The sequence below is a fragment of the Somniosus microcephalus genome, chromosome 14, assembly GCF_052327205.1.
Source record: "Somniosus microcephalus isolate GS21.2 chromosome 14, FLI_Smic_1.0, whole genome shotgun sequence".
In the NCBI taxonomy this organism is placed as follows: Eukaryota; Metazoa; Chordata; class Chondrichthyes; order Squaliformes; family Somniosidae; genus Somniosus; species Somniosus microcephalus.
In genome coordinates this window covers 109,629,406-109,701,494 of record NC_141000.1, presented here as the reverse complement: position 1 = coordinate 109,701,494, position 72,089 = coordinate 109,629,406, and the positions used below count along the sequence as shown (strand labels likewise).

Genomic DNA, 72,089 nt, shown 5'->3' with positions numbered 1-72,089 from the left:
GTAGTCGCGGGCCAAGACTGGTTGCCCTACATTAAAGCTCCTTGTCGGCTTCTCATTGATGTGCTGGAATTGCTTACTCTCAACATCTCTTCGTACATTTGGTCTGAGCAAATCCAGACGAGATCGCAACCTTCGGTTAAAGAACATCATGGCCGGGGCCTGGTTGGTGACTGCATGTGTCGCATTTCTGTAGGCTAACAGGAAATTGTCCACCTTATGCTGCAGTGGAATGTCGTCATCGCACATGGCCTTTACTGCTTTTTGAAAGGTTTGTACGAACCTCTCAGCCAATCCATTTGTGGCTGGATGATACGGGGCGGATGTGTAATGCCTTACCCCATTCCTTTTCATAAATCTTCGAAACTCTTCGGACACAAACTGTGGTCCGTTATCAGAGCAAACCTGCTCTGGCAAGCTGTTCCTGGCAAAAATGGTCCGTAGGACTGCAATAGTTTTCTCCATGGTGGTGGAGGACATTTTGATCACCTCAGGCCACTTCGAGTGCGCATCCACGGCTATTAAAAACATTGAGTCCATGAATGGACCAGCAAAATCAATATGCACCCGTTGCCATGGAGATGAGGGCCACTCCCATGGGTGTAGAGGGGCATGTGGTGGTGCATTTTGGAGCTTCTGGCATCCTGAGCAGCTCTTTGTCAGGTCCTCGATTTGCTGATCGATCCCCGGCCACCACACATAAGCCCTAGCAAGGCTTTTCATTTTCACCCCTCTCAGATGACCTTCGTGAAGCTCATTGAGCACTCTCTCCCTTAACTTGGGTGGAATTACCACTCGGGATCCACACATCAAGGTCCCCTGGCATACTGACAGCTGTTCTCTTCTGGATGAGAATGCTGGCAACAGTGAGTCGCCATGTGCTGGCCATCCCTTCACCGTCAAATCATATACCCGAGACAGTGTCGGGTCATTTCGGGTCTCCTTCTCTATACCAGCGTTAGTTACTGGCAAGCATTCAATTATAGTCGAATGAAATATTTCGACAGGATCCACTGCTGGTGCTTCCTCCGCAGTAGGCAGTGGCAGGCGTGATAGCCCATCAGCGTTTCCATGCTGTTTCGTGCCCTTATACTCGATTTCATATTGGTGCGCCCCTAGAAAAAGGGACCATCTTTGTAGCCATTGCGCAGTCATCACCGGAACGCCCTTCTTTGGATTAAAGATGGAGACAAGTGGTTGGTGGTCAGTCAGCAAGGTGAACTTCTGCCCGTACAGATAGTGATTGAACTTTTTCACTCCCCACACTAGGCTGAGGGCCTCCCTGTCAATCTGGGCGTAGTTACGCTCGGCTGAGGTTAGTGACCAAGATGCAAAGGCTACTGGCCTCTCCAAGCTGTCTGGGAATTTGTGCGACAGCACCGCTCCAATGCCATAGGGTGATGCATCACACGCCAACCGAATTGGTAGTGCTGGGTTGAAATGAGCCAACACCTCTTTTGATGTGATCAATGCTTTGCTCTTCTGGAAAGCTCGTTTACATTCGTCACTCCACTTCCATGGTACCACCGTTTGCAGTAGGGTGTTCAGTGGGTGTAGTACGGTAGACAAATTCGGCAAGAACTTATGGTAGTAGTTCACCAGCCCGAGGAACGACCTCAGTTGTGACACATTTTCCGGTGCTGGAGCCTTGACTACTGCCTCAATCTTTTCAGGGGACTTATGTAACCCCGCTTTATCAATAACATGGCCACAATAAGAGATCTGCTTCTGGAAAAACTCGCATTTGTGGCGATTAGCTCGGAGCCCATATTCCTTCAATCTAGTGAGCACCTGCTCCAGGTTGGCGAGGTGATCACTGTCATTTTCGCCCGTGACCAGGATGTCGTCCAAATAACACTGGGTCCCTGGAATCCCTTGCAGGACTTGTTCCATTGCCCTTTGCCAAATAGCCGAAGCTGATGCTACCCCGAACACCAGCCGGTTGTATTGGTAGAGACCTTTATGAGTGTTGATCGTGAGGTACTGTTTCGAGGCTTCTTCTACCTCCATTTGCAGGTACGCCTGGGCCAGATCAATCTTAGTGAAGCGTTTCCCTCCAGATAGCGAGGCGAAAATATCTTCAATCCGCGGAAGCGGATATTGTACAGTGTGAAGGACTGAGTTCACTGTCACCTTAAAGTCCCCACAGATGCGAACCTTCTTTGGTTCCCCAGGCGTATTACTCAACGACCTCTTCATTACAGGAACGATGGGTGTAGCCCACTCGCTCCAGTCCACTTTGGACAGTACTCCTGGACGTTCCAAACCTTCCAGCTCTGCTTCGACGGCTGGGCGGATCGCATAAGGTACCGGTCTGGCCTTAAAAAAACTTTGGGCTTGCATTTTCCTCTATTTTGATCGTCGCTGTTATGCCTTTTAGTGTTCCGAGTCCCTGCTGGAACACTTCTTGTGCGTCAGTTAGCATTTTTGACAGTCGTCCAGGTGTGACGTCATCATCCTTTTTGGCATCTACAGTCAGTGCTTGTATGGAATGCCAATCGAGCTGTATCTTCCGGATCCATTCACGTCCTAGTAGTGGTGGTCCTCCATCTGGCAATACATATAGGTCCATTTTTGGTGTTTCCTTGCCGTTATATATAACGTTCACCCTTATTTTTCCTTTGGGGTAGACTTTTTGCCCCGTGTACGTCTTCAAGACAATCTTTGTATCTCTCAAGGGTATATGTGAGAATAGCCGCTTGTAGTCCCTTCGGTTTATGACTGTTAGGGCTGATCCTGTGTCCAATTCCATTTTCACTTGGACTCCTGCTATCTTGAGCGTAACCCAGATAGTTTGGTGATCCTCCATTTTGATCACATTATGTAGTTTCAGACAACCCAGCTCCTTGCTTCCGGAGTCTGTATCACTCTTCTGTTCGTCTGAACTACTCTCCGTCACCTTATGTACCTTCTTGTACTTCTCCTGTGGAGATTTCTTGCTGCTGGTTTTCTTTCCCGACCTGCAGACTCTTGCTATGTGTCCTACTTTTCCACACTGTCTGCACACTTTGTCCTTGAACCAGCAATCATTATGGTCGTGTGTTGTTCTGCCACAGCGATAGCACTTCACTGTTCCGTATGACATTTCATTTGTGCCATATTCTTGCGGTCTCCGTTGTATCTCTGCAGCGCCCCGTGCTGCTGCTTCGTGTGATACTGCAATGCTGAAAGCCTTGACCAGCGTAAGATCCTTTTCTGATAGAAGCCATTTCTGGGTTCCTTCACTTTGAAGCCCACACACAAACTTGTCCCTTAAAGTATCTGCTAGTCCCGTTCCAAACTGGCAGTGTTTCGATAGCTTGCGCAGTTCTGTTAAATACTCAGCATTACTTTCATCTTTATGCTGGTTCCTTTTGTGAAACTTAAATCTTTCTGCTATCAGCAGCGGTGTGGGGTTTAAGTGGTCCTGTAGGATTGACACTATGTTTTCAAAATCCTTTTCTACTGGCTTCTCTGGGGTTACTAGGTTTCGTAGTAAGCCATACGTTTTTGCATCCATTGAATTCAACAATACCAGCGCTTTCTTGTCATCTGGCACTTCATTCGCCTTGCAGTATACTTCTATGCGTTCGACATATGTCATCCAATCTTCGACTTCATTGTCGAACGCTGTGATACTGCCACTCTTCGGCATTTTTGGGTGTGGTTAGACTGGCTTAAAATGGCGTCTCCTGCGCTTTCCTTTCTTCCCCGCTGCGGCTTAAAATGGCGTCTCCCGCGCTGCTGCCAATGCTGCTCTCGGCGGTCCTCGTGGCAAATGGTGACGCCCTGTGGATTTCGCGCGCTGCTCCTGCGCTGCTGCCAACGCCGCTATCTACGGTCCTCATGGCAATGGCAGCGCCTTGCATTTTCCTGCGCGCCTCTCTCCCCCGTTGACGCTGCTCGCCCCTTGAACACCGGCTGTGCTCTGCTCTCTCTCGTCTCTCTCCCCCGTCGACGCTGCTCGGCCTTTTTCTGTGCCGCTCGGTCGGGCTCTAGCCCGCCGCTGTCCGGGAAGGGTCTGCGCAGTACCTGTTGCCAGCCCGTTTCGCTGGACCACCATGACTGGAAAGCCAAGCCTGGCTCTCGACAGCCTCCCCTGCGATGCTCAAATCTCCGCTGGATGACTGGGCGGTTGCCCGTGGTCAACGCCCGTGCTTCTGGACTCGACCTTCTTCCACTGTTCTCCAGGAGCAAATCCCTGGGAGGTGATGCAGAGTTGCAGGTAGGTTCGAATCTGCCTCGTCGCCAATGTTATGTCCGTGTATCTTAATGTTGTGTCCTTCAATAATCAGACAACAGACTGCAGGGAACGATTCAACAGGTGTTTACTGAATGAGGGTTACTCTAGAACTAACTGTACAGATCACTACTCAGGGTTTATATACAGGTGTGGTCACTGCCGGTACTACAGTATACAGGAGCTGTAAAAAGTAGTTCTCTCCCTTAAGGTATATATACATTACATACATTACAGAGAGGTTTAGGCAGGGAATTCCAGAGCATAGGGCCTAGGCAACAGAAGGCACGGCCACCAATGGTTGAGCGATTATCATCAGGGATGTTCAAGAGGGCAGAATTAGAGGAGCGCAGATATCTAAGGAGGTTGTGGGGCTGGAGGAGTTTAAAGAGATAGGGAGGGGCGAGGCCATGGAGGGATTTGAAAACAAGGATGAGAATTTACATTCACAGAACCTACATTTATGTTGAATCTTTCATGACCTTAGGACACCCCAAAATGCTTGCCAGCCAATGAAAGACCTTTGACGTGCAGTCCTTGTTGTATTACAGGGAAACACATCAGCCAAATTGCACACAGCAAGATCCCACAAAGAGCAATGAGTTAAATGACCAGATAATCTATTTTAATGATGTTGGTTGTGGGATAAATGTTGTCCAGGACACTAAGAAACTGCCCTGCTCTTCTTTGAATAATGCCATGGGATCTGTTAGACCATGATATTGGGCCAAGGAGGCACAGGATTAAACTAGCAAAACATAAACTTAATTCTTCAACATCCAACGAATGGCAACAGCTGGATTGGCTTTCCAGGGAGGGTAGTGGAGGCAAAGAAACCTTGGAATAAGTTGAGACAGTTGAATGCTGTGCTGTAAGGACACTGTGGGAAATATTTTCCTATTCCCGTACTTGGGCATATTGGATTGTCTGTGTGCAGAATGTACAAGTAAATCAGGCATAAAGGATTGCAAGTTTGTAATGGAGCTCATTTCATTGTCTGTCCATTTAATTGAATGGACGGAAAATTGGGCAGGAATCCTTCCGAGTGTGCTCAGGTGATCCAATTGTCCAGGTGCAATACCATTAAAAAATCTGCCTCTATGACCTTCTGGGCGAATGAGCTGAAGGTCATGCATATTTATCTTGCGATATAGTGAATACAAAATGAATAAGCCCCAAGCAAAACAACAGACAAAAAGAACTTGCATTTATATAGAGAATTTCATGACCTCAGGGTGTCCCAAAATGCTTCACAGTAAATGAAATACTGTTGAAGTGTAGTCACTGTTGTAGTGTAGGGAAACATAGTGGCCACTTTGCGCACAGCAAGGTCCCACAAACAGCAAAGAGATAAATGTGCAGATAGTCTGTTTAGGTGGTGTTGGTTGAGGGATAAATGTTGGCCAGGACACTGGAAGAACTCCTCTGTTCTTCTTCAAACAGAGCTGCGGGATCTTTAACTCCCACCTCAGAGGGAACACAGGGCCTGGGTTTAATGTCTCATCCAAAAGATAGCACCTCCCACATCCAAGGACTCCTTAAGTACTGCACTGAAATGTGAAATAAATAGATTATTTAGTCAAGTTCTCTGGCGTGGAGCTTTAACCCATGACCTTCTGACTCAGAGGCAAGAGTGCTACCACTGAGACAATGCTGCTATCTATATTTATGCATGCTCTGTGCTGTGTTGTTGACTGATATGGATTGTGTAGAACACTGGACATGTGGAAGCAATTCCCATCAAAACGCTGATTGCTATATCAGTTCACTAGAGGTGGGTAGAAACAGAAAATAATCACTAGCTTGAAGTGTGTTACAAGGTTGAAATGGAATCAAAAGCTTCAAATAGTGCCAAAAACCTACAGCTTTAATGCACAACATGTGGGCTTCAAGCCAAATCTGGAGTTCAAGAGAGTTTCTACAGGCCCACCAAGGTGCTCATAATCTCTGAAATACTGGTTTGTCCAGTTCCGCAGTGAAATCTGTGGCCAGTCAGGCTGGTTTTTCCAAAGACAAAGTTTTTGTCAATTTTGATAGTTCAATGGACTATAGATAAGTGATTCTACCACTGGCAGCTAATCCATGAGTCATGTGTCCTCCATGCAGGAATTAACCCACAATGTGCAAAGCTGCCTGAGTCTGCTCCATCCCAGAGCTCAAGAGACGGAGAGGAAAAGATAGAGGGAGGAAGACAAACAGAAACAAGCTCACTGCAAGCCGACAGCACACTGTGTTGCGAAGCAGTAAAAGAAGTAAAATAGAAGACTTGCATTTATATAGCGCCTTTCACGACCTCAGCTGCTCTCAGTGCCCATGAGGGGGGCAACTCCTCGTTATCCTGATCATTATTTAGTGATTGCTGTTGGAAAGTAGACAAATGTGGATGTCAGGTGAGGACAGAAGTGAAATAAAAACAGAAAATGCTGGAAATACTCAGCCGTTCAGGCAGCATCTGTGGAGAGAGAAACAGAGTTAACGTTTCAGGTGAGGACAGAGGTGAGTTCAGCTGTGATGCCTCTCTCCTCCAGGGTCATGTCGCGAGGCGAAATTCCCTGTCTAGCCTTACACATGGACACTTGACAGTGGTCAGCATTTGTGAAAGCATGGCTCAGCATAAGTAACATACCTTCAGGAGACGAGGAGAGAAAATCTGAAAGAAAGAAAGACTTGCATTTATATCAAGCTTTTCATGACCACCGGACGTCCCAAAACGCCTCACAGCCAATGAAGTACTTTTTGAACTGTAGTCACTGTTGTAATGTAGGAGGAAAAAAAGTAATTTTTGTGCATACAGTTTCTCGCATGGTGAGTTCCTGATCTTGGCCAATGGATCAGGTAAAAGGCAAGTGGGAAAAGCTGGTAGATGGCTCAGTGTGCACTGCTGACTGTCACCTCCTGAATAGAACACATCAGATGCTTTGACCTGAATATCAGGTTGGATGCATTCTGACCCATGAGGTTGAGCAAGCTGTTTCTTATTGTTCTACAGTAAAGATGATTAAGTTTAGGCAGATTGAAATTCATTCAGATCCATATTTGCCAGGGGCAGTTGCTAAATCAGACTACTATTATACCACTTCCTGGGTTCTACTTAATCTAAAGTAAACACTAGCCAGGTTAAGATAAACTGATACGATACTACAAGCCCACTGACTCCCACAGCTACCTGGACTACACTTCCTCCCACCCCGCCTCCTGTAAGGACTCTATTCCATTCTCCCAGTTTCTCCGTCTCCGCTGTATCTGCTCCGACGATGCCACATGCCACACCAGTGCTTCAGACATGTCTTCCTTTTTCCGCAACCGAGGATTCCCCTCTACCGTGGTTGACACTGCCCTCGACCGTGTCAGTTCTATCTCCCGCACTTCTGCCCTCACCCCTGCCCCTCCCTCCCGGAACCACGATAGGGTTCCCCTTGTCCTCACCTTTCACCCCACCAGCCTCCACATTCAACGGATCATCCTCCGGCATTTCCGCTACCTCCAAAGTGATCCCACCACCAAACACATCTTCCCCTCCCCTCCCCTTTCAGCATTCCGTAGGGACCGCTCCCTCCGAGACACCCTAGTCCACTCCTCTATCACCCCAAACAGCCCTTCCCCTTCACCTGGCACCTTCCCGTGCAAGCGGAGGAGATGTAACACCTGCCCCTATACCTCCCCCCTTCCCACTGTCCAGGGCCCTAAACGCCCCTTCCAGGTGAAACAGCGATTTACTTGTACTTCTCGCAATCTAGTATACTGTATTCGCTGCTCACGATGCGGTCTCCTCTACATTGGGGAGACCAAACGCAGATTGGGTGACCGCTTTGCGGAACACCTCCGTTCAGTCCGTAAGGGTGACCCCGAGCTTCCGGTCGCCTGTCATTTTAATTCACCGCTCCATTCCCACTCGGACCTCACCGTCCTTGGCCTCTTGTATTGTTCCACGGAAGCTCAACGTAAACTCAAGGAACAGCACCTCATCTTCCGATTAGGCACTCTGCAGCCTTCCGGACTCAATATTGAGTTTAACAATTTCAGATCATAACCTCGGCCCCTATTACATTTTTACTTGTAATTTTTCCATTCCTTTCCCCCCCCCCTTTCCTTTTGTTTCTCTCTCACACCTGGCAGCTATCTCTTGCCCTGCCAGTACACTTCACACCTAATCTCAGCCTATTACCATCTCGTCTAGCTTCGAATACCTTTTATTGTCTCTTTTATTCTTTTGTTTCTTTTACTTCTTTTGTCTGATCGCAGCCCTGCCTTCGATCTATTTTCTTTTCTTTCCAGTTTTGAAGAAGGGTTCGACCCGAAACGTCAACTCAAATTTCTCTCCACGGATGTTGCCTGACCTGCTGAGTTTTTCCAGCATTTTCTGTTGTTATTTAAGATAAACTGATACAAGTTCATTCTCTACTAAATTCAATTCCCATTTTTAAGATTTAAGAAACTGCTTAGTATCAAACTTAATTGCAATAAATTTCTAGAATGGAGGGTCTGATCATTTGTTTTATTCGTTCATGGAATGTGGGCGTCGCTGGCAAGGCCAGCATTTGTGCCCATCCCTAATTGCCCTTGAGAAGGTGGTGGTGAGTCACCTTCTTGAACCGCTGCAGTCCGTGTAGTGAAGGTACTCCCACAGTGCTGTTAGAGAGGGCGTTCCGGGATTTTGACCCAGCGACGCTGAAGGAACAGACGATATATTGGAGGGGAACTTGGAGGTGGTGGTGTTCCCATGTGCCTGCTGCCCTTGTCCTTCTAGGTGGAAGAGGTCGTGGGTTTGGGAGGTGCTGTCGAAGAAGCCTTGGCGAGTTGCTGCAGTGCATCTTGTAGATGGTGCACACTGCAGCCACCTACAGTACATTTTGTGCCGTTGCTCAGTGCTTCTTCCAAGTGGTGTTCAACATGGCAGAGTACTGATTCATCAGCTGAGGGAGGGCAGTAGGTGGTAATCAGCAGGAAGTTTCCTTGCCCATGACTGGCCTGATGCCATGAGACTTCATGGGGTCCGGGATCAATGTTGAGGACTCCCAGGGCCACTCTCTCCTGACTATATACCACTGTGATGCCACCTCCGATGGGACAGGACATACCCAGGGATGGTGATGGAGCAGTCTGGGAGGTATGACTATGTCAGGCTGTTGCTTGACTAGTCTGTGAGACAGCTCTCTCAATTTTAGCACAAGGCCCCAGATGTTAGTGAGCAGGACTTTGCAGGGTTGACTGGACTGTGTGTGCCTGTTGCTGCGTCTGGTGCCTAGGTTGATGTGGAGTGGCCCGTCCAGTTTTATTCATAGTGTACTTCTTTGTAGCGGTTTTAGAGGACAGTTAAGAGTCAACCACATTGCTGTGGGTTTGGAGGCACATATAGGCCAAACCAAGTAAGGACAGCAGATTTCCTTCTCTAAAGGACATTAGTGAATCAGATGGGTTTTTATGACAAGTTTCATGGTCACCATTACTGATGCTAGCTTTATTCCAAATTTATTTAATTAACTGAATTTGAATTCCTCAGCTGCCTATGGTGGGATTTGAATTCATGTTTCCAGATCATTAGTCTAGGTCTCTGGATTACTAGTCCGGTAACATAACCACTATGCTACAATACCCTTGATCTGATCTAACAACAACTTAATTGCAAGCAATATCCTTTTAAATAGTAGGGTTACATTTGCCACCCTCAAATCTGCAGGAACTGTTCCATAATCTATAGAATTTTGGAAGGTGACAACCAATGCATCCACTATTTCCATGGCTACCTCTTTTAGTACTCTGGGATGCAGATTATCAGGCCCTCTGGATTTATTGGCTTTCAGTCCCATTAATTTCACCAGCACTATTTTTTACTAATACTACTTTCCTTTAATTCCTCCTTGTCACTAGACCCTTGGTTCACTAGCATTTCTGGGAAGTTATTTGTGTTCCGTGAAGTTTCTCTTCCGTGAAGACAGAACCAAAGTATTTGTTTAATTGCTCTGCCATTTCCTTGTTGCCCATTATAAATTCTCCCGTTTCTGACTGTAAGGGACCTACATTTGTCTTCACTAATCTTTTTCTTTTTACATACTTGTAGAAGCTTTTACAATCCGCTTTTATGTTCCTTGCAAGTTTACTCATACTCTATTTTTCCCCTCTTAATCAATCTCTTGGTCCTTTTTTGCTAAACTCTAAACTGCTCCCAATCTTCAGGCCTGCTATTTTTTCTAGCAACTTTACATGACTCCTCTTTGGATCTAATACTATCCTTAATTTCTTTTGTTAGCCATGGTTGGGCCGCTTTTCCTTTTGTGTTTTTGTGGCCATGCAGGGAAATTTAATAAGTAAATGAAAAAAGGCTCTTAAGTGCCTGTAAACTACCTGATAATCATTTCAATTGGGTCCCCCTCCGCGGCCAGTCGGATCGGCTCCACGATTACAGACACGCCTGGGGGAAAGTCGCGTGGGAGCGAGATGACAGCGGGTTCCCGACCCGTTGTCAAAAATAACAACTTTCCCACCTGACCCGCCATCGATGGCGCCCGCTACCACCATGGAAAATTCCACCGTTAACTCCGTTTCTGTCTCCACAGATGCTGCCTGACCTGCTGAGTGTTTCCAGCATTTATTTCAGATTTTAAACATCTGTAGTATTTTCCTTTTGCTTGCACTTTAGAAACTATTGCTTTTAGGAATTGTATTCTCCTAATTTGTGACCACCCCTCCACAATCTTTGACTTTCCAAGCCAATGGAAACCCCAGTTGAGACTATAATGGACTCCATGAATCCTGATCACTTACCTGTGCCAAAACGCTGCAACACAGTGAAGAGATTCATAAACCACAAAAGTGAAACCCATGATCATTTGCTCTTTTTGATATGTGTTAATGACCTGGACTTGGGTATGCAGGGCATAATTACAAAGTTTGCGAAAGATAAGAAACTCGGAAATGTAGTAAACAGTGAGGAGGATGGTAACAGACTTTCAGAGGAAATAGACTGGCAGACACTTGGCAGATTAAATTTAATGCAGAGTGAAATGTGAAGTGATTCATTTTGGTAGGAATAATGGGGAGAGGCAATAAATTAAGTAAATGGTGCAAATTTAAAGGGTTTGCAGGTACAGACAAACCCTCGGGTGTATGTACACAAGTCTTTGAAGGTGGCAGGACAAGTTGAGAAAGCTGTTAAAAAGGGATCTTTGGCTTCATAAGTAGAGGCATATGGGCTCGAATTTCATCGGGCCGTTGAGGCGGGACTGGAGGCGTGTGGGGGGTTAAAATCGTGAAATCGGTGGGCACAAACCCATCCCGCCCCCAACCCGCCTCCATGCCCATTTCCCAGGAGGCGGGTACCCAACCTGTGCTGGGAGCTGCCTCCCCGAGGCGGGAAGGGGATTAGTGCCGATTAACTGCCTGTAAACAGGTAGTTAACAAGCAGTTTTAAGCCTAATCCCTATTTTTATCCCTGAAGTGTGGGCTGCCCGACGGCTCCAAACCATGCCAAATTAGCAAGGCGGACCATCGGGCTGAAGGACTTGGAGGGTTCGAGATGTCCGGTGTTCAGGTGAGTGATGGGTGCATGAGTGCAGAGGTAAGTGTATTTGGTGTGTGTAAAGTGTTTAAATAAGTTTTACTTACCTTTACTTACTAATGCAGGCTTCCTTCCTTCAGGTCTCGGGAGTCCATCATCTCACTGGCACAGAAAGCAAAATGGCCGCGAGCTGTCAAAAATTGCAGCCTCTGCTTTAAGTTCTGGAGAGATCTCTAAATCAGCCTGAGAGGAAGGAATTAACTTAGAGTACAGATTGTCAGTGTTTGACAGCTTCAAAGAGCTGTCAAACGCTGATATTTCATCTGTCAAAAGCTCTTGACAGATGAAATGTCAATCTGTGACGTCACCGGTTGCCGGGTGGCCCTTAATTGGCCTGCTGAGCTCGCTGGGCGGGCTCAACAAGGTCAATCAAGGGAAAATCAAGTGGGTTGGCCACAACTCGATGGAGGCGGGACTACAACCCCAAAAGTGGGAGTCCCGCCTCCTACTCGCCTCCATTGATAAAATCCAGCAAAAGCAAGGAAGTTATGCTAAACCTTTAGAAAACACTGGTGAGGCCCCAACTGGAGTATTGCGGTCAATTCTGGGCACCACACTTTAGGAAGAATTTTCACGGGAGTGGAACTTGAACCCACAACCTTCTGACTCAGAGGTGAGGGTGCTACCAACATGAGCCACAGGTGAGTTGAAACTCTCCACTGGCCAATTTTCACAAATACTGCAGTAAAAGTTACAGTTTAGAACAGCTCAAACAGTAGAAATAAAACTGAGGTGGGCTTAAGTATTTGAAATGTATTAATCTCCCAATATCATGGAAGACACAGCAACATCTTGAAACATATAACGTGGAAGATTGTGAGGGAGATTGAAAAGGTAGACGTTGAGAGGTTGTTTCCCCTGGCTGGAGTGTCTAGAACGAGGGGGCATTATCTCAGGATAAGGGGTCGACCATTTAAGACTGAGATGAGGAGGAATTTCTTCACTCAGAGGGTTGTGAATCTTGGGAATTCTCTACCCCAAAGGGCTGTGGATGCTGAGTCTTTGAGTATATTCAAGGCTGAGATAGATAGATTTTTGGACTTTAGGGGAATCAAGGGATATGGAGATCGGGCGGGAAAGTGGAGTTGCGGTCGAAGATCAGCCAAGATGTTATTGAATGGTGGAGCAGGCTCGAGGGGCCGTATGGCCTACTTCTGCTCCTAATTCTTATCTTCTTATGTTTAAAGCAGTAAGCACTGTCATTGACACAGGTTTGAGTACAGAGACCATTTAGGAAATGAAAACCGGTCTGCTTTCAGTGCACAGTCTTGCTCGAATCGATGGGAGCACAGATTGGAGAATTGGTCACGGAAGTCAGCACATCTGATGACTGGAACTCCTGATTTTCCAGCCATTATAATTGTTGACTGGAAAGTTGGGAGCACCACAAATCAGCTGTGCAGATCTCTGCACCTGAAACCTCTGATCTGCGCTCCTGTCAAGCAGGACTCTACAGCAGAGGCGGAGACTCACAATCTCAGGCTTTAGCACTCCAATGTTCCGAGGTCATGGTCACATACTTCTGAATTTATTTTATTTTATTCCTGTATTCCTCCCTTTCCCTCTTATTTCTCTCTAGATCAGGAGTGTTCAAACTTTATACGTGGCCCATGTCCCACAAAGCCAAGGGCAACACTCTTTCTATTTCTACTTATATATTTCTTATTCATGAACATGATCTGTTTCCATTTCATGTTCATAGGGATTTGGAAAGGGCTGATCATAGAATCATAGAAATTTACAACACAGAAGGAGGCCATTCGGCCCATCTTGTCCGTGCTGGCTGACAAAGCGCTATCCATCCTAATCCTACTTTCCAGCACTTGGTCCGTAGCCTTGTAGGTTACGGCACTTCAAGTACATATCCAAGTACTTTTTAAATGTGATGGGGGTCTCTGCCTCTACCATCCTTTCAGGCAGGGAGTTCCAGACCCCCACCACCCTCTGGGTGAAAAAAATTCTCCTCAAATCCCCTCTAAACCTCCGACCAATTACTTTAAATCTGTGCCGCCTGGTGATTGACCCTTCGGCTAAGGGAAATCCACTCTCTCTAGGCCCCTCATAATTTTATACACCTCAATTTGGTCTCCCCTCAGCCTCCTCTGTTCCAAAGAAAACAACCCCAGCCTATCCAATCATAGCTAAAATTCCCCAGCCCAGGCTAAAATTCCCCAGCTAAAATTCCCCATCCTTGTAAATCTCTGCACGCTCTCTAGTGTAATCACATCCTTCCTGTAATGTGGTGACCAGAACTGCACGCAGTACTCTAGCTGCGGCCTAACTAGTGTTTTATACAGTTCAAGCATAACCTCCCCGCTCTTACATTCTATGCCTTGGCTAATAAAGGCAAGTATCCCGTATGTCTTCTTAACCACCTTATCTACCTGTCCTGCTACCTTCAGGGATCTGTGGACATGCACTCCAAGGTCCCTCTGATCTTCTGCATTTCTCAGTGTCCTACCATTTAATGTGTATTCCCTTGCCTTGTTAGCACTCCCCAATTGCATTACCTCACAGTTCTCCGGATTGAATTCCATTTGCCCACTGTTCTGCCCACCTGACCAGTCCATTGACATCTTCCTGCAGTCTGCAGCTTTCTTCTTCATTATCAACCACACGGCCAATTTTTGTATCATCTGCAAACTTCTTAATCATACTTGCTACATTAAAGTCCAAATCATTGATATATACCACAAAAAGCAAAGGACCCAGTACTGAGCCCTGCGGAACCCCACTGGAAACAGCTGTCCAGTCACAAAAACACCCTTCGACCATAACCCTTTGTTTCCTGCCTCTGCGCCAATTTTGGATCCAACTTGCCACTTTGCCTTGGATCCCATGGGCTTTTACTTTCGTGGCCAGTCTGCTATGTGGAACCTTATCAAAAGTCTTGCTAAAATCCATATAGACTACATCAAACGCACTATCCTCATCGACCATCCTTGTTACCTCCTCAAAAAATTCAATCAAGTTAGTCAGGCACGACCTTCCCTTAACAAATCCATGCTGACTGTCCCTGATTAATCCGTGTCTTTCTAAATGAAGATTTATCCTGTCCTTCAGAATTTTTTCCAATAATTTTTCCACCACCGAAATTAATGTTTTTGTGACTGGAAGGCTGTTTCCAGTGGGGTTCCGCATGGCTCAGTACTGCGTCCTTTGCTTTTGTGGTATATATCAATGATTTGGACTTGAATGTAGGAAGTATGATTTAGAAGTTTGCAGATGATATGAAAATTGACTCGATCTACCCCTTTCTCCCTTTTTAAACAACGGTACCATGTTAGCAGTCCTCCAGTCCTCTGGCACCACACCTGTAACCAGAGAGGATTGGAAAATGATGGTCAGAGCCTCTGCTATTTCCTCTCTTACTTCCCTTAACAGTCTGGGATACATCTCATCCGGGCCTGGGGATTTATCCACTTTCAAAGATGCTAAACTCCTTAATACTTCCTCTCTCACTATGTTTATTTCATCTAATATTTCACACTCCTCCTCCCTGATAGCAATGTCTGCATTGTCCCTCTCATTAGTGAAAACAGACGCAAAGTATTCATTAAGAACCATACCCATGTCTTCTGCCTCCACACACAGATTACCTTTATGGTCCCTAATAGGCCCTACTCTTACTTTAGTTATCCTCTTGCTCTTAATGTATTTATAAAACATCTTTGGGTTTTCCTTGATGTTACTTGCCAATATATTTTCATGCCCTTTCTTTGCTTTCCTAATTTCCTTTTTGATTTCACCCTGCACTTTCTATACTCCTCTCGGCTTTCTGCAGTATTGAGTCCTCAGTATCTGTCATAAGCTTCCCTTTTTTTCTTTATCCTACCCTGTATGCCCCTTGACATCCAGGGGGCTCTGGATTTGTTAGTCCCTCCCTTTTTCCTTAAGGGAACATACTTGCTCTGAACCCTCATGATCTCCTCCTTGAATGCCTCCCACTGCTCTGACACTGATTTACCTTCAAGTTTCAGTCTCCAGTCCACTTTGACTGAATCACCTCTCAGCTTAGTAAAATTGGCTTTTCCCCAATTGAGAACTTTAATTCCTGGTCCTTCCTTGTCCTTTTCCATAACTACCCTAAATCTAACTGAATTATGATCACTACCACCAATATGCTCTCCCTCCGCTACCCTTTCCACCTGCCCAGCTTCATTCCCTAAAACTAGGTCCAGAACCGCCCCCTCTCTTGTTGGGCTTGCTACGTACTGGCTAAAAAAGTTCTCCTGAATGCATTTTAAGAATTCTGCTCCCTCTATACCTTTCACACTAATTTATCCCAGTTAATATTAGGGAAGTTGAAATACCCTACTATTACTGCCCTATTTTTGCACGTCTCAGAAATTTGTCTACATATTTGCTCTTCTATCTCCCTCTGACTCTTTGGGGGTCTATAGTACACTCCCAGCAGTGTGAGTGCCCCTTTTTTGTTTTTCAGTTCAACCTATATGGCCTCATTTGATGATCCTTCTAAGATATCCTCCCTCCTCATAGCTGTAATTGATTCTTTAATCAATATTGCGAACCTCCTCCTTTTTATCCCCTTCTCTATCTCGTATGAAAACCCTGTAACCAGGAATGTTGAGCTGCCATTCCTGCCCTTCTTTCAGCCATGTCTCAGTAATAGCTATAATATCATACTCCTCTATCTGTGCCCTCAGCTCATCTGCTTTATTCCCTAGACTCGAGTTGAAATATATACCATTTAGCACCGCCAAACTCCCTTGTTGTCTATTTTCTAGCCTTTGTTTCCTCTGTCTACCAAACTCGCTTACTAATTTTCTGCCTTCCATTTCCAGCTTTGCTTCTCTCCCTTCTGAATCCACTCTCAGGTTCCCATCCCCCTGCCAAGCTAGTTTAAACCCTCTTCAACAGCACTAGCAAACCCTGTCGCGAGGATATTGGTTGAGGTGCTGTTGAGGTGCAACCCGTCCGGCTTGTACAGGTCCCACCTCCCTCAGAAACAGTCCCAATGCCTCAGGAATCTTAAAACACTCCCTCCTGCACCATCTCTCCAGCCACGCATTCATCTGCTCTATCCTCCTGTTTCTGTACTCACTAGCACGTGGCACCGGGAGTAATCCAGAGATTACTACCTTTGAGGTCCTGCTTTTTAATCTCTTTCCTAGTTCCCTAAAGTCTGCCTGCAGGACCTCATCCCTCTTTCTACCTGTGTCGTTGGTACCAATATGGACCATGACCTCTGGCTGTTTACCCTCCCCCCTCAGAATGTCCTGATCTTACTGCTGCTGTCTCGTTGGTGGAAAGATCCTAACTTAGAACGGCAAGATCTGTTATGCCGCACAGTTTGAGATAGATGCAAACTACTATGGATGTTGACTTAAATTTTATGGTGTCAATTTCCCTGTTGTTAGCGTCCGGGAAAGTTATTCACCGCTAACAACAGGATATAGGTGCAGAGAGACATGATGCTGGGTCTCTGTGTCTTTTACGTGGGTCTGGGATTTCCGGAGCTTCCCCCATGGGACAGCAGTCAGAAGGTCCTGACCACAGCAGTTATTGCCACCACTGGTGGCCTCCTCAGGCCTGCTTTGGTGGTTGAATTTCCTGCCTAGGTGGATGGAAGAAGGTGAAACAATATAAGGCCAACTCAGTAGGTTCTATACCTTTAGTGGAGCCCTTCTATTTGCTGTGGATTATTGAACAGCCCTGCCTCCTAGTGACACTCCCTTACCTTTCTTTCCACTGAAGAGCAAGAAAAAGAGACAGAATGGCGTTGAATTCCAGCTCTGGCAACCCACAGGCAAAGAGGCTTTGAATGGAGATCGATGGGCATATGGAACAGCAAGTTATGCCGAGAGCAGCTTTGACTCTCTGTCCTGGGTCTTGAGAGAGTGACCTAACTGCAGCGCTCCCCCACATTTACTACTGTAGTAGGTGGTACAGTTCATTTTCCTGTAAATCAGCTATGGGGGCTTGTTGATATTGTGCACGTGCGTGACAGTTTGGCCAGTGCATATATGCGAAGTACTGGCATCAAGATGTCACTACCAGCAGCCATCGGAACAGTACACTTACTGCCCCCAGAAAAGGCAGTGGAGGGCAGGAACCCCCCAGTAAAAAAAAATGGATTTTCCAGTCTGATAAAATCTGTTAAGTTTGCTGTATGTTTCCCATGTGCTGCATGAGACTTGTGCTATGGGAGTTGGGGCTGAAGAACAATGTTAAAACATCAATCTATAAAACAGGCCTCCCTAGGGAGACGGTGGAAGCAGTTAGTATTGATACATTCAAATGCAAATTAGATAGATTTCTTTCAGAAAATAACACTTTGGGATACAGCGTATGAGTAATTTGAGACGTGACATGTGGTAAGTGTAGCGGGCTTAGGAGCAACAAGTAACTTTGGACCAGTGGTTCCCAAAGCTCTCCACCACTGGGGATTTCCTCGTGTCATGTCTGGGTCTGTTGCAGACTAATTGATAGAGATTGATCGCTGTGATTAGTCAACAACTCCATTATCATTGTATCATGTGACCACCAGGATGGTAGAAGGTGAATCGAATATAAATAAAAAGCAAAAAAACTGGAAATCCGAAATAAAAACATAAAATGCTGGAAGCGCTCATCAGGTCAGTTCGCATATGGCTGGAGAGAACAGACAAGTTAACATTTCAGACTGTATTTTTATGAAGGGTCTGTAACCAACAAATAAACTTGTCCATTCTCTCCACCAATGCTGACTGACCTGCCGAGTGTTTCCGGCACATTCTGGTTCCGAAGCAGCAGGTGAAGGTGACGCAAGCTGGAAATAGCCCACAGGCGGCTGTTTGGGTTTAATTACTTCTACAGCTGCACTTGCTGACCGGACAAGTTCTGAGCAAAATGCAATTTTGGGTAGTGTCAACCCTGTAGGCGAGAGTCTGCAGAACAAAACTGCCCGCTGTTCTGCAATCCTTGACACTCGACTGACACTCTCACTCAGAGAGGCTGCAAGAATGGCTGAGGCAGGAAATGGAAAATGCACATAGGTTGTGCAACAGATGGTGCCACCTGATTAAGAGTCCAGGGACATTGCTGTGGCAGGAGTACAGGGAGTTTTATTCCATGTTTGGCCTGTAATACACCTGGACCTGAGTGTGCTTAACACTGGCGCTGGGCCCCAAAGTAGCAAGAGTGGTCCATTCCCCAGCACTGAGGGGTTGAGGTGAATATAGTTATATAAACACTGCATATGGATAACGAGGGAAATTAGGGACAGCATAAAATCAAAAAATCAAAAAAAAGGGCATATCAACTGGCAAAAAAAGCACCAGACCGGAAGATTGGGGGCAGTACAGGATACAGCAAAAGAGGACAAAGGGATTAATCAGGAAGGGGAAAATAGAATACGAAAGTAAACTTGCAGCAAACATAAAGACAGACTGCAAAAGCTTTTATCAGTATATCAGGAGGAAAAGACTGGTAAAATCCCAAGTCGGTCCCTTGCAGTCCGATTCGGGAGAATATATAATGGAGAATAAGGAAATGGCAGACCAATTAAACTCATACTTTGGTTCTGTATTCACAAAGGAGGACACAAATAACCTCCCAGGAATATCGGCAAACATAGGGACTAATGAGAGGGAGGAGCTGACAGAAATTAGTATCTCTAGGGATATGGTGTTGGGTAAGTTGAGGGGACTGAAGGCCGACAAATCCCCGGGGCCTGATAAACTACATCCTAGGGTACTTAAGGAGGTGGCCCTGGAGATAGCAGATGCTCTAAGGATCATCTTCCGGAACTCCATTGACTCAGGAACAGTACCCGTGGATTGGAGGGTAGCTAATGTTACCCCAATATTTAAAAAGGGGGGTAGAGAGAAAGCAGGGAATTATAGACCAGTAAGCCTTACATCGGTTGTGGGCAAAATGCTAGAGTCCATTATTAAGGATAAAATAGCGGAGCACTTGACAAATGGGGAAAGGATCGGACAGAGTCAACATGGATTTACAAAGGGTAAATCGTGTTTGACTAATCTGCTGGAATTTTTTGAGGAAGTAACTGGTAAAATAGATGGGGGAGAGCCAGTGGATGTGGTGTACCTTGACTTCCAGAAAGCCTTCGATAAGGTTCCACACAAAAGATTATCATGCAAAATTAAGGCTCATGGGATTGGGGGCAAAGTATTAACGTGGATAGAGAACTGGCTGGCGGATAGAAAACAGAGAGTTGGAATAAACGGCTCGTTTTCGGAGTGGCAGGCAGTGACCAGCGGGGTGCCGCAAGGATCTGTCCTGGGACCCCAGCTGTTCACAAATATATATAAATGATCTGGATCAGGGAATTGGATGCAATATTTCCAAATTCGCTGACGACACTAAACTAGGAGGAGGGGTGGGCTCTGATGAGGATGTCAGGAGGCTACAGTGCGATTTGGACAGGTTGGGGGAATGGGCGGATACGTGGCAGATGCACTATAATGTGGATAAATGCGAGGTTATCCACTTTGGGGGTAAAAACAGGAGGGTAGATTATTATCTAAATGGCAATAGATTGGGAGATGGGGAAGTGCAGAGGGACCTGGGTGTTCTTGTGCACCAGTCACTGAAGGAGAGCATGCAGGTGCAACAGGCGATTAAGAAGGCAAATGGTATGTTGGCCTTCATATCAAGGGGGTTCGAGTATAGGAATAGGGATACCTTACTACAGCTGTACAAGGTGCTGGTGAGACCGCATCTGGAGTATTGTGTACAGTTTTGGTCGCCCCATCTGCGGAAGGATGTTCTTGCCATGGAAAGAGTGCAACGGCGATTCACCAGGCTGATACCTGGAATGGCGGGAATGACCTACGAAGAGAGATTAAATAGTTTGGGCTTGTACTCACTGGAGTTTAGAAGATTGAGAGGGGATCTCATCGAAACATATAAAATTATGGTAGGCCTGGACAGGCTGAATTCAGAGAGAATGTTTCCAATGGCCGGGGAGCACAGAACCAGGGGCCACAGTCTAAAAATAGCGGGCAAATCATTTAAAACAGAGATGAGGAAGAATTTCTTCACTCAAAGAGTGGTGAGCCTGTGGAATTCCCTGCCACAGAGGGCTGTGAAGGCTAATTCAATAAATATTTTCAAGAGAGAATTGGATATATTTCTGAAGGCTAAGGGGATTAAGGGTTACGGAGAAAAGGCGGGGACGGGGTACTGAACTGGTAAGATCAGCTATGATCTCAGACGAAGATCAGCCATGATCTCATTGAATGGCGGAGCAGGCTCGAAGGGCCGAATGGCCTACTCCTGTTCCTACCTCTATGTTTCTATATCACCCATCCCCATTACAAATATTTTTTTGGTAAGTTATCAAAAAAAGTAAACTACAAATAAGTGAAAAATCAAAGACGATTTGAAAATTGCTGTACAACTTCCTATAAAACATTGGAGAAAACATTGGCAAATGGAATATAATGTGGAGAAATGTGAAGTTATCCACTTTGGTAGGAAAAATAGAAAAGCAGAGTATTTTTTAAATGGTGAGAGGTTGGGAAATGTTGGTGTTCAGAGGGACCTGGTGTCCTTGTACATGAATCACTGAAAGTTAACATGCAGGTACAGCAAGCAATTAGGAAAGCAAGTGGTATGTTGGCCTTAATTACAAGAGGATTTGAGTGTAAGATTAAAGACGTCTTACTGCAATTATATAGGGCCCAGGTGAGACCACACCTGGAGTATTGTGTACAGTTTTGGTCTCCTTACCTAAGGGAGTATATACTTGCCATAGAGGGAGTGCAACGAAGGTTCACCAGACTGGTTCCTGGGATGGGGGGATTGTCCTATGAGGAGAGATTGAGTAGACTAGGCCTATATTCTCTGGAGTTTAGAAGAATGAGAGGTGATCTCATTGAAACATACAAAATTCGTACAGGGCTTGACAGGGTAGATGCAGGGAGGATGTTTCCCCTGGCTGGGGAGTCTAGAACCAGGGGTCACGGTCTCAGAATAAGGGGTCGGCCATTTAGGAGTGAGATGAGGGGAAATTTCTTCACTCAGAGGGTGGTGAATCTTTGGAATTCTCTACCCCAGAGGGCTGTGGAGGCTCAGTCGTTGAGTATATTCAAGACAGAGGTCGATAGATTTTTGAATATTACGTGAATTAAAGGGATATGGGGATAGTGCGGGAAGGTGGAGTTGAGGTAGAAGATCAGCCATGATCCTATTGAATGGGGAGCAGGCTGGAGGGGCCAAATGGCCGACTCCTGCTCCTATTTCTTATGCTCTTATACAATTGTGCTATAAATTATATTGAATTTTGATAAACAATTATAATATTTCAGAATTCCAATAGATTTAAAATATTTAAATTGTGATTTTTTTATTGAAGGAAAATGTCGAATGATATTTAAACGGCAATTAAGTAATTCCTGACCCTACTAGACAGTATGAAACATTAATCCCACAGTGACCCCGCAGTCACTAATGTCTCATTTTTATATGTTCAAAAGTGACCTTCCCTATCGATGACATTGCTGAGATTTTAAAAGTCATTTAAAAAAAGACTGTAAATATATTATTATGATGATGCGCTGGAAAAAATGACTAGACTTTAAAAAAGTGTTTGATTGCAACCTTACGTCCTGTGTTGGCAACGCAGGAGTCCCCGTCACATTCTGACAAAAATAGTGTTATTGAAAGAAATCTTTACATCTTCCTGTTTGGCACAAGCGGGGCTTCGAAACTTGCCAAAAACATACCGGTAATAAGTTTAATTTGTTGTTTAAAATTCACATCGACTACCTCGGATATAAGACTGTACCAAAAAAATTAAATAAACTGATTATAAAGAAACCTCTGTTGATTTTTGTCTGTATATATATTTTGTTTTACATAAATTGTGTGTCTCTTCACCCCCACCTCCTTTAAAAAAAAAAAAATTCTGCCAGTTTTCCACAAAGTCTTTTCCGCATACTTTCTGACTTCATTGCTAGTGACCGGGGGGGGGTGTTGTTGCAGGATTCTCAAGGTGAAGATTAAAATTAAGTGTTAAATGATAGCAGTGAACAACGGGGCTGGGCGTTGGTGTTGCGTGTTGTTTGAAAAGTTCAGCCAAGCGTGGCACTTGGGGGAAAAAAAGTTTCTTAATGGGTCAGTGACATCACTGGGAGAGGAGGAGGGGGGCGTTAAATTTTTAAAAAACCCACTCGGATTACTCTGTCCCCCATGCCTCTCTTTGCAGGTAGGACCCGTCCCGGGACTGACTTGGCTTTTTGTTGCACTGAGCCCGGTGAATGACTGCTCCGAGCGGCAGCAAGCTTGTCGGAGCCTCATAACCCACCGCAGCCCCGTGCCATGACCCTGTGAATCTCAAGGTAAGAGATTCTTTTAAACTTTTAGACTTTGTGTGTCTCCCTTTTTTTTGTTTTTTTTTCTTGCGGTTTTCCCCCTTTATTTTTTAATTTAACAAAAATTCTGTTTATTTATATTTTAACGTGTGTCTTGATTTTTCACAAATTGCAATGCTTTGATCTTCCAAATTTTCTTTTGCGGAAGTTACCCCTGCAGATGTCAGTTTCGTTTCTGCGCTAAAGTGAGTATGTAAAGATTGGGGTTTTTAAAAAAAAAAGTGTTGCTGAAAGTTTATTAATGAACCTCTTCTGATCACGAGTTGGTGGCTTTTTGCAAGTTGGTTGACGGTCTGATTTGTTTACGTCCTATGCAAGCACTGCAGTGAAAAAAGATGCGACTACAAAACAGTGACTTCCTCCCTCTCCCCCCCCCCCCCCTTCCTCCTTTGGTCAGTGTGGGAATCGAGTTGAAGGAGAAGAAATTGCAGGAGTCTTCCCTAGCAGAGCCTGAGGCGCTGCTTCCTGACTTGAACGGTGTGAGATTTGGAGCTCTGAGGAGTTGAGTGCGTGCGACAGTGCAGCCAGATTGGCAAACTGCGGAATAAAGTTAAATATTAGCATGAGACTGTAGTTTAACCCATTCTCCATTTATAAAGCTTTACACTTCTTTTTCTTTTTTCTTTCCCATGATGGGCAGCCACCGAGACCAAACAGGTGGCCATCTACTCCCAGCTCCCTAAAGAAACGAAAGACTTGCATTTCTATAGCGCCTTTCAGGACCTCGGGATGCCCCTAAAGTGCTTTACAGTCAATGAAATACTTTCTGAAGTGCAGTCACTGTTGTAATGAGGGAAATGCGGCAGCCAATTTGCGCACAGCAAGCTCCCACACACAGCAGTGTGATAATGGCCAGATAATCTGTTTTTTTTTTAGTGATGTTGGTTGAGGGATTGATGTCGGGAAGGGCACCCTGCATTATGTTCACTGAGTCCCTCCAGCAAAATGAAGGTTTTTTTCCAGACAAAAGTGGTCAAGAATAGAAGGTAAGAATGAAGGTAAAAGGCATGTTTGTTTAAAAAAAGGAGCAAGACAGTGATAGAGAGAGAATTAAAAAAATAAAAGGAAAGTCAGGCTGATGCCAAAGCAAATGAATGTTTATTAGTTAAGAGTAAAGTAAAAGTGGAGTCAAAAAAGAGGGTGAGCAAAGTGCTTCCATTTTTTATTTTAAAATGATTTTTAAATGCTCACCAAATATATCCGGTTAATATTACAGTAATAAATCTGGTCCTGACACTTTTATTAGAGCTTGTTGAGTTATTAACATATAAGAACATAAGAAATAGGAGTAGGAGTAGGTCATTCGGCCCCTCGAGCCTGCTCCGCCATTTAATGAGATCGTGGCTGATCCGATTTTGACCTCAACTCCACTTTCCCGCCCACTCCCCATAACCCTTGAACTCCCCTGTTGCTCAAATGTCTGTCTACCTCCGCCTTGAATATATTCAATGACTCCGCCTCCACAGCTCTCTGGGGTAGAGAATTCCAAAGATTCACGACCCTCTGAGAGAAGAAATTCCTCCTCATCTCCATCTTAAATGGGCGACCCCTTATTCTGAAACTATGCCCCCTAGTTCTAGATACCCCCACAAGGGGAAACATCCTCTCAGCATCCACCCTGTCCAACCCCCTCAGAATATGTTTCAATAAGATCACCTCTCATTCTTCTAAACTCCAATGAGTATAGGCCCAACACAGTATGGGAGCTGTAAACTTTTTTAAAAATGACTGGCCCAGGAGTTTAAAATTCCTTGGATCTGCAGGCTCCATTTAAACTGCAGACATTGAACTGAGGGCTCAAGTGCGCTGTGGGTTCAGAGAACCGATTTACACTGGCTCTTCCAAAGAAGTTCTGACTTCCTCTTTCTGAAGCCGGTTTTCAAGCACCGTGATGATATAAGGCTGCTTGGGATAGGGGAGAAGAGCTAGGATTCTAGGAAGCCGGACTGCCAAAGGCTGCGTTGGTACTGCTGAGGGTTTCACTTGTCCGGTTACAATTGGGTTTGGGAGTCCGATCGGCACGACTTACCATTTACACTCTAAATGTTGCAGCAAAGTGGAAAGTCTTTCACTGCAATGCTAAAGTTGGTGTATAAATGCACCCTAAGGGTTAAAATGCCAGCAGTTCTGTAACAGTTGTTCTAGAAAGGTTAAGGGAGTCAGGATATACTGTAAGAGCGTACTGCGGTGCAGTTACGCTTTTGATATCCGTATGATTCAGATACTATTTTTAGAGCGGTGAAACGAAACAGTACAAAATTATAAAACAACTTGCGCGTATACCTTTTTATATAGTGAGCCATTGCACTACACAAGTCAGGGGTTAATGGACTCTGTGTGGCAATTTCTAGAGGGATAGAATTGAAAAGCAGGGATTTTATGTTAAACTTGTATCGAACCTTGGTTAGACCACACTTGGTGTACAGTTTTGGTCTCCATATTACAAAAAGGATATAGAAGCACTGGAGAAGGCACACAAAAGATTTACAAGGATGATACCAGAACTGAGAGGTTATAACTATCAAGAAAGACTGAATGGGCTGGGGCCCTTTTCTCTAGAAAAGTGAAGGCTAAGGGATGACTTAATAGAGGTTTTTAAACTGAGGGGATTCGATAGTGTAGATGCAGAGAAGATGGTTCCACTTGTGGGGGAGTCCAAAACTAGGGGCCATAAACAATGTTCCCCCTAATTTTGTTTTGAGTACGTGGCCCCTTTAAGGGGCTGCACGACCCATTCACAAATTGGGGAAAAGCCGGTCCTGGGCTGCGTGGGACCGGCAGAGACCTGCGCGGCCGCTCCAGCTTGGAGAGAACGTGGTCAATAAATACAAGATGTTCACTAATAAATAGGGAATTCAGCAGAAGCTTTACCCGGAGAGTGGTTGGAATGTGGAACTTGCTACCACAAGGAGTAGTTGATGCATTTAAAGGGAAGCTAGGTAAGTGCATGAGGGACAAAGGAAATGAAGGAATGCAGATACGGTTAGATGAAGTAGGGTGGGAGGAGGCTCGTGTGGACCATAAACACCGGCTAGACCAGTTGAGCCAAATGGCCTGTTTCTGCGCTGGAAGTTCTATGTATTTGGGGAAAGAATGTAGGGGAAGTGACTGAAGGTGAAATCGAAATGAGGAGGCTTTAGAAGGTGGGTGAGATATAGTAAGATAGTGAAGTTTAGGCAGAGAATTGTAGAGTGTGGAATATAATGGCTGCAGTCTCCGTATCTGATGGTGGAACATAGGGAGGGAGGCACAGAATCAGGACTCAGTAAAGTGGAGGACACAAGCTGGGGCACAAGGCTATAGGAGGGATTTGTAAATAAGGACAAGGATTTTGAACACAACATGCTGAGGGATAGGGAGCCAGTGAAAGTTGCTGCCCACTCGGGCCATTCCCCACTCATTGCTGAGGCTCTATGGTAGCAGTCCTGCCTCCAAGTCAGAAGATTGAGTTCAAGTCCCACTCCAGAGACTTGAGCACAAAATCTAGTCTGACACTCCAGTGCAGTGCGTAGAGTGTTGCTCAGTCGGACGTGCCGTCTTTCAGATGAGATGTTAAACTGAGGCACCGTCTGGCCTCAGGTGGACGTAAAAGATCCCATAGGATTATTTCGAAGGGGAATTCACCCCAGTGTCCTGGCTAACATTTATCCTTCAACCACTATCTAAAATAAATGATCTGGTTGTTTATTGCATTGCTGTTTGTGGGATCTTGCTGTGTGCAAATTGTGACATTACAAACTGTGACTACGCTTCAAAAGTACTTCATTAGTTGTAAAGCACATTGGGACATCCTGAAGTTGTGAAAGGCACTATATAAATGTAAGTTCTTTCGATTGGAGAGCATAGAGCACGGTGCACTTATACTTAAACACCTATGCACAGGTCTCTCCTTACTGGCCTCGAACTGCCAGCAACATTCTAAAGTTAGGAAGAAAGAACTTGCATTTATACAGCGCCTTTCATGACCTCAGGCCATCCCAAAGCGCTTTAGAACCAATTAAGTACTTTTTTTTTTTTTTTTAAGTGTAGTCTCTGTTGTAATGTAGGAAATGCGGCAGTCAATTTGCGCACAGCAAGCTCCCACAAACAGCAATGTGATAATGGCTAGATAGTATGATTTTTTTTTTTAGCGATGTTGATTGAGGGATAAATATTGGCCAGGACACCGGGGATAACTCCCCTGCTCTTCTTCGAAATAGTGCCGTGGGATCTTTTATGTCCACCTGAGAGAGCAGACGGGGCCTCGGTTTAACATCTCATCCAAAAGACATCACCTCCAAGAGTGCAACACTCCCTCAGTACTGCACTGGAGTGTCAGCCTAGGTTTATGTGCTCCAGTGTCTGGAGCTCAGATGCTACTTGACCTGCTGAATATTTCAGATTGCCAGCATCCACAGTATTTTGCTTGTGTGGAGTGGGACTCTGAACCCACAACCATTCTGGCTCAGAGGTGAGAGTGCTACCAACAGAGCCATAGCTGACATCTGTGATGAGTGGTTTCTATCATTTAAAAACTTTAGTGGGTCGGCCGCCCCACTGACTGAGTGCTTCTTAAACTTGAACTTTAAAGTTTTAAAAGTTGGATTTGCAGTGGGTGTAGTTACACTGCAGCCCCCTCACTGCACACACAGTCTAAGACCATTTAGTTCTGCACCCAGTGCAAAATGCAGAGCCCAGCAAAGTTACACTGCTGTTAACAAAAACTGCTTTGCACCAGCACAAGACCTAGTGTACACTGCACCATTAGAGTGGAGATTATGGGTGTGTGCAGCTATTAGTGGATTCTACACATTTGGAGTAATTAATCAATCCTGCCTAAAATCTACTCCATATTCACAGCCTCTATCATTTGCTTTAATTTATTCATTAGTAGGTTAGAATTCCTCCCTCTCCCTTTCAATCTCACTCCTCACTTTGACATGCGGGTGAATTTGTGGCATGTACACCGTTCATCCACATACCTGATAAAACTAGATATTTCTTGCATTTGGCCAGGACTGGCACAATCAATGAAGCCGTGTGCTTATTATTTATTTATTTATTTATCTTTATACATTATTAAACATCTTGTGTAGGGTGCAGACTTCTTGTCTTCCCATTGTCTTCATTTTTGGTATTGCTTTATTGTCTGATTACATGTTATTTTCTTATTACTTTTAACATGTTCTTCTGAAAGTTAAATGTTTTCAGGATCCTATAGTCAATCAGTAAGGTTAAAAAAATAAAAAGTGCAAATGCTGGAACTTTTTAAAAATTCACTCATGGGATGTGGGCGTCGCTGGCAAGACCAGCATTTATTGCCCATCCCTAATTGCCCTTGATAAGGTGGAGGTATACAACTGAGTGAGCTAGGCCATTTCAGAGTTAAGAGTCTGGAGTCACATATAGGCCAGACCGGGTAAGAATGGCAGATTTCCTTCCCTAAAGGACATCCGTGGACCAGGTGGGTTTTTATGACTATCTGACAGTTTCATGGTCACCATAACTGACACTAGCTTTTTATTCCAGATTTATTTAATTCATTGAATTTAAAATCCCCAGCTGCTGTGGTGGGATTTAAACTCCTCTATCACCGGATCATTATGTCCAGGCCCCTGGATTACTAGCCCAGTAACATAACCACCATGCTTCCGTACCCACCGTAAATAGTGAAATAAAGATAAAAAGTGCTGGCAGCAGGTTAGTCAGCATCTGAAGGGGAAGGATAGGATACCGCTTCAGGTATGAGACTATCTCAGAACTGGAATTGTCGGTCTGGAAACCTTCTACTGTAGCCCCACAAGGGCAAATCAGAACATGCTCAAGAAAGCAAAGCTGTTGCATTCCTGGGCATGTCCCGACTGTTCTTGCATCGGGGACTTCTCCTTCTGGACCGTGCCACTTGCGATGAAGGTTCACACCTGAAATGTTAGTTTTTAATCGCTCTTCTAATGCTGATTCACCTGCTCTTCATTTCCAAGTATTTTCTGTATTTGACTCCAATGATCACTTCCCTTGTGTGCTCTTATTTGGCAGAAATATTTACAAGGTAAGCTATTTACAAAAGTTTCCAGTTTCACCGTAACTTACTGGTAACATTCTTGTCTCTGGGTCAGAAGATTATGGTTCCAAGCCCCACTCCAGGACTTGAGCAGATAATCTTCGGCGCAGTATTGAGGGAGTGCTGTACTGTAGGTGGTGTTGGTTTTTGGATGAGATGTTAAACCAAAGTCCCAATTGCCTGTTCAGGTGGATGTACAGGATCCCATAGCACTGTTTGAAGAAGATGGAGGGAGTTCTTCTGGTGTCGTGGGCAATATTCATCCTTCAACCAACATCATGTGATAGCGAGGCCCTGGAAAAGGTTCATAGATGATCCCTAGTTTAAAGTCTTCAGTTATCAGAGAGCACTGAGTCTTTATACATTGGATAAGCGTAGACTATGGGGTGATTTAATTGAAGTATTTAAAATAATTAAGGGACTAGACTGTGCGTGGACAGATTTTTTTGAACGAGATAGATTAGGGAAAATGAGAGGTTATACATATAAGCTATGTAAGCATAGAACTAGGTTAGATGTCGGGAGGTTTTTCTTCATGCAGAGAGTTATCGACACTTGAAATAAGCTTGCGTGTTGTGTGCGAATTCACTGCAACAGTTCAAAAAGGATCGGGACCTGTTCCTTGCTGTGACTAATATCACTGCATGCAAAAGGTATGTGGGATGTTGGGTCTGTACCTCATGGTCACTGTGATCACCTGAACTTGTTTTGATTGCCTTAAGGGGGTCGGAGAGGAATTTTCCAGATTTTGTTCACCCTGAATTGACCTAGGGATTTTTTTTATATATGTTTTTTTTGCCTCTCCCAGGAGATTACATGGCTGAGAAGAGAGAGAGAGAGCGAGGTCATGACCAATGTTCCCTGTAAATATTTTTGGCCCCGCCCGGCCCATTCAAAACAACGCACATGCGCGGTTTTTGCACTGAAAAGCCAGATGCGCAGGTTCCTTGGAGCGCTGTGTGGCTGCGCGGCTTAAAGGGAACATTGGTCATGACGCTTAGTTGAATCGTGACTGTTTGGAACAAGCTCGATGGAAAAGTCGGTCTTTTTCTGTCTGTCTTTTTGTATGTTCGTGTCACCAAAACAGATGAACTGGTCATTTGTCTCATTGCCATTTGTGGGATCTTGCTGTGTGCACATTGCATTTACAAAACAAAGGTCACCACACTTCAAAAGTAAATCATTGGCTGTGAAGTGCTTGGTGAGGTCCTGAGGATGGAGAAGGTGATTTATAAATTGAGATTCTTTCTTCTTGCCTGAAGGAAGCTCATTTATTCAGCTGATTCCATCTCCTGTTTGATTTTGACTTGGAGCCTATATGATTACTTTTACCTAATTTTTAAGCAGGGTGTGGGGAGAATGATGTCATAGTACTATTTGTACAGTTGTTGCAAGAGTACCAGTACTGACTTGATGAGCACTTTTTTCCTGCAGCGAGCTCTTATGATCTGGAATTCACTGCTTGAACGGCTGGTGGAAGCAGATTCAGTAATAACTTTCCAAATGGAATTGGATTTAAACTTGAAAAGGAAAAGTTTTGCAGGGCTGTGGGGAAAGAGCAGGGGAGTGGGACTAATTGGATAGCTGTGGTTCAGTTGGTAGCACACTTGCTTCTGAGTTAGAAGGTTGTGGGTTCAAATCCCACTCCAGGGACTTGAGCACATAAAGCTAGGCTGACACTCCAGTGCAGTGCTGAGGGAGTGCTGCACTGTTGGTGGTGCCATCTTTCGGATGAGACCTTATATCGTCTGCCCTCAGGTGGATGTAAAAGATCCCATGGCACTATTTCGAAGAAGAGCAGGGGGTGTTATCCCTAGTGTCTTGGCCAATATTTCTCCCTCAATCAACATAACCAAAAAAACAGATTATCTGGTCATTATCACATTGCTGTTTGTGGGACCTGGCTGTGTACAAATTGGCTGCCGCATTTCCCACGTTAAAACAGTGACTACACTTCAAAAGTACTTCATTGGCTGTAAAGTGCTTTGAGACATCCAGTGGTCGTGAAAGGCGCCTTATATAAATGCAAGTCTTTTAGCACTTTCAAAGAGCCAGCAAGAGACACGATGGGCTGAATGGCCTCCTTCTGTGCTGTATGATTCTATGACTTGTTACCTCAATGAGATGTTGTTCCTGTGGAAAAACACAACCACAAAAGTGTCTGTTGCCTTTTGGAGAAAAAAAATCAAATTTCCTGTTCCCAACGGAAACCTGCTGCCTTGGGTCCCATCCCTCCAGGCCTAATGGCATCACTAATGTAGAGGAGCTGGCTGCGTCTCGGAGTGCCTCCATTTAAATCAGCAACCTTGGGACCTAACACAGACCCGTCTAGTACTGTTCCTGGTTGAGTATGCAGCATACTCAGCCAGTTACGTGTTTCCCTGGGTTCAAGGGGGGGGGGGGGGGCGTTTCAGATTAGCAACCCAATTGAATGGAGCTTCTCTGTGAGGCTTCTCCACATCAGTGCCATTTCTGGAACTGAAAATGGCAGGTCTCTATTGACCCAAACAAATGTGAAGTTTATTATTATTTTTTTTTTAAATGGTAGCAAGACATTTTTATGATTATAGCCTCAAAATAACATTAGCAGATGAGAATATATTTGTGTAACATTTATTTGCCATTTTAAAAGTGGCATTAATCCGTTTAAAATGAATGGGTTAATGTCTGTCTTTTTGTCTGTTCGTATCACCAAAACAGATTGACTGGTCATTTATCTCATTGTCACATGCGGGATTTTGCTGTGTGCATGTTATGTTTGACTACAAAACAAAGGTCACCACACTTCAAAAATAAATCATTGGTTGTGAAGTGCTTGGTGAGGATGGAAAAGGTGTCCAAAGTTATGGATGTCATTTGAATGTATTAAGCATTTATCTGCTAATATGAGCAACAGTAATTTCTAGCCGTATATTTTTGACCGTGGGGCAAAACTTAGAACAGAACCCTCCCCCCGCCCCCCCATTTTAAGGGTGTCATTGCCCTTTAAGTTGAATTGTGAGCTAATTTACTTCCAATTTTCCCCTACTTCTCTTTACCTAGCTGCACAGAAAAAGCCCTTCCAACTCCACTCCATTTACTCCCGTCATCAGGTCTCTTCCCCATCTTCTGTTCCAGCAAGAGCAGATTTAGCCTCGCTTTATATTTGTGATATGGGGGGTGATTTTGTCGGTGGGGACGCGTTGGAGGTGGGACTGCTGCTTGGCAGGTCGATGTCCCGCCTCCATCGATTTGTGGCCAACCCATGCTATTTTCCCTTGATTGACCTGGTTAGGCCCGCCCAGCGAGTTTAGCAGGCCAATTAAGGGAAAGCCGGTTACAGAGAACGTCAACGTATGATGTTTCATCTGTCAAAACTTTTTGACAGTTGAATTGTCATCGTTTGACAGCTCTGTAGTTTGATGAGTTCTTGAATTCAAGTCCTCATCAAACCTCTTTCTTTTGCAGAAATTAGATGGTTGCTGCATTGGAGAATGCAACGGCCATCTGTCATCTCTGCCACGGAGGTGCGAGACTCTCCGCATACCCACCGATTGAAGCCTGCAGGAAGAAACAATGGTAAGTAAACGTTTTCTAACACTTTCCACTTACCTCAAATACTCACCTCTCCACACTTGCACCCATCACTTACCTCACAGCACATTTTGGACCCCTCTGACCCCCGCAGACCCACTACTCGCCTCGGTGACCCTGACGGGGTTCGGAGCCTTCGGGAAGCCCGCACTTTTGTGAGTAAAATGGGGATAATCCTCTTATCTGCCTGTTAACTAACTGTTAATCCCCTTCCCGCCTCCAAGGAGACGGGACCTGGCGCGGGACGGCTACCTGCCTCCTGGGAAGATGGCATGGGGGCGGGTTGGGCACCCGCCCCCAAATTCTGCCATTTTCCTGGCAGTCTCGCCTCCATACCCGCCTCTCCAGGGCTGGCAAGATCACGCCCATGATATCTGGAGGTAGGCACGCTTGGACTTGTTCACAACCATAACAAGTATCACGTCACCTCAGTAATATAAGAACATTTACCTCAGTGTTCTCCAGATGTTCTCAGCACATCCCTTTCTGCTAGGAACACCCAGATGAGGAGCGTGTTACTCATCATCTATCTATGTGTTCCTATCAGAAATGGACATGCTGAGAGCTGCCCGTACAGCGGAGAGTGTCCAGTAGCGCTGTTTCTTAACACTACCTTGCGTTACCTCAGTAACCTACAAGCATTTTCTATATTTGTGGGTTTTATGCACACCTGGCTATGTGCTTCTTTCTCATCAAACGTTTCATTCCTTTTCATACAGTGTGAGTGGTAAATGATGCCTACGGACACTTGTAAACGCCGACCAGTGACCTCAGTAAGTTAAAAGACTTGATCAGATCGGAAAGCTTCAGGGAACCATTCATGCCACAACTGTCTTTTCTCCTGATGTGGGGACAGGAGCTAAAGCGGCCTACCTGTAAATTAATTCCCCCCCCCCCCCCCCGGCCGTAGTATAAAAGTCCACAAGCATGACCTTGAGCTTCCGGTTGTAGTGTATGTACCTTTAAGAGCCCATGTGTACTGTAATACCGGTAGTGACCACTCGGGTATATAAGCCTGTATAGTGTCTTGTATCTTTTAGTTCACCTCCAGACTTTGTTCAGTAAACACCTGTTAAACCAACTCCTGCATTCCGTGTCTCCATTAATACACGGATACAACAGTGGCGACGAGGATGGGATGGCCAGCACATGGCGAACCACTGTTGCCAGCATTCTCGCAAAGAAGAGAACAGCTGTCAGTGTGCCGGGGAACCTTGATGTGTGGATCCAGAGTGGTGATTCCACCCAAACTCCAGGATAAAGTGCTAAAGGAGCTTCACGAGGGGCATCTGGGTGGAGTGAAAATGAAGAACCTAGCCAGAGCGTTTGTGTGGTGGCCAGGTATCGATGGAGACATCGAAGAAATGACCAAGAGCTGTCTAGGATGCCAGAAGGTCCAAAACGCCCCACCACAAGCCCCTCTACATCCATGGGAGTGGCCCTCATCTCCATGGCAAAGGGTACATATCGACTTTGCTGGTCCATTTATGGACTCAATGTTCTTAATCGCGGTTGATGCACACTCCAAGTGGCCGGAGGTAATAAAGATGTCCTCCACCACCACGGAAAAAACCATCACAGTATTAAGGACCATATTTGCCAGGAATGGGCTGCCTGAACAGATCTGTTCTGATAATGGACCGCAATTTGTGTCCGAAGAATTCAGGAAGTTCTTAAAAAAAAAAAACAATGGGGTTAAGCACTACACGTCCGCCCCATACCATCCCGCCACCAATGGATTAGCTGAAAGGTTTGTCCAGACCTTCAAGAAGGCCATAAAGGCCATGGGTAATGAAGACATAAATCTACAACATAAGGTAGATAACTTCTTGTTTGCATACAGGAATGCAACACATGTGGTTACAAACCAAACTCCCGCCATGATGTTTTTCAATAGAAGACTAAGATGCCGGCTGGATTTGATCAAGCCAAACATCAGAAGGGACATAGCGAACCGGCAATTTCAAGGCATGAATGAAAGGCCAACTAGAACCTTCCAGATAGGTCAAGTTTTGGCCCGGGACTACCGTACCGAGAAATGGCAGCCTGGACATTGGAGAAAGCATAATAAGGCGCCATGCTGACCAGATCATAGAGTCATCCGAAAAGGGACAACCTACACCACAACTCTATACGCCTAATGATGAAGCAGAGATACCCATAGTATCTACATCCGATCCGGTGATACTGGAACCAGATGAACCCGACACTGGCATTCAAGCCGAATCGACCTTGCCAAAAGAACCTACTACACCACCGAAAACTACTACACCACCGAGGCGTTATCCGGACCGAGTCAGGAAGCCTCCAGAGAGACTGACTTATAATTGATTAACTGCAGCAAATGTGTAGATTATTGTTCTTGTAAACATGTTAATTAATGATTACTTAAAATGTAATGTACTAATTATCTAAAAGGGGAGGAATTGTAGTGTATGTACCTTTAAGAGCCCCTGTGTACTGTAATACCGGTAGTGCCCACTCTGGTATATAAGCCTGTATAGTGTCTTGTATCTTTTAGTTCACCTCCAGACTTTGTTCAGTAAACACCTGTTAAACCAACTCCTGCATTCCGTGTCTCCATTAATACACGGATACAACACCGCTTGCTATTTCAATTCACCGCCTCACTCCCACTCTTACCCATCTGTCCATGATCTCCTGCCCTGTTCTAATGAAGCTCAATGTAAGCTTGAGGAACAGCACCTCCTCTTTCGATTAGGCACTTTACAGCCTTCCGGACTCAACATTGAGTTCAACAATTTCAGATTATAACCACTGCTCCCAGTTTTTCAGACAGTAGCTGCTGGTAATGGTTCCGCAGTTGCCACTTACACCTCCTGTAGACCCATCTTTTGTTTCTTTACTTGTCTCATTAACACCCCCCTTTGCCTCGCACCATCATCCCTTTTGTCTTTTAATCTCTCCTGCATTCCACCCTATCACAGACCTTCCTCTTTGTTCTTTCCTCCCCTCCCCCCTTTCCCTGCCCCTACACTTGCTTAAAACCTGTTACATCTCTAACCTTTTCCAGTTCTGATGAAGGGTCATCGACCTGAAACGTTAACTCTGTTTCTCTCTCCACAGATGCTGCCTGACTGGCTGAGTATTTCCAGCATTTTCTGTTTTTATTTCCAGTTTCCAGCATCTGCAGTATTTTGCTTTTGTTATAAAAGAGTTACAGGAAACTTTCTTTTATCTGGCACGGACGGGACCGACGTCGTGCCGGTTCATCAAAAATTCCAGATAACCAAACGCTATAGTAAAAGATACGGAGAGCTGACAGCTCCGTATAAAGCAGCAAACCCTGTTGCTTAGCAACAAGTTCAGAACAATGGCCACAAGTTGCAAGCGTCTCTGCAGCTTAGCAACAGCTGCAGCCACACCCTTGCACAGCAACAGATGGAGGAACGCAAGTCAATATGAAGTAAAACCTACTCCTGAATTTTGCCGGTTAACTGAGATTTCCGGTTATTTAGGTGCCGGTAAATCGAAAGTTTCCTGTAGTTCCAGAAAGTTATTTTTTCTGCTCATGATTTTGAATTCTCGCAGACGGGGCATCGGCGTAACATCTCATCCAAAAGTGCAGCACTCCCTCAGTACTGCACTGGAGTGTCTGCCTAGAATTTTGTGCTCTGGAGTGGGACTTAAACCCGCAACCTTTTGGCTCGGGTCTCTTCTGACTGGCTCTTGACTCCTGGGTTCTTTTGACCTGCGCCCTCTAACCCTCACTTCAGTCATCTGTTGACCTCTACTTCTTTCCCTTTTACTCAGGCTCTGTTGAATTCTAAAGAAAGAAAGGAAGAAAGATTTGCATTTATGTAGCACCTTTCATGAACTCAGGACGTCAGAATGCACTTTACAGCCAATTAAGTACTTTTTGAAGTGCAGTCACTGTTGTAATGTGGGAAGCGTGACAGCTAATTTGCACTCGGCAAGCTCCCATAAACAGCAATGTGATCATTGTTAGATCCGTGATTCGGAGAGTATGATGTTTTTCAATAACCACACGGATGCTGTAACAACAATCAACAGGTATTTACTGGAGTAGGGTAGTCTCAAGACTGGGGGTACAGAGGCATGCTCAAGGCTTATATACAGGTGTGGTCACTGCCGGTACTACAGTATACAGGAGCTGTAAAAGTAGTTCTCTCTTAAAGGTACATACACTACAATTCCTCCCCTTTTTAGATTAGCAGTACCCATAATATTCAAATAACAATTAACACTTTAACATGTACATTAAACAACAATAGTCCATTTATAGATTCAGTCTTTGGGGCGGCTTCCTGATCCTTTCGGGATAGCGCCTTTCCTGAGGTTCTTGTTCTTGGTGCGGAGGCAATTCTGGCCCCTTTTCGTCGGTTAGTTCATCGGTTTCCACTGCTACTGGTTCAGAGGTAGATGCTACCGGTATGTCGGGTTCATCCCCAGGTATGCGAGACATGGGGTTGACTCATTCCTGTGACGCTAAGATCTGATCGACGTGGCGTCTCACAATGTTCTCCCCGACATCCACTGTGTACATTAATGGCCCCTGCCTTGTGCATATCGTTCCGGGTTACCATTTCTCTGTTCGGTAGCCATGGGCCAAGACTGGTTGTCCTACATTGAAGCTCCTTGTCGGCTTCTCATTGATGTGCTGGAATTGTCTATCCTCAACATTTTTTTGCACATTTGGTCTGAGCAAGTCCAGACGAGATCTCAACCTTCGGTTAAAGAACATCATGGCCGGGGTCTGGTTGGTAACTGCATGTGTCGCGTTTCGGTAGGCTAATAAGAAATTGTCCACCTTATGCTGTAGTGGAATTTCATCGTCGCACATAGCCTTTATCGCCTTCTTAAAGGTTTGTAAGAACCTCTCCGCCAATCCATTTGTGGCTGGATGATACGGGGCGGATGTGTAATGCCTTACCCCATTCCTTCTCATAAATTTTCGAAACTCTTCGGACACAAACTGTGGTCCATTATCAGAGCAAATCTGCTCTGGCAAGCCGTTCCTGGCAAATATGGTCCGTAGGACTGCAATCGTTTTCTCTGTAGTGGTTGAGGACATTTTTATCACCTCAGGCCATTTCGAATGAGCATCCACTGCTATTAAGAACATTGAGTCCATGAATGGACCAGCAAAATCAATATGCACCCGTTGCTATGGAGAGGAGGGCCACTCCCATGGGTGTAGAGGGGCATGTGGTGCATTTTGGACCTTCTAGCATCCTGAGGAGCTCTTGGTTAGGTCTTTGATTTGTTGATCGATTCCTGGCCACCACACATGAGCCCTAGCAAGGCTTTTCATTTTCACTCCCCCCAGATGACCTTCATGAAGCTCATTTAGCACTCTCTCCATTAACTTGGGTGGAATCACCACTCTGGATCCACACATCACTGTCCCCTGGCATACTGACAGCTGTTCTCTTCTGGATGAGAATGCTGGCAACAGTGAGTCGCCATGTGTTGGCCATCCCCTCACCGTCAAATCATATACCCGAGACAGCGTCGGATCATTGCGGGTCTCCTTCTCTATATCCGCGTTCGTTACTGGCAATCGTTCAATTATTGACGAATAAAATATCTCGATAGGGTCCACTGCTGGTGCTTCCTCCACAGTACGCAGTGGCAGGCGCGATAGCCCATCAGCGTTTCCATGCTGTTTCGTGCCTTTACATTCTATTTCATATTGATTCACCCCTAGAAACAGGGACCATCTTTGTAACCATTGTGCAGTCATCACTGGAACGCCCTTCTTAGGATTAAAGATGGAGACAAGTGGTTGGTGGTCAGTCAGCAAGGTGAACTTCTGCCCATGCAGATAGTGGTTGAATTTTTTTACTCCCCATACTAGGCTGAGGGCCTCCCTGTCAATCTGGGCGTAGTTGCGCTCGGCTGAGGTTAGTGACCGAGATGCAAAGGCTACTGGCCTCTCCAACCCGTCTGGGAATTTGTGCGACAGCACCGCTCCAATGCCATAGGGTGATGCATCACATGCCAAACAAATTGGTAGTGCTGGGTTGAAATGGGCCAACACTTCTTTTGATGTGATCAATTCTTTACACTTCTGGAAAGCTCGTCTACGTTCGTTATTCCACTTCCATGGTACCCCTGTTTGCAGTAGGGTGTTCAGTGGGTGTAATACCGTGGACAAATTTGGTAAGAACTTATGGTAGTAGTTTACCAGCCCGAGGAACGACCTCAGTTGTGAAACATTTTCCGGTGCTGGAGCCTTGACTACTGCCTCAATCTTTTCAGGGGACTTATGTAACCCCTCTTCATCGATGACGTGGACACAATACGAGATCTGCTTCTGGAAAAACTCGCACTTGTGGCGATTAGCTCGTAGCCCATATTCCTTTAATCTGGTGCGCACCTTCTCCAAGTTGGCGAGGTGATCACTGTCATTTTCGCCTGTGACCAGGATGTCATCCAAATAACACTGGGTCCCTGGAATCCCTTGCAGGACTTGATCCATCGCCCTTTGCCAAATAGCCGGAGCCGATGCTACCCCGAACACCAACCGGTGGTATTGATAGAGACCTTTATGCGTGTTAATCGTAAGGTATTGTTTCGAAGCTTCTTCTACCTCCATTTGCAAGAACGCCTGGGCTAGATCAATTTTGGTGAAGCGTTTACCTCCAGATAGCGAGGCGAAAATATCCTCAATTCGTGGAAGCGGATATTGTACCGTGTGAAGGACTGGGTTCACTGTCACCTTAAAATCCCCACAGATGCGGACCTTCTTTGGTTCCACAGGCGTATTACTCAACGACCTCTTCATTACAGGAACGATGGGTGCAGCCCACTCGCTCCAGTCTACTTTGGACAGTACTCCTGAACATTCCAACCCTTCCAGCTCTGCTTCGACAGCTGGTCTGATCGCATAAGGCACTGGTCTGGCCTTAAGAAACTTTGGGCTTGCATTTTCCTCTATTTTAATCGTTGCTGTTATGCCTTTTAGTGTTCTGAGTCCCTCCTGGAACACTTCTTTTACGTCAGTTAGCATTTTTGACAGTCGACCAGGTGTGACATCGTCATCCTTTTTGGCCTCAACCTTCAGTGCCTGTATGGAATGCCAGTCTAATTGTATCTTCCAGATCCATTCACGTCCTAGCAGTGGTGGTCCTCCATCTGGCAATACATATATGTCCATTTTAGGTATTTCCTGGCCTTTATATATCACTTTCACCCTTATTTTTCCTTTGGGGTAGACTTTTTGCCCGTGTACATCTTCAAGACAATCTCTGTAGCTTTCAAGGGTATGTGTGAAAATAGCCGCTTGTAGTCCCTTTGGTTTATGACTGTTAGGGCTGATCCTGTGTCCAATTCCATTTTCACTTGGACTCCGTCTATCTTGAGTGTAACCCAGATAGTCTGGTGATCCTCCATTTTGGTTACCTTATGTAGTTTCAGACAACCCAGCTCCTTGCTTCCGGAGTCTCTGTCACTTTTCTGTTCGTCTGAACTACTGTCCATCACCTGGTGTACCTTTTTTGTACTTCTGTGGAGATTTCTTGCTGTTGGTTTTCTTCCCAGACCTGCAGACTCTTGCTATGTGTCCTGCTTTTCCACACTGTCTGCACACTTGGTCCTTGAACCAACAATCCTTCTGGTTGTGTGTTGTTCTGCCGCAGCGATAACACTTCCCTGTTCCATAGGACATTTCATTGGTGCCATATTCTTGCGGTCTCCGTTGTATCTCTGCAGCGCCCCTTGCGGCTGCTTCGTGTGATACTGCCATACTGAAAGCCTTGTCCAGCGTAAGATCCTTTTCTGATAGAAGCCGTTTCTGGGTTCCTTCACTTTGCAGCCCACACACAAACTTGTCCCTTAACGTATCTGCTAGTCCCACTCCAAACTGGCAGTGTTTCGATAGCTTACGCAGTTCCGTTAAGTACTCAGCATTGCTTTCGTCTTTGTGTTGGTTCCTTTTATGGAACTTAAATCGTTCTGCTATCAGCAGCGGTGTGGGGTTTAAGTGGTCCTGGAGGATTTCTACTATGCTTTCGAAATTCTTGTTCACAGGCTTCTCTGGGGTTATGAGGTTTCGCAGTAACCCATAAGTTTTTGCACCCATGGAATTTAACAAAACCAGTGCTTTCCTAGCATCTGGCACTTCATTCGCCCTGCAGTACACCTCAATACGTTCCACATATGTCGCCCAATCTTCGACTTCATTGTCGAACGTAGGGATACTGCCACTCTTCGGCATCCCTGGGTGTGATTTAACTGTCAAAAATGGCATCTCCTGCGCTTTCCCTTCTCCGCTGGCACAAAATGGCGTCTCCCGCACTTTCCTTTCCTTCCCGCGCTCGCCCTTCTTCTCCGCTGCGGCTTCTAAAAATGGCGCCTCCCGCGCTCTTCCTTCTCCGCGGCTCAATGGTGTCTCCCGCGCTCACCCCCCTTCTCCCCGCGGACACTGTTCAGCCCTTGAGCCCTGGCTGTGCTCTGTGCGTTTTTTTTTTTTTTTCTGTGCGCCTTTCCTGTTTCCGCCGCTCGGTCCTGAACCCGGCTGCTGCTTTACCCTCTCTCCATTTTGTTTTTCCTCGACGCCGCTCGGTTTTCAACCCCCGGCTGCGCCCTGTGCGCTTCACCCTCTATCTTACCCCGTCGACGCTGCCCGGCTTTTTCTCCGCCGTCGGTCGGCTCCAGCCGCCGCTGTCCGGGAAGGGTCTGCGCTGTACCTGTCGTCAGTCTGTTGCTGATCGTCGTGGCTGGGGAACCAAGCCCGGCTCTCCACAGCCTCCCCTGCGGTGTTCACTTTCTGTCGGACGACTGGGCGGTTGCTCGTGGTCGACGACCGTGCTTCTGGCCTTGACTTTCTTCCACCGCCCTCCCGGAGCGAATCCTTGAAGGGAAATGCAGAGTTGCAGGTAGATTCGAATCGACACTCGTCGCCACTTAGATCCGTGATTCGGAGAGTATGATGTTTTTCAATAACCACACGGATGCTGTAACTTAACAATCAACAGGTATTTACTGGAGTAGGGTAGTCTCAAGACTGGGGGTACAGAGGCATGCTCAAGGCTTATATACAGGTGTGGTCACTGCCGGTACTACAGTATACAGGAGCTGTAAAAGTAGTTCTCTCTTAAAGGTACATACACTACAATTATGACCAGATAATCTGTTTTAACAATGTTGATTGAGGGATAAATATTGGCCAGGACACCAGGGGTAACTCCCCTGCTCTTTGAAATAGTGCCGTGGGATCTTTTACATCCACCTGAGAGAGCAGACTCTGTTTAATGTCTCATCCAACAGACGGCACCTCCGACACTTAGCACTGCAGTGTCAGCCTAGATTTTTTTTGTGTGCTCAAGTCCCTGGAGTGGGACTAGAACCAACACCCTTCTGACTCCGAGGCGAGGATGATAGCCACTGGCTGACACAATAAATTCTGTTCTTCGTTATTGACAGGAACCCAAGAGTGAAACGTCTCGTTCAGCAAAATAAACACCGGAGCTGTGTTTCAGTAATTGATCTGGCACAAAATGTCTTCATATTGGGCGGGCTGGGTGGGGTGGGGGCTCCAGGAAGAATTTGAACAGGTAGAAGTTTTTACAACGCCTTTAGGCCACGGCAGCTTTAACCAAATCTTGCAGTGATTCTTCTCATTAGGTAGTAGATCAGTTTTCAAAAGAAAATGATAGGAGCTTCATATTTCTGTGTTGCCCCTGGAATTACAGCAAAGTGTAATGATGTATGTGTTAAATTTTCACATTATATCCACTTGAATTGTGAAGAACACCTGGTATATTTTTTATCTCTCTCTCTCTCTATCTCTCATAGCTTTTGTGTTTGCAAAGAGCTTTTTGAGCTGCATAAGACTAAGTTGAAGTATTGGTGCTACAGTTCTGTCATGGGTGGCGGCAATGGTGGGAGAAATCGGAGGTCACGAACTATGGCTGGAGTAAAACTGCACTCGAAGCAAACACTAGCTGGTGTGAGACAATCCCCTAGAGGGGTGTCTGAAACCTCAGGGCTATACTGGCCTCAGTATTCTGAGTTAATCTGCACCTTCGTGTTCAAAACCACTTTTAATTGATGCAAAACCGATTGTACAAGTGCAGCCTAAGAGCATCGCACAATATTAGATTTATTTTCTTAAGTGTGATTTTTTTCCTATGTCGGCACTAATGCATTAAATAAGCTGGATGTCCACGCTGTGTGCAAGTGATTATCAGCTTAACTTCCCCCCAACACTGTCGTGCTCACTGTCAAAATGACCTAGCGCTTTGTAGCATTTTAAACGGAACATACAAGCACTTTAAATAGATCAAGTGTTTTTTTTAAATTCCTGAACCCAACACTCAACCTTTGTATTTTTAGCAACATTTTAGAAAATTAGTCATTTTTTTGATTACCTTTACATTTCTGTGGGTATTCTCTTCTGGTCACGTTGCACTAACCTTCCTGACAAACCTTTTCTCTACACGAATGTTTCTTTTGCTGCTCACCATTCCGATTTACTGTGCGAATTAATGAAAGTAAAAGAAAAGAAAGTCTTTATATAGCGCAGTTCACAACCTCAGGATGTCCCAAAGCGCTTTGGAGCCAATGAAGTACTTTGAAGTGTGGCCACTGTTGTAGTGTAGGGAAAGTAGAATATGAACTAAATGTTCCACCGATGTACTGCAAACACTACTTAGCAATTTGCAATTCATACACTATGGTCTAATCACGCTCCCCAGTAATTGTGGTCATGGAATTTAACACAATATGGAGGGGAGGGGTAAAGACCAAAAAAATCTCTGATGAAGTGGCAATTTAATGGCACCAATGTTGGCACAAATCCGATGCCACTAATGTAGAAGTGGACCTGAAGTAGATTTACATAAGTCCATTACTAATAATTAGGACCAGCCTCCATTTTTGTGCAGAAAAATGACATTTATTTTTGGCAACAGTGCGAGCAGTCGTACTGATGAAAACTGTAGTAATGAAACCCGTCCTCTGTTTAAGACTGACCCCTACAGTAGAGCCAAGCAACTCCATAACCCTGTCACATTAAAAAGAGCCAAGGACATGAAAGGGCTCCCTGAAGTTTGCCCCTCCAGTGCCTTAATCCTTCAAGCCGATCTAGCAGTGTACATTGTATTTTGTATGCCCTAATGCCATTGACTGTACTACCATATTGGGCAGATTCATCCAAATCTTTTCACTTTTTCAGTAGAATTTTTTTTTCCCAGTATCTCTTTTAAATTCACATTTCACTAAGTTAGGTTTATGCCCTCTGGTCCTGATTAGCTTGACTTACTTTGAAGTAATATTCTGGATTTTAAATGGGTAGAGTAACATATCGTGATGGGAAAATAAATAATAAATATTTGCATTTAATAAGTGTTTTATATATTCATAATGTCTCGAGGTGCTTCACATAGCAAATAACTAGGTAAATAGTGCCACCCTCGGTTCAATGCTAACACTATCTATCACTTCTAAGTCAGAAGGTTGAGGATTCAAGTGCTGCTCCAGAGATTTAGGAACAGGAGGAGGCCATTCAGCCCTTCGAGCCTGTTCGTCATTCAATTAGATCATGGCTGATCTGTACCTCAACTCCATTTACCCACCTTGGGCATTAACTCACAGAACTACATTTACAGATGATGCCTTTGCTCCATATCCCCTAGTGTCAGTTAGGTTAGGGGCTGGAATACAAAGTGATGTTTCAGTTATATAGAGCCTTGGTCAGACCCCATCTAATTTGAATCTAACAAGAATCTATCGATCTCAGTCTTGAAAGGTTCAATTGACCAGCATTCACAGCCTTTTGGGGAAAGAGTTTGTGTGTGAAGAAGTGCTTCTTGATTTCACTCCTGAATGGCCTGGCTCTAACTTTACGATTATGCCCTCTTGTTCTCAGTTCCCTCACCAGAGTAAATACTTTCTCTTTATCTAATCCTATCAAATTATTTTATTGTAGGAATGTTTAGTTCCTATCAAGAGACTGAGGTCGACTCAGGCGATCAAACAAACGATGTTTAATGTAAAACAAACTGAGTTTAACAAACAAATGCACGAGAACTACGAATACAGGTCTAGTCAGTTCGGAGGCTCCACGAGGACTGCTTGGGCGGTCCCGTGGCTGACGTCATCACATTTTTCCCGCCGGTGGGGGATCACGTGATGAACGGCGTGACGTCATCGCATTTGCCCGCGCTCTGTACATGCAAACAGTATATACAAAGATACAGACTCAGGCTGTAGCTAACATATATTGTTAAAGGGAATTATATACAGTTGATCGGAGTCCCTTAGTGGCTCCGCCACATTATCACCTTTAAACTCCTCGATTAGATCACCCCACAATCTTCTACAGTATAATCAAGGGAGCACAAGCCAAGTTAATGCAATCTGTCCTCATAATTTAACCTTTTTAGCCCCAGTATCATTCTGGTGAATCTGCGCTGCACCCCTTCTAAGACCAATATATCCTTCCTGAGGTGCAGTGCCCAGAATTGAACGCAGTACCCCAGAAGGGTCTGACCAAGGCTATGTACAATTGAAGCACAAATTTCTCCCCTTTGTATTCCATCTCCCTAGAGCAGCTAAGCTCAGTTGACACTTCCGTGCTGCACTTTGGGAGGACCATCTTTTAGATGAAACATTAAACCAAGGTCACATTTGCCCTCTTGGGTGGATGTAAAAGATCCCATGGCATTGTTTGTAGAGGAGCAGGAGAGTTCTCCCAGTATCACAGAATCCCCACAGTGCAGATAGAGGCCATTTCGGCCCATTGAGCCTGCACTGACACATATCCCACCCTATCCCCGTAACCCCACATATTTAATCCCCTAACACTAAGGGTCAATTTATCATAGCCAAATCAACCTAACCCGCACATCTTTGGACTGTGGGAGGAAACCGGAGCACCCGGAGGAAACCCACGCAGACACAGGGAGAATGTGCAAACTCCACACAGACAGTCGCCCGAGGCTGGATTTGAACCCGGGTCCCTGGTGCTGTGAGGCAACAGTGCTAACCACTATGCCACTGTGCCCCCATTTATCCCTCATTTATCCCTCAACCAACACGGCTAAAACAGTTTAATTGGTCATGATCTCACTATGCTCGTGTGTAAATTGTCTGCCATGTGTCTCTACATTACAACAGTTATTCATTGGCCATGCAGCCCTTTGGGATGTTCAGGAGCTGTGCTATATACATGCAAGTTCTTTCTTTCTAAATGCAGCAGGCATTCTGCACACAGCAATATCCTACAAAGCACATTGAGATAAGCAAAGAGTTAAATTACTTCTGATGGTGTTGGTTGAGAGGGAAATGTTGGGCAGTACATTGTGAGAACTCTAGGATCTTCTGCGAACAGAGCCACGGGATCTTTAGCTGATTTTACACCGACACTTTAAAAGGTTTACACTAGAGGAGAGCGGTATCTGCGCGCAAAGAATCAGATGCACGGTTGTGCCAGCAGGATGAGGGAGCTCACCTTTTCACAGTGTAAATGTGGGGATCCAGTCCAGGAACTCCATTATCTGAACTAAAGAAGCTTCAAAAGTAAAAGTACCTTTTTGTAGGAATTGACGAATTCCTAACCAATAACTGAGGTCGACTCAGGAGATCAATCAAACAGGTCTTTAATGTAAGACTAAACGAGTTCAGTTTGTTGGGATTGATACAGGAGAACCACGAAAACAGGTCTTAACAAGATGGAGATTCCACGAGGACTGCTCAGACAGTCATGTGGTTTGCGACGTGACGTGACGTCATCACGTTTGCCCGCGCTCTTAAAGGGGCCACGCCCCGTACATACAAACACTATATACAAAACACAGTAATGTCTAACACAATGGTACAGGCTTAGGCTGGTGTTAGAACATCGTTAAAGGGAATTATATACAGTTGCCCAGAGTCATTCAGTGGCTCCGCCACACCTTTTTAATATCCACCTGGACGGGAGTTCACTTTAGCGTCTCATCGGAAGGAAGGCACCTCTGACAATGTAGCACTCCCTCAGTATTGCACTGGATTGTCTGGTCAGCCTCGACTGGCAGTGAAACTCTAAACAATTGATTAAATAGGTGATTGTGTAAGGACGTACAGATGGCTCTTAATCTGCATTTTTCAAAATCCTGGCATTCCTGAGCAAACCCATTCTCCATTTTTTTTTTCAGGACTCATCAGCAATGTTCCCTCTAATTTTTTTTCCCTGCGCGGTCACTGCGGCGTATCTCTTCCAGTGGCAGCGCTGGTGAGCAGCGGCCTGCCCGGGACCCCGCGATCGCGGCCACAATCCTTAGGGGGAACATTGCTCACCAGGTAATCACGTAATGAGTTCAAGTCACAGATCTGAACTTCTTAAAGCCCTGGGGTTGGACTTGAACTCGCAGCCTTCCAACTCCGAGGTGAGAGTGCTACCAACTGAGCCAAGCTGACCCATCCAAGGAATAGTTACGCTGTTAATATAAATTCCTTCATCATTACTGGGTCAAAATGCTGGCACTTCCCTACCTAACAGCATGGTGGGAGCAACTTCACCACTTATCTAATCAATTAGAAACATAGAAACATAGAAACTAGGAGCAGGAGTAGGCCATTCGGCCCTTCGAGCCTGCTCCGCCATTCAACGAGATCATGGCTGATCCAAACCCTAGCACCCGGTCCCTACACCGACAGCCATCCCACCCAAGCCCTATCCCCATAACCCCACATATTTAATCCCCCCTAACACTAAGGGCCAATTTTTATCATGGCCAATCAACCTAACCCGCACATCTTTGTTAAATGTTGACATGTAGGGCAGTTCTCCTCTTTGGAGGTGGAATTTCTGCCCTGCCCAGCCCGGCCCTCCAGTTCTGCTCCTACTCTGACCCATTTTCTTCAGTCAGGATTTCTGCCATATGCAAGTTGGGCTCTCGGCAGGCTCCCCACCAGTGCAAGGGTGGAGAATCCTGGCGGTGCTGCAGCAGGAATGTCACTGCAGTACCAGAGGAGGCAGCGAGGGAAGAGACAAAAAGTGTCCGATGGAGGCCTTGGTTGAGCCAGAGGCCTTCAGCAGATAAGTGCTGGAGGCCAATTTGGAGGGAAAGGAGGCCACCACAGGGCGCTCTCCGTCTATGAAAGACCTCAAATCCTTCACTGCCGCTTACCAGGGCCTATGGCCACCTTTCCCCATGTTGACTTTGGGAAGTGATGGTATATGGGGCAGACGGGACGAACCTCCACCAGGGATCTGGGCCTCATTGCTATTTGTGGTCATTGTTTAGGCCTTTAGATTTCCTTTCAGGAATCTGCAAAAATATAAAAGAAATACTTGACAATAGTCCACGTCTGGGATCTGAACATAAAATTTTCATTAACGAGAAGGAATAGATACATTTCAGGGCAAAGACACCCATCCATTCACCCTCCATTACTTGCTGAGAGAATCCTTGTGGACTGAATTTATTACAAAAATAAAAACAACTGCATGAGTTACTGAAGGAGTAGTACCATTGAAATTGCATGTTGAGAGCTCGGTGCAATCTCTCAGTCTTTCTTGTGCTCCCAGCAACTAACAGGGCGAAATCTTTGAGACATTTGTAACAGTCGCCTTTGCATCCTGATGTCATGTCTGTAGACCAACAAAAAACAGTTGGCAACTCATCAAAGAATGCAAATGTAATTCTACGTGATTGCTAAGGCCACACATGCAAAAAGGACAGCTTTGAATGTTCATTTGCTAGATCTCATTATGAATAATGAAATAGATCAGGCAGATAAGCTGAATGTGGCTGAGTATCTTGGGAGTAGCGACCACAATATGATACGGTTTAAGATCTAACTGTGGTAAACCACTGTTGTTAGTATTGTTGTACTTGTCTGTGCATGCCTCAGCTGACTCCGCCCCTGGCTCCACCCTCATGGCTGGGTATAAAGGTCGCTGCTCAGAAGCCTCCGGCCCTTTTGGATACCAGGCAACCCCAAGAGGCATGCTCTGTTCTTTGGTAATAAAAGCCTGTTTATTACTTACTCAATCTCCAGTCTTTTGTAGCAATTGATAGTGCTTCAATTTTATTACCAAAGTTAAATGTTGGCTGCGGATGCTGATCAACCGATGGCGCAAAACGCTGAGCAGCAGGCGCTGCTGCGAGCCCTCAGACCAACATGCCTGGACCTAGACCCCCAAGAAGCGGGTTCGTCGACTAAATTCGCACAATGGCTGCGTTGCTTTGAGGCGTATCTGGAAGCCTCGACCGTGACTCTTGATGAAAATAAACTGAAAATCCTGGCCTCGAAGGTGAGCCACCAAGTCTATACTTTAATCCAAGATGCGACGACCTACGCGGCGGCTATCGACCTACTGAAAGGGCAGTATGCACGCCCGGTTAACACGGTCTATGCCAGGCACCTTTTAAGATCTCGCAGACAGCAGCCCGGGGAATCGGTGGAAGCCTTCCTACGGGCACTGCGTGTACTCGGACGCGGCTGCGACTGCAAGGAAGTATCGGCCGCGGCACATGCGGAGGGACTGATACGAGACGCTTTCGTTGCGGGTCTAAGGTCCGACTACTCCCGGCAGAGGCTGCTGGAGAAGGGTGAAATAGACCTGACAAAGGCAGTGTCCCTCGCGCTCTCGCTCGACGCGGCCCACAGAAATATGGACGCTTTCTCCCCTCATCGCCCCGCGCCGTGGACGCCGCAATCTTGGGCCATGGGACCGCCACCTCCAACTACTGCAGCGATGTCCAAGGCACAAAAATGCTATTTTTGTGGCCAAGCTAAACACCCTAGAGCACGCTGCCCCGCGAAGAATGCTACCTGCTCCGGCTGCGGGAAGAAAGGTCACTACGTTAGCGCCTGCAAAGGGAAGACCGCTAACGCCAGCAGCGCTGCGTGCGAACCGTGGGCGCAGCCATCTTGTCCGCCATCTTGGGCTCCCCCAGCCGCGTGGGGACCGTGGGCGCCGCCATTTTGTCCGCCATCTTGGACGCCTCCGACTTTGGTTACGGGGGACCCGGACTCCACCACCGCCTCATCGGACGACCGCATCGACACGCTTGAACATACGCTGGCTTCCGTGACGCTGGATCAATCTCTCCCGCATCAACTGTCCAGGTCCATGATGGACATTACGGTAAACGGCTGCGCCACTACCTGCCTTTTTGACAGCGGGAGCACGGAGAGTTTTATACACCCCGACACGGTGCGCAGTTACTCTCTCCCGGTCCTGCCGACGCGTCATCGCATCTCTATGGCTTCCAAAGCCCAGTCAGCGGACGTCGGTGGCTACTGTATGGTGACTCTTTCAGTGCGGGGTACTGAATACAAAAATTTTAAACTTCTGGTCCTGCCCCATCTCTGCGCTGCCGTCCTACTGGGGTTGGATTTTCAGTGCCACCTTAAGAGTGTCACTTTAGCGTATGGTGGACCCCTCCCCCCTCTCACAGTCTGCAGCCAGCAGTTTTTAAATCGCCCGCCGCGCGCCATTTGCAGCCTCTCCACCCTTAAAGTCTCCCCCCCCCTCCTTGTTCGCTAACCTCACCCGCGACTGTAAGCCCATCGCTACCAAAAGTAGGCGTTACAGTGCCGGGGATAGGGGTTTCATTAAATCCGAGGTAGCGAGACTCCTGAAGGAAGGGATTATCGAGAGCAGCAATAGCCCATGGCGAGCACAAGTGGTGGTGGTGAAGGCTGGCGGCAAACAGCGCCTAGTTATTGACTACAGCCAGACGATCAACCGCTACACCCAGCTGGATGCATATCCACTCCCCCGCATATCTGACATGGTCAATCAGATAGCACAATACCGGGTGTTCTCGACGATTGATCTGAAGTCGGCATACCACCAGCTCCCCATCAGGGCTGAGGACCGCCAGTACACAGCTTTTGAAGCTGACGGTCGGCTCTATCACTTTCTCAGAGTTCCCTTCGGCGTCACCAACGGAGTTTCTGTCTTCCAACGGGAGATGGACCGGATGGTTGACCAGAACGCGCTCCAGGCCACTTTCCCATATCTAGACAACGTCACCATCTGCGGCCACGACCAGCAGGACCACGACGTTAATCTAGAGAAATTCCTCCGGACGGCCCAGCGGCTGAATCTCACATACAACAAAGACAAATGTATGTTTCGTACTACGCGCCTTGCTATTCTTGGCTGCGTAGTGGAGAACGGAGTCATCGGCCCAGACCCCGATAGAATGCGCCCCCTTATGGAGCTCCCCCTCCCCCACTGCCAGAAAGCACTGAAGAGATGCCTGGGGTTTTTCTCTTACTATGCGCAGTGGGTGCCCAACTATGCGGATAAAGCCCGACCCCTCATCAAGTCCGCCTCCTTCCCCCTGACAGCAGAGGCCTGTGCAGCCTTCACTCTCATAAAAGGAGACATTGCGAAGGCCACAATGCACGCTGTGGATGAGTCCCTTCCTTTTCAAGTGGAGAGCGACGCATCCGACTTTGCCCTAGCTGCAACCCTTAACCAGGCGGGGAGACCCGTGGCCTTTTTCTCAAGGACCCTCCAGGGCCCCGAGATTCGACACTCCTCTGTCGAAAAGGAGGCCCAGGCCATTGTGGAAGCCGTGCGACATTGGCGGCATTACCTGGCCGGAAAACAATTTACCCTGCTCACTGACCAGCGTTCAGTGGCTTTTATGTTTCATAATAAGCAGCGGGGCAAAATCAAGAATGACAAGATCTTAAGGTGGAGAATCGAACTCTCCACCTACAATTACGATATCTTGTACCGGCCCGGGAAACTCAATGAGCCCCCAGATGCCCTATCACGTGGTACGTGCGCCAACGCGCAGGTTGATAGGCTACAGACCCTCCACAATGACCTCTGCCACCCGGGGGTCACCAGGTTCTTCCATTTTATCAAATCCCGTAACCTGCCCTACTCCATCGAGGAGGTCAGGACCATGACCAGGAACTGCCAGATCTGTGCCGAGTGCAAGCCGCATTTTTATAGGCCAGACAGAGCGAGCCTGATCAAAGCCACGCGCCCCTTCGAGCGGCTGAGCATCGATTTTAAAGGGCCCCTCCCCTCCTCTGACCGCAATGTGTACTTCCTCAATATAATTGATGAGTACTCCCGTTTCCCGTTTGCCATCCCTTGCTCGGACATGACCAGTACCACGGTCATTAAATGTCTGAATGACCTCTTCGCCTTGTTCGGTTTCCCTAGCTATATCCATAGCGACAGGGGCTCATCTTTTATGAGCGACGAACTTCGGCAGTACCTGCTCGCGAGAGGCATTGCTACAAGCAGGACCACCAGCTACAACCCCCGGGGTAACGGCCAGGTGGAAAGGGAGAATGCGACAGTCTGGAAGGCAGTCCTTTTAAACTTAAAATCTAAGGGCCTTCCGACCTCCCGCTGGCAGGAGGTCCTCCCTGCGGCGCTCCATTCCATTCGGTCGCTGCTCTGTACACCCACCAATGCCACTCCTCACGAGAGAATGTTCTCCTTCCCCAGGAAGTCCACGTCGGGGATTTCGCTACCAACATGGCTGACTTCTCCAGGTCCCGTCCTACTGCGGAAGCACGTGAGGACCCATAAGGCGGACCCCCTGGTCGAGAGGGTGAGCCTCCTCCACGCTAACCCGCAGTATGCTTACGTGGTGTACCCGGACGGGCGGGAGGACACAGTCTCCATTCGAGACCTCGCACCTGCAGGTGCTCCTGAAACACCCTCTTCGCCACCCACCGCTACTCCTGCCTACCCCCAGGACACAGTCCCCGCACGAGACCTCGCACCTTCGGGTGCCTCTGAGAGACCACCATCGCTACCTCCCATTACCCATGCTCTGACCCCTGTAGACGGCATGCAGCAGCCCCAGGGTCCGCCACCTGCTACTCCTCCTCTGAACGAGACACCGGGTTCAACGTTGGATGCTGCACCATCACCGCCGCTGCTGCGACGCTCAGGACGGCTTACAAGGCCTCCTGATAGACTTCAGTACACGAATTTTTAGTGCACTTCACCCCGCCGGACTCAATTCTAAACAAGGGGTGAATGTGGTAAACCACTGTTGTTAGTATTGTTGTACTTGTCTGTGCATGCCTCAGCTGACTCCGCCCCTGGCTCCACCCTCATGGCTGGGTATAAAGGTCGCTGCTCAGAAGCCTCCGGCCCTTTTGGATACCAGGCAACCCCAAGAGGCATGCTCTGTTCTTTGGTAATAAAAGCCTGTTTATTACTTACTCAATCTCCAGTCTTTTGTAGCAATTGATAGTGCTTCACTAACTAGAAAGGGAAAAGGTCAGTACAGAAACTAGAACACCAGATTGGATTATGGCAGGTTTTAGAAAGGTGAGGAGTGAGCTAGCTGAGGTGAGGTGGAAGGGGAAATTGGCACACAGGACTGAAGAGGACTATAATAATAATAATAATGAAAAAACTAAAGGAGAATATGAGAAAATAAAGAAGTAGTTATGAGCAGGATAAGGAAAGCTAAGAGCAATTACAAGGAAATACTTTCAGGAAACATCAGAAGAAGCAGTAACAATTTTTATAAGAATATCAATAAAAAGAGAATTGTTGGGACCCCTGGGAAGAGAGGATTGTCACGTTGTGGGTGATGACCAAAACATACGGACGGTATTTAATAAATACTTCAGATTGGTCTTTACTGAAGAGTTGAATCCTGAAGTGGTTCAGCAAGTTGGGTGATACTATGAAAAGAAAAAAAAAGACTTGCATTTATATAGCACCGTTCATGACCACCAGACATCTCTAAGCACTTTATAGCCAATTAAGTACTTTTTGAAGTGGAGTCACTGTTGTAATGTGGGAAGCGCGACAGCCAATTTGCACACAGCAAGGTCCCACAAACAGCAATGTGATAATGACCAGATAATCTGTTTTTGTTATGTTGGTTGAGAGATAAATTATTGGCCAGGACAGCGGGAATAACTCCCCTGCTCTTCTTCGAAATAGTGCCATGGGATCTTTTACATCCACCTGAGAGGGCAGATGGGGCCTAGGTTTAACGTCTCATCTGAAAGACAGCACCTCTGACAGTGCAGCACTACCTCAGCACTGCACTGAAGTGTCAGTCTAGCTTTTTGTGCTCAAGTCCCTGGAGTGTGACTTGAATCCACAACCTTCTGCCTCAGAGGCAAGTGTGCTACCCAATGAGCCACAGCTGACACTATGATGGATAAAAGGAAAGATTCAGATAAGTTAGTTAAGCTAAAGGAAGACAAGGTGCCAGGATCCAACACAATACATTCTAGGATGCTGAAAGAGTTGAGGGAGAAAAATGCAGATGCCCTAAAAATTGCATTTGACGTCTCTATTGAGTATTGCGTATGGACTACAGAGTGACCAGTGTAATACCATTTTAAATAATGGAGATGGAGCAATATGGTAATTACAGGCCAGTTAGCTTAAACACCATGGTAGGGAAAATCTTAGAGACTTTAATAACAGATGAACTAACCACATATCTAGATAAAGAGAAAATAGAACAAGCCAGCATAGATTTTAAAAGAGACTTGTGCTTAACAAACCTCAATTTGTTGAGCAGGTAACAGACATGGTAAATGGGGGAAATGCAGTGGATGTTGTGTACATGGACTTTTGGAAAGCCTCTGACAGTGCACCACCTGGAAGATTACTAGAGAAGATTAAGGGGTATGAAATTAATGGTAGGACAGCAAACTGGATTAAAAATTGGTTAGAAGGAGAAAAAATGAGGAAATACAAATACGGGTCTTTTTTCCTAAGAGCAACACATGACACAACACAGAGCGATAGGATAGAAGTGTTTAAAATTATGAAAGGATGCAACAGGGTAGATATAAGCAGATTGTTTCCAGTAGTTGAGGGGTCACGAAGGAGTGGCCCTAGATACAAGATTAAATGTAAGAAATTTAGAACAGAGGGTACTTTATACAGAGAGTTGTGAGGCTGTGGAATTCATTTCTAGGGTTAGTGGTTGAGTACTATCAACATTCAAGATTAGATTGAATAGGTGGATGAAAGAAAAAGGGCTTAAGGAATATGGCAGTGGAGTGGGTAAATATAAATAGAACTGCATGGAAGGTAAATGTTGACACGAATTACATTGAGTTGAATGGCTCTTTTCCATATGTATTTCTATGTGTTACTGCGGGGATCTGTGTTGGAGCCTCAACTATTCACAGTATTCATTAACAACTTAGATGATGGCATATAAAGCCATATATCCAAATTTGCCTTTGACCAAAGATAAGCGGCATTGTAGGCAGTGTAGATGAAAGCATACGATTACAAAGGGATATTGATAGATTAAGTGAATGGGCAAACCTGTGGCAAATTAATTTCAATGTAAGCAAACGTGAGGTCATCCACTTTGGATCTGAAAAGGATAGAACAAGGTACTTTCTAAATGGTGAAAAGCTAAAAACAATGGAGGTCCAAAGAGACTTGGGGGTCCTGGTACTTAGATCATAGGTCATATAAATGTCATGAACAGGTACAGAAAATAATCAAAAAGGCTAATGGAATGCTGGCCTTTATATCTAGAGGACTAGAATACAAGGGGGTAGAAGTTATGCTGCAGCTATACAAAACCCTGGTTAGACCACACCTGGAGCACTGTGAGCAGTTCTGGGCACCACACCTTAGGAAGGATGTATTGGCCTTGGAGGGAGTGCAGCGTAGGTTTACCAGAATGATACCTAGACTTCGTGGGTTAAGTTACGAGGAGAGATTACATAAATTAGGGTTGTATTCCCTAGAATTTAGAAGGTTAAGGGGTGATCTGATTGAAGTTTAAGATATTAAGGGGAACAGATAGGGTAGACGGAGAGAAACTATTTCCACTGGTTGGGAATTCTAGGACTAGGGGGCATCGTCTAAAAATTAGAGCCAGACCTTTCAGGAGTTAAATTAGGAAACACTTCTGCACACACAGGGTGGTAGAAGTTTGGAACTCTCTTCCACAAACGGCAATTGATGCTAGATCAATTGCTAATTTTAAATCAGAGATTGATAGCTTTTTGTTAACCAAAGGTATTAAGGAATATGGGCCAAAGGCAGGTATATGGAGTAAGATCGCAGATCAGCCATGGTCTCATTGAATAGCGGAACAGGCTTGAGGGGCTGAATGGCCTCCTCCTGTTCCTATGTTCCTACTGCTTTGTATATCTACTGTATGGTTCTTCAATGCAACATTCCCCCTAGTGTTTAACAAACCTTTTTGTTGTCCTTGTATCTGTTAGATCATTGCCTTTCAAGATGGAGAATTCTGAGAACATTAGCATGGTCGCCCATGTTGCAAGACGGCGTGTCGTGTCAAAAGATGGTCACAACAATGTGAAAATTGACCAAGTGGATGGCTGGGCCTTCCTCTACCTACAGGATCTTTGGACCACCGTCATTGACATGAAATGGCGCTACAAGCTAACTCTCTTCACCGCAACGTTTGTGATGACCTGGTTCCTTTTTGGGATTCTCTGGTATGCCATTGCATTTGTACATGGAGATTTAGAGTTACTACATCCCCCTGCTAACCACACACCATGTGTGGTGAACATTGAAACCTTAACAGGAGCATTCCTGTTTTCCCTAGAGTCCCAGACGACCATTGGCTATGGCTTCCGCTGCATCACGGAGGAGTGCCCTTTTGCCATTATCCTGCTAATCACTCAGTTGGTCATTACCACCTTGGCGGAGATCTTTGTCACTGGTACTTTTCTGGCAAAGATTGCAAGGCCAAAAAAGCGCTCTGAGACTATCCGTTTTAGCTACCATGCTGCCATCGCCATACATGATAACAAACTTTGCCTCATGCTCCGGGTGGCAAACATGAGGAAGAGTCTTCTGCTCCAGTGCCAGCTTTCTGGGAAATTCCTGCATAACCACGTCACCGAGGAAGGTGAGACCATCAAACTCAGGCAGGCAAATGTGGATTTTCAGGTGGACACTGGCTCTGTAAGCCCCTTCCTCATCTTCCCCTTGACTTTTTATCACATCATTGACGAGAAAAGCCCACTGAATAGATATACATCGGCCAACCTGCGGGATAAAGACTTTGAGTTGGTTGTCATTTTAACTGCCACAGTGGAGTCCACAGGTGCCGCTTGCCAGATCAGAACCTCTTATGTGCCAGAGGAGATACTTTGGGGCTATGAATTTGTGCCTCTTATGTCGTTGTCCCCTGGTGGGAAATACCTGGTTGACTTCAGTTTCTTCGACAAACTTAGGAAGAGCTCAAATGCTTACTTTGCCTCTGAATCATTTGGGTATGGGGACATTGATAAGCTGAAACTTGAAGAAAAATACAGAGAGGATGAACAGAACAAATTGATCAGTAGGATCCAAACTGTTCACAGCAATGTCTAACAAAATGTTTGGACAGAATATGATCTGAATAATACCAGCGTCCTTTGGAAGTTTTATAATCAATGAACATCTGCCTGGTACATAACAGGCCTTCAGTGAAGCCATTAGCACATTCATCAAAAGAGAGCATTTAGTCAAAGCCAATATCAGAAGGTTCCCAATGATCTTATGTAACAAGAACAATATTGGTAAATATGTTAAGGAAAAAAATGTAGTCTTTTTATTTGATTATTCACTTTTTGTTAAAACTTAATGATGCAACCTTACTAGCAGTCTCTTCAGACAATGCTATGGTTATTGCTCCTCAGAACTTGTCTCTTATTCCTTCAAAGCTTCAGATATGCCACCCTACTTGCTGTCTTCCTCCTCCTTGCATCATTACTGTGTTGAAATCCGGGCTCTACGTGTCAGCTTTTACTCTTAACGCATTCTTTTCTGGGACCTCAGAACTGTGTAACCACCTCCCTCCCTCAGCATTACCTTCAGCTTACAACCTACCACCTTTTAAAACCCAAGGTAGGCATCACCTAACCCAGTGCTGTCCAATAGAAATCATTGACTGGCCACAGGCCTGGCTACGCCCACACCATTTTAGCCACATGAACTAATTTTAGTAGAAAACACCTTACAGGCAATATGGCTTCCAGGCCGCCTGCCTTATCTGCGGCCTGAAGGAGGCCGTGTTCCATGTCTATACGGAATGTGAGAGGTTGCAGCCTCTTTCATTATTTGAAGGGGCTGCTCCTCGATTTTTGGCTGCACTTCAGTCCCACGCTCCTGATCTTTGGTCACCCGGTGCGGAGGGGAGCGGGCAGATCGGAGGACCTCCTCATGGGACTGCTCCTGAGCCTGGCCAAAAAAGCCATCAACTGGTCCAGGTAGCGGGCGGTCGAGGGGGTCGTTCGGCCCGATTGCCTGCCTATTATCCGCGGCCATGTTTGCGTCCAGGTGGCCCTGGAGATGGAGCACGCGGTGTCCGCCGGCACGCTTGAGGCCTTCCGCGACCGGTGGGCGCCGCGGGGACTGGAGTGCATCATCGCCCCGGCCAGTCAAATTTTAATTTAATTTGTTAAGGTTTATTTAAAGTTTTATTAGTTACAGTCATTTTGTTTAATCACCTATCCAAAAGAGTACAAGCAATATAGATCAGGCACAGTGCTGTCTTTCTACATCTTTCCAGGTTCTTGTCCAGCAGTTGCGAGTGGTCCTTTGATTTCGTCAGAGTGATTGCTGGGAATGTTGACTCGCACATTGAGACTCGCCAGACCCGGCCCCGCTCTCCCTCTGCCCCTCCCCCCGCTCTCCCTCCACCCCGCCCCTCCCCCGCTCTCCCTCTGCCCCGGCCCCCACTGTCCCTCCAGACACACCTCCTCCTCCACTCTCCCTCCAGACCCTCCTCCTCCACTCTCCCTCCGCCCCACCCCTCCTCCTCCACCCTCCCTCCAGAACCCCCCTCTCCCTCCAGACCCCCCTTCCCCGCTCTCCCTCCAGTCTCGGCCCTGCTCTCCAGAACGCGGTGGGATGCTGCTTGCCCTTTGCCGCGTCGTGCCCTATTGGAGCTGTTCATTATGGGTTGGGCTTTCTTTCATCTGCTGACACGGAGTGGTTATTCCCATTTGTTGATCTGATCACCATGACAGCAGCCCTCTCCATACAATGTTGCTGGTGCTTCTATGATGGTGAAGTCTGTCATTTCACCTGTGCTATACTCCATTTTAGCAGATAATCAATTATTGGTAACCGAGTAAGTAAAGCACACCCAATGCTCAAAGCACTTCCACCGTCTGCTTTAGGCCTTACCATTTTACCAACAAAACAATTAAAGTACACGCGCCCAATGAAAGCGTCTATTACTCATTTTTTATTTACTAATCAGACCTACACATTTGGATTCCTAATTAGCAACATATGGCTAGTGGCTAATGCATTGGCCAACACTGGCCTAACCACCATGTCCTAATTCTTCCTTCCTGCTCTTTTCAATCTTAAAGGGGTGTCCTGCACTATGAGATGTGGCCCATGCCCAATAGTCTTCAATTGATCGAATATAAATGTGATTTATGTACCTGAATAGATTTTTTTAAAAGTTTAATCCCATAGAAATAACTTCTGTTCTTCTAGTGATATATTGGTGGGACGAGTATTGGCTAAAGTCTTGTATTGATCTTGATAAACAAATGATGCTACTAATTAGTGGCATGTCACTCTGTTATTAACTGGAAAGCATTTTACAGTTCCTTTTAATATGTATGGTTACTGTTTATTTTTACATTTTTATGAGATATATTTAAATTACACTTCATGCTTCCACCTATTTATGTCAATGTCCAATAAACTGAATAATTAATTGTAAATATATGGAACATTACTCACTGTGGACTCCAATAGAACTGGAAGCCCATTCGTGTATAAAGTTCTTATTTAAATGTGGTCTTACAGTGCTTTCCAAAGGAATATGCGAATCTGTGCTTTGTTATCCTGAGAAGCAATGCATTGTTTTGGTGTATATATTGTTTGCACGTTCATCACTGGGCTATTACAGGAAACTCTTTGGTATCCGGCACCGACGGGACCGGCGTGTTGCCGGTTGATCAAAAATTCCGGATGACAGAGAGGGTTATCTACCGCAGCTATTTTTAACAAAGAAAAATAAAAAAATCAAGAAATGTGCCGTGTGCAGTAATTGGGTACTCACCTACAGAAAGTTGTGTTAAATGATGGTGGAAGATGCTTGATTAAGTACAGTACTGCCAGTTGAGGGTAATGCAATGCAATGACTACCAGCAGTGTGGGAGACACACAGTACCCCTGTAAAATGGTGGATCAGAAGAGACTACCGGCAGCGCGGGAGAGTCAGACTCCTGTTACAGGGGTATTGAGGTGTTCCGACTTCCGACAGCGCCAAGAAACTGAGTAGTGGCAGTTTGGAGAACTACCACCACTGACTAACTCGGCCACCGCGGGAGACTCGGACTCGGACTTGGCAACATTGCCGGTTATTGAGGTGTTGTTTTCGGAGTGAGAATTTTGCCGGTTAATAGAGAATTCCGGATATTTTAGGTGCCGTTTAAACGAGAGTTTCCTGTACTTTCCGATTTAGAAGTGATGTGCATTACTCTGTGAGGGGTCATTTTGATTTTGGGTGATAGTGTAAAACAGGCAGTATCGGTTGGGCTGCCCGTTAAACAACACTCCCAGTTTCCGTTTCTATTAATCTCAATCAGGAGAGGTGTTTAACAGGGGGGCTGAGCTGATATTGCCCATTTTACACTATCCTCTGAAGTCAAAATCACCCACTTACTCTCTTGAGCTGTTCTGATGTATATAAAAAAAATTCTAGCTCTAATGCTGCAGCCTGGGACATGTATCTACTGTATACTGCTATTGTTGGTATGACTATTTGCAAAATGTACAGGCACCTTTTGGTGTTGGTTATGTTGTTTGCACAGTAGAAGATGGAAATGTCGAGGCTGTGCTGCCAGAGCAGTGTGTTGCTCTGTGCAAGTGTGAGCGAGAGATGGAGTTATAGCTGTCTAGGCCCAATCCTGCACCCCTGTACTCGTGTCCAGCGAGTCATGGCGCCAGCGACTGGGCCTCGCAGTTTCTGCTCTTACAAGTCAACGGTCAAAATTAGTTTATATTTTAAAACAAAAAGTAAATTATTGAAGCAGGGGTTCTTTGTACTAGTACTGATCTATCAAGAGCAGAATTGCCCTGGCCTCTGTGTGGTGACATCGTAAATGCATTCAGAAAGGCTCTGTGATTTTGCTACACATAGCTACCAGAGCAAGTCTTCCAGCCTGTACGACTATGTTTTAATTCTATGTAAGGATGTATTTAATAGTAAATAACCTAGATATTCTTACTGGTAGCTAACTGGAGATGGGGGAGGGGGTTATGGGTTCAAACGTGGGGCATCCAGGACTTCCTTTGAAGATCTCCAACTGTTTCTTAGTGTTGCACACATTCAGACCTTCAAGAGACTCAGTTTCACACTGTGCATTTACTTGTATGTTCCGGTTACTTACTGTGACATTTCTTAGTCCATTCTTCGTAATGTATTTCCATTGCTGACTGTGCACTGTTCTGCCTTTGACCAACTCATCAACTTGTTATACTGCAGAAGGATTGTGGACCTTCGATTCACTTATAGTTGGTCCCTTTAAAAATGTTATTAGTGCATTTCCCCAACTTTTATCCCGCTCCCCAAATTTGTTTTGTTACACCACTAGCTCCACTTGTCACCTCCCGTGTAATCACTTTGGGTTAACCAATACCAGGGCCAAAACCTTCCTTATTGATCTGGATAAGGGGACTCGCCTGAATTCATTATACATGTAGGTTTAATCCATCAGCACAACCGAATGGAGCAACAATCCATAATGTATTACTTGCCAGATTGTTAAAGAAAGAACTTGTGTCCCAAAGCACTTTACAGCCAATGAAGTACTTTTTTTGAAGTGTAATCACTGTTGTAATGTAGGAAACGCAGCAGGCAATTTGCACAGAGCAAGCTCCCACAAACAGCAATGTGATAATGACCAGATAATTTGTTTTAGTGATGTTGGTTGAGGGATAAATATCAGCCGGGACACCGGGAGAACTTAAGTGCTCTTCTTCGAAATAGTGCCGTGGGATCTTTTACGTCCACCTGAGAGGGCCGGCGGGGGCTCTGTTTAACGTCTCATTGGAAAGACTGCACCTCCGGCAGTGCAGCAGTCCCTCAGCACTGCACAGGAGTGTCAACCTAGATTATGTGCTCAAGTTGCTGTGGCTTGAACCCACAACCGTCTGACTCCAAGGCAAGAGTGCTACCCACTCAGCCACGGCTGACACCTGGGCCCTGATAATAGCAGGTAGGCAGGAAGGGTGCAGGTGGAGGTTTAGCCGCCAAGAAGTATCGGTTTCCTGGAGGTCCTGCCGAATTTAACAGCAGGACCTGATTTTTTTTTTAAATCTCTTTCCCAGCCGCATCCAGACAGATTGAAGGGGATCTGGTATCAGCGATGGGGTAAGTGATCAGGAGGGCCTGGGTCAGATCACGTGGGTGTGGGGGAGGGGGTCGCTCAGATCGCAGGAGGTGTCGGTCAGATCATGGGGGAGTGGGGGGGGGATCACAATGCAGGGGGTTTGCAGGTTTGCTTGTTGGGCCGGGAGGAAACGCTCCTGGCCCACAAGCAGTGCCGTAAAGGCACTTACCTGTTCCACCCTTCATGCTTCCCTTCAGCTGCCAGGTTTCCTGAGGCCCAGGAAACCCGTCCTGTAGGTCTTAAAAATAAAAGTGGCATTAAAATCGAGGCACGCAGCCTCCTTAAAATATTTTAGGAACCGATCCGCCTCCTGAGAACTAAATGGTTGCCTGCCTCTGTTAAAACCAGGAGTGAGTGGGTTGGGATCTGGTTGCCCGTTTTTTAATTTTTAGTGTTGTAATGAAAGAAGATAGAATGTAGAGTATTGCATATGTATTAGAATTATGACATTCCATAATCCCATTAAAAACCTTTTAAACAATCAAAAGTGCCACATGGGATCACCCCCGATTCTTTATTGGCTAAAGGCACCTTGTGGATAAAGTCAAAATTCAGTTGAGCTCTACTGCCCTCCACAGTCAAATAGCCTAAAGACACAATCTCGGCTCCCACCTGAAGAATGGCTGCTTGGCTAAGTTAGCGGAGAGCTGCTGGTATCTGCTGACCTGCACAAATAGTGCCTTTAGGGTAGGCAATTGGAGGAGAAAAAGTATTTAAAAACTTGGAAAAGGTTCTAAATGATTACAAGGAACAGCCAACTGAAAGGTGTTACATGTACAAAAGCTGGAAGGGCAAGTTGTAGTGGGAGCCATTTGTAAATGACTCTGAGATTCCTGTATTAAGAGTGCACGTAGCTACGAGTAGTTTTGGTGTTATATAGTGTACGTCGGGGGCATAGGTCTGCCGTGGTGGTCTTCTGAAGACCGTGATGGTAGTTCTGTCAGATGGTGGACAGGGGGTTCCAAGAGTTACAAAGGTAATTCATCTATTGTATCACATATCACAAATGGCCAGTAGGATAAGGGTGTTCTTGCTGCTGTAACGCAGGGAGATTTGTAGCCACTCCTTATTGTAAACATAAGCGAGAGTAAGCATAATTGTGTAATAATTAATGTAGCAATAGACTGTATTTCAAAATGTCTTCTTGGAGCAAGAGATCCTTGCACGTTCATATTGGAATGCGTGTTTCTGTTCAGTTTTACAATACAGTCTGTAAGATGGGACATGCCATCACGGGGTTGGATGTCCATGAGGGGTTTCAGACCGTCTGCCGTAACTTCGGCGCAAGATCTGCAGAAACCTCGGACAAGCGTCAAACCAAATTTTTTCAGGAAAATCTCCGAAGAAACTCAACCCCTACATCTCAAAATGAAGGATTTAGAAGAAAATCATCTCAATTCACATTAACATTGTAGCATATCAAAAACAGATGTATTATTATACAATAAAACTATTTTTCACAGAACATCGTCATGTCTCTTATATTGTGGTGTCTACCATACCATCTCATTAGCAGTTCACAGAATCACAGATAGAGGCCATTTCGGCCCATCGAGCCTGCACCGACACATATCCCACCCTATCCCCGTAACCCCACGTATTTAATCCCCTAACACTAAGGGTCAATTTATCATAGCCAAATCAACCTAACCTGCATATCTTTGGACTGTGGGAGGAAACCGGAGCACCCGGAGGAAACCCACGCAGACACAGGGAGAATGTGCAAACTCCACACAGACAGTCGCCCGAGGCCAGATTTGAACCCGGGTCCCTGGCGCTGTGAGGCAACAGTGCTAACCACTATGCCACCGTGCCCCCTGTTAGTAAGAACGGTAGCATATTGGTTATGTTTCTGGACTAGTAATCCAGAGGCCTGAACTAATGATCTGGAGACATGAGTTTAAATCCCACCACGGCAGCTGGGGAATTTAAATTCAGTTAGTTAACTAAATCTGGAATAAAAAGCTAGTATTAGTAATGGTGACCATGAAACTACTGGATTGTTGTAAAAACCCATCTAGTTTACTAATGTCCTTTTAGGGAAGGAAATCTGCCGTCCTTACCCGCTCTGGCCTATATGTAACTCCAGACCCACAGCAATGTGGTTGTCTCTTAACTGCCCTCTGAAATGGCCCAGCAAGCCACTCGGTTGTAACAAACTGCTACGAAAAACAATAAGAATCAAACTGGAGGGCACAGATTGCAGCGGTTCAAGACGGCGGCTCACCACCACCTTCTCGAGGCCAGTTAGGGATGGACAATAAATGTTGGCCTTGGCCAGCGACGCCCATGTCCATGAACGAAAAAAGTAAAAGTGGTGAAAATGGGGTTTAACGGTGGATCCATGGATCAATATTTGGTTTCATTCTTTTTATCTTCTACATCAACTCCACTTTCCTGCACTATCCCCATATCCTTTGATTCCCTTAATATCCCAAAATTTATCGATCTCTGTCTTAAATATACTCAACGACGGAGCCTCCACAGCCCTCTGGGGTAGAGAATTCCAAAGATTCACCACCCTCTGAGTGAAGAAATTTCTCCTCATCTCAGTCCTAAATGGCTCTCTGAGTAAAGGAGTTTCTCCTGAATTCTATATTGGATTTATTAGAAATGGCATAAAGTTATTTAAGATTTGCTAGGTTAGCACCATCTATGGTTCTTCATCTATGTCCATGGTCGTTAGTCTATAGCCTAGAAATCAACAATGTCCAATGAACGATGAGTTTGTCAGATTCCTCTGTCCATTATTTTAATGGAAGGGTTAACTGCTTTAGGGGTGCAATATCAACCTAACTCGCCTGGTGGGAAACGGAATGGATTGAATAGAATGCTGGTGTACCCTGACTTATGCCTCTTCACATTTTTTTTCTCACATGACAGTTGTTGATGATTCTGCCATTGCCTCATCTAGAGTCATCTTTTGTTTCTTAACTTGTCCCATTACAGGAAACTCTTTGGTATCCGGCACCGACGGGACCGGGATGCTGCCGGTTAATTAAAAATTCCGGATGACGGAGAGGATTATCTACCGAGGCTATTTTTAACAAACAAAAATTAAAAAATCAAGAAATGTGCAGTATACAGTAATTGGGTAGTCACCTACAGAATGTTGCATTAAACGGATGGTGGAAGATGCTTGATTAAGTACAGTACTGCCAGTTGAGTGTAATCCATAATGCAAGATGGGAGAGATAACTCACAATAAAGATGGCGAGACACACAGAAAAATGGCGGATCGGAAGAGACTACCGGCAGCGTGGGAGAGTCAGACTCCTGTTATTGAGGTGTTTGGACTCCCGACAGCGCCAAGAAGCCGAGTAGTGGCAGTTTGGAGAACTACCCCCACTGACTAACTCGGCCACTGCGGGAGACTCGGACTTGGCAACATTTCCGGTTATTGAGGTGTTGTTTTCGGAGTATGAATTTTGCCGGTTAATAGAGAATTCCGGATATTTAGCTGCTGTTTAAACGAGAGTTTCCTGTACCTTCTCCTTTTGCCGTGCACATCATGCCTTTTGTCTGTTAATCACTCCTGCCTTCCAGCCTATCACAGACCTTCCCTTTGTTCTTTCCTCCCCTCTTCCCTGTCTCTGCCCCTGCACTTGCTTAAATATCTGTTACTTCTCTAACCTTTTCCAGTTCTGACGAAGGGTCATCGACCCGAACCGTTAACTCTGTTTCTCTCTCCACAGATGCTGCCTGACCTGCTGAGTGTTTCCAGCATTTTCTGTTGTTGTTTCAGATATAAGAACATAAGAAATAAGAGCAGGAGTAGGCCATACAGCCCCTCGAGCCTGCTTCGCCATTCAATAAGATCATGGCTGATCTTCGACCTCAAACTTTCCCGCCCGATCTCCATATCCCTTGATTCCCCTAGAGTCCAAAATCTATCTATCTATCTCAGCCTTGAATATACTCAAAGACTCAGCATTCACAGCCCTCTGGGGCAGAGAATTCCAAAGATTCACAACCCTCTGAGTGAAGAAAGTCCTCCTCATCTCAGTCTTAAATGGCCGACCCCTTATCCTGAGAATATGCCCTCTAGTTCTAGACTCTCCAGCCAGGGGAAACAACCTCTCAGCATCTACCCTGTCAATCCCCCTCAGAATCTTGTATGTTTCAATCTTGTATGCCTCTCGGTTGACTTCAATGGAGAGTAAGATCAGACCTGACCTGGTTTCCCATCAGGCAAGTGAGGTTAAAATTGCCCCTCCCCCCACCCCCATTGGACAGAATGCCAAATGCATTAAGTATCTGTCTGTTCATTTTGCACACAGCCATTTCATGTTTCTTATTTTGCTCTTTCAATCCCAGTGCAGCCCTGGAAAGGGGATTAAATGATCCTGTGGCACCATTGGAAGCTGAGCAGAGAGTTCTCCTGCAACCTACATGCCAGAAGAGATCAGCTCGTCATTTATCATTTGCAGTTTGAGGGACCTTGCGGCGCGCAAATGAGCTCCACGCTTGCCAGCATGATGATCGCGACCACTCTTTCAAAATAGTTCATTGGCTGTGAAGCACTCTGGGACATCCTGTGGCCATGAAAGGTGCCAGTTTTTAGTTTTTAGTCAAAATCAAAGGGTTGGAATTCCTCTCATTGGTATTTACAAGAAACGAATGCATTCATATGAAATTCATCGTTGTGCTATTTTAATACCTTCATTCAGAAATATATTAAAATAACATCCAGAGGAATTTCAAAAAAAATGTGCTAACATATTCATTAACAACTTGGAGAGTAATTTCAACCTCAAAACCCCAAGATCTTGCACTGCGTTGGTGTACGGGTTGTTTTTCCAATACCCTCTCTGTTTTGGTCAGTTCTATTATAGAATCGTACAGCACAGAAGGAGGCCATTTGGCCCATCATACCTGTGCCAGCTCTTTGAAAGGGCTATCCAATTTGCCCGACTCCCCGGCTCTTTCCCCATAGCCCTGCGAATTTTTCCCCTTCAAGTATTTATCCAATTCTCTTTTGAAAGTTACTATTGAATCTGCTTCCACCATCCTTTCAGGCAGCGCATTCCAGATCATAACAATTTGCTGTGTAAAACAAATTCTCCTCATCTGCCCCCTGGTTCTCTTAGCCAATTACCGTAAATCTGTGCCCTCTGGCTACCGACCCTCCTGCCAGTGGAAACAGTTTCTCCCTATCTACTCTATCAAAACTAATGTTTCCTCTAATTCTTTTGGGTGTGAGGCCCCTTTAAGAAGCATTTTTTCGTGCAGTTTTTCCATTGTAAAGCTGGTGACCGGCCTACGCTGGACCTCCAGACCAGCCGCACAGCTTAAAGGGAACATTGATCAAAACCCCTCAGAATTTTGAACACCTCTACTAAATCTCCCCTTAACCTTCTCTGCTCTAAGGAGATTGTATGCACGTCTGTTGTTTACTCTGTCCTAATTTATTGCCTTCTACTACCTATTCGTCCCAGATTCAGATTTTTTACAAAAAAACTGCTTACATGCATCCCTGCTTCTAGTAAAAGAGGCCAGCGTAGTTTTGTTAAACAACTTCACTTGTTTTGCTTTCCATTTCATTCTCTTCTGAAGGCGTCGGCGGCACGGTGGCATAGTGGTTAGCACTGTTGCCTCACAGCGCCAGGGACCCGGGTTCGAATCCGGCCTCGGGCGACTGTCTGTGTGGAGTTTGCACATTCTCCCCGTGTTTGCGTGGGTTTACTCCGGGTGCTCCGGTTTCCTCCCACAGTCCAAAGATGTGCAGGTTAGGTTGATTGGCTATGATAAATTGACCCTTAGTGTTAGGGGGATTAAATATGTGGAGTTACGGGGATAGGGTGGGATATGTGTAGGGGTTACGGGGATCGGGTGGGATATGTGTCGGTGCAGGCTCGATGGGCCGAAATGGCCTCTATCTGCACTGTGGGGTTTCTGTGATTTCTGTGATTCTGTGAATTTCAGCGGCAGCAGCGGGGCTATAAAAGTCCCAGAGACCAGGTAAGGCCTCACAGTGTCGGCGGGTGTTTCAGCGGCAGCAGCGGTGCTATAAAAGTCCCAGAGACCAGGTAAGGCCTCACAGCGTTGGCGGGTGTTTCAGCGGCAGCAGCGGGGCTATAAAAGTCCCAAAGACCAGGTAAGGCCTCACAGCGTCGGCGGGTGTTTCAGCGGCAGCAGCGGGGCTATAAAAGTCCCAGAGACCAGGTAAGGCCTCACAGCGTCGGCGGGTGTTTCAGCGGCAGCAGCAGGACTATAAAAGTCCCAGAGACCAGGTAAGGCCTCAGTGCGTCGCCGGGTGTTTTAGCGGCAGCAGCAGGACTATAAAAGTCCCAGAGACCAGGTAAGGCCTCACAGCGTCGGCGGGAATCCTGAGCGGCAGAGCGGGGCTATAAAAGTCCCAGAGGCCAGGTAAGGCCTCACAGCGTCGGCGGGAATCTCGAGCGGCAGAGCGGGGCTATAAAAGGCCCCAGAGACCAGGTAAGGCCTTACAGCGTCGGCGGGTGTTTCAGAGGCAGCAGCGGGGCTATAAAAGGCCCCAGAGACCAGGTAAGGCCTACCAGTCTCCAGTCTGGGAACTCGGAGGGAAGGAGAGAGGTAAAAAGTAATCCAAGTGTGACGTCACCAGAAAGTGGGTAAGTGATTGGTTGGTAAGTATTTCTCCCTTTTTAAGCTTAAATCTCTTTGGTTTATAGTTTCTAAGGTGTGATATTCACCATCTAGAATCGGGGCAGAGGGTATTTAAGAATAATATTAATAAATTTAATTAATTACATAGAATGGGAGATCAGGTGATGTGTTGCTGCTGCAATATGTGGGAGCTGGTGAACACCATTGATGCTCACAGTGATCACATTTACCGTAAGTGTTGGCTGCTCGAGGAACTCCGGCTCCGTGTTGAAGAGCTGGAGTCCGAGCTTCAAACACTGAGACACATCAGGGAGGGGGAGAGTTAACTGGACTCTGTGTATCACGAGGTATTCACACCAATTAGATTAATTAATTCAGATGTAGTCCGTGGCCAGGGTCAGGATGGTGTGACTAGAAGTGAGGCAGGTACGGGGATCCAGGAGGTAGTGTTGGAGGAGCCGCAGCCCTTGCACTTGTCCAACAGGTTCGAGGCTCTTACTCCCTGTGAGGATGGGAACAGGGACTGCGAGGAGGATGAGCAACCTGGCCACAGCACCGTGGAGCGGGGGGCCATTCAAGTGGGGGGAGTTAAAAGAAATGTTGTAGTGGTAGGGGATAGTATCGTTAGGGGGATAGATAGAGTTCTTTGCAGCCGAGAGCGAGAGTCCCGAAGGCTGTGTTGCCTGCCCGGTGCCAGGGTTAAGGACATCTCCTCTGGACTGGAGAGAAACTTGGAGTGGGAGGGGGAGGATCCAGTTGTCGTGGTCCATGTTGGTACCAACGACATAGATAGGACAAGGAAGGAGGTTCTGCTGAGGGAGTTTGAGCAGCTAGGGGCCAAATTAAAAAGCAGAACCACAAGGGTAATAATCTCTGGATTATTACCTGAGCCACGAGCGAATTTGGCTAGGACAAATAAAATTAGAGAGTTAAATGCGTGGCTCAAAGACTGGTGTGGGAGAAATGGGTTTTGCTTCCTGGGACACTGGCACCAGTACTGGGGCAGGAGGGAGCTGTTCCGTTGGGACGGGCTTTACTTGGCCAGTGCTGGGACTAGAGTCCTGGTGGATCATATAACTAGGGCTGTAGAGAGGGCTTTAAACTAACTAGTGGGGGGGAGGTTCCTAGAGAGCAAATAATAAAAATGACAACAGAGAAGGTCATAGACTTAGGTAGCAGTGGGGAAATTAAAAACCAGAGCGTGTCAGGAAGGGGCAGAAGGTATGGAGTAAAAGGTAAAGTAATCAAAAGGGCAAAAGCAGGAACTAAGTGTCACAAAACATATTTGAAAGTTCTCTATCTGAATGCACGTAGCATTCGTAACAAAATAGACGAGTTAATGGCACAAATAACTACATATGGGTATGATCTTGCGGCCATTACAGAAACATGGCTGCAGGGTGACAATGCCTGGGAATTAAACATACCAGGTTATTTAACGATCAGGAAGGACAGGCAGGAAGGAAGGGGAGGTGGGGTGGCTATGTTAATAAAGGAAGGAATCACTGTAATACAGAGAAATGATATTGGGTCAAAAGATCAGGATAATGAAACAGTTTGGGTGGAGGTAAGGAATAATAAGGGGGAAAAAACACTAGTGGGCGTAGTCTATAGGCCTCCGAACAGTGGCAACTCTGTTGGACGGAGTATCAATCAGGAAATAGTTGAGGCTTGTAATAAGGGAACATCTATAATTATGGGGGATTTTAACTATCATATTAATTGGACAAATCAAATTGGGCAGGGCTGCCTTGAGGATGAGTTCATTGAGTGTATTAGGGATGGGTTTCTTGAGCAGTATGTAACTGAACCGACCAGGGGGCAAGCAACCTTAGATCTGGTCCTGTGTAACAAGACAGGATTAATTAAAAATGTCCTAGTAAAGGATTCCCTTGGAATGAGTGACCATAACATGGTTGAATTCCATATTCAATTAGAGGGTGAGAAGGTTGGATCTCAAACAAGCATGCTAAGCTTGAATAAAGGAGACTATGAAGCTATGAGAGCGGAATTGAGTAGAGTGGATTGGGAAAATAGATTAAAGGGTAAGACGATACATGATCAGTGGTGTACATTTAAGGAGTTATTTTACAACTTCCAAAAAAAATATATTCCACTGAGAAAAAAAGGGTGTAAAAGAAAAGACAGCCATCCGTGGCTAAGTAAAGAAATTAAGGATAGTATTCGACTAAAAACAAGGGCATATAAGGTAGCCAAATCTAGTGGGAGGATAGAGGATTGGGAAAACTTTAAAAGACAGCAAAAAATAACAAAAAGATTGATTAAGAAAGGGAAGATAGATTATGAAAGTAAATTAGCAAAAAATATAAAAACCGATAGTAAGAGTTTTTATAGTTATATAAAAAGAAAAAGGGTGGCTAAAGCAAATGTTGGTCCCTTAGAGGATGAGACCGGGAAATTAATGGTGGGAAATATGGAGATGGCAAAAACACTGCATGAATATTTTGTATCAGTCTTTACAGTAGAGGACACTAAAAATATCCCAACACTGGACAAACAGGGGGCTAAAGGGGGGGAGGAGCTAAACACGATCAAAATCACTAAGGAAGTGGTACTCGGTAAAATAATGGGACTCAAGGCGGATAAATCACCTGGACCTGATGGCTTACATCCTAGGGTCTTGAGGGAAGTGACGGTAGGGATTGTGGATGCATTGGTAATAATTTTCCAAAACTCCCTGGACTTAGCAAACGTCCCGGCAGACTGGAAAACTGCTAATGTAACACCCTTATTTAAAAAGGGCAGTAGACAAAAGGCTGGAAACTATAGACCGGTTAGCCTAACATCTGTGGTAGGTAAAATTTTGGAGTCCATTATTAAGGAGACAGTAACAGGACATTTGGATAATCATAATTTAATAGGACAAAGTCAGCATGGTTTTATGAAGGGGAAGTCATGTTTGACAAATTTGCTGGAGTTCTTTGAGGAAGTAACATATAGGGTGGATAAAGGGGAACCAGTGGACGTAGTGTATTTAGACTTCCAAAAGGCATTTGACAAGGTGCCACACAGAAGATTATTGCTTAAGATAAAAAATCACGGGATGGGGGTAATATTCTGGCATGGATAGAGGATTGGCTATCTAACAGAATGCAGAGAGTTGGGATAAATGGTTCATTCTCAGACTGGCAATCAGTAACTAGTGGTGTTCCGCAGGGGTCAGTGCTGGGTCCCCAACTCTTTACAATCTATATTAACGATTTGGAGGAGGGGACCGAGTGTAACATATCAAAGTTTGCAGATGATACTAAGATGGGAGGGAAAGTAGTGAGTGAGGAGGACATAAAAAACCTGCAAGGGGACATAGACAGGCTAAGTAAGTGGGCAGAGATTTAGCAGATGGAATACAATACTGGAAAGTGTGAGGTTATGCACTTTGGCAGGAAAAATCGTAGAGCAAGTTATTATCTTAATGGCAAGAAACTGGAAAGTACTGAAGTACAAAGGGATCTGGGGGTC

At 45.7% G+C, this 72,089-nt stretch overlaps 1 protein-coding gene across 2 annotated transcripts; it reads left to right on the top strand.

Moving 5' to 3' along the window:
- Positions 1-22,345: 22,345 nt before the first annotated feature.
- Positions 22,346-61,940, top strand: LOC147107833 (ATP-sensitive inward rectifier potassium channel 15-like). 2 transcript variants are annotated; one of them, XM_086007177.1, is made up of 3 exons: positions 22,346-23,080; positions 23,990-24,099; positions 55,869-61,940. In XM_086007177.1, exons 2-3 carry the CDS (start codon positions 24,059-24,061, stop codon positions 56,989-56,991), a joined length of 1,164 nt encoding a protein of 387 aa, XP_085863303.1. In that variant the 5' UTR covers positions 22,346-23,080; positions 23,990-24,058; the 3' UTR covers positions 56,992-61,940. The 2 variants fall into 2 exon arrangements, with proteins under 2 accessions (XP_085863303.1, XP_085863304.1); XM_086007178.1 differs by lacking the exon at positions 23,990-24,099.
- Positions 61,941-72,089: the final 10,149 nt, after the last annotated feature.

Excerpts from the sequence above, each read along its gene's own strand:
- LOC147107833 (XM_086007177.1), top strand. The coding sequence starts at position 24,059 with ATGAAGGTTTTTTTCCAGACAAAAGTGGTCAAGAATAGAAG. Across the intron at positions 24,100-55,868 it reads AAAGTGGTCAAGAATAGAAG|ATCATTGCCTTTCAAGATGG; the intron begins GTAAGAATGAAG and ends TGTATCTGTTAG.